General features: G+C 40.5%; 5 protein-coding genes across 5 annotated transcripts in view; 3 read left to right on the top strand and 2 right to left on the bottom strand.

Annotated features, from left to right (window-relative positions):
* Positions 1–15,765, bottom strand: part of LOC113171849 (potassium voltage-gated channel subfamily H member 6-like) — a 35,346-nt gene extending 19,581 nt beyond the window's left edge. The window contains exons 1-7 of the mRNA XM_026374593.1: positions 15,690–15,765; positions 14,077–14,307; positions 3,074–3,238; positions 2,115–2,304; positions 1,318–1,496; positions 557–636; positions 246–372 (exon numbers count right to left, since the gene is read on the bottom strand). Coding sequence (XP_026230378.1) covers positions 246–372; positions 557–636; positions 1,318–1,496; positions 2,115–2,304; positions 3,074–3,238; positions 14,077–14,307; positions 15,690–15,765 — 1,048 coding nt within the window. The remainder of the gene's footprint in view (positions 1–245; positions 373–556; positions 637–1,317; positions 1,497–2,114; positions 2,305–3,073; positions 3,239–14,076; positions 14,308–15,689) is intronic.
* A 3,352-nt stretch (positions 15,766–19,117) lies between these two features.
* On the top strand, positions 19,118–20,676 carry pdca (phosducin a). Its single transcript, XM_026375184.1, has 5 exons — positions 19,118–19,166; positions 19,321–19,457; positions 19,563–19,782; positions 19,888–20,000; positions 20,488–20,676. The coding sequence occupies exons 1-5, from the start codon at positions 19,118–19,120 to the stop codon at positions 20,674–20,676; spliced, it is 708 nt and encodes a 235-aa protein (XP_026230969.1).
* A 4,014-nt stretch (positions 20,677–24,690) lies between these two features.
* On the top strand, positions 24,691–45,874 carry LOC113171479 (kinesin-associated protein 3-like). The gene is made up of 20 exons (XM_026373847.1): positions 24,691–24,878; positions 25,521–25,652; positions 25,922–26,079; positions 26,817–26,878; positions 29,518–29,659; positions 30,206–30,305; positions 30,403–30,527; positions 36,875–36,973; positions 37,180–37,358; positions 38,909–39,071; positions 39,301–39,401; positions 39,489–39,597; positions 39,831–39,943; positions 40,495–40,660; positions 41,658–41,783; positions 41,945–42,043; positions 42,214–42,299; positions 42,445–42,601; positions 42,790–42,874; positions 43,841–45,874. The coding sequence occupies exons 1-20, from the start codon at positions 24,850–24,852 to the stop codon at positions 43,938–43,940; spliced, it is 2,331 nt and encodes a 776-aa protein (XP_026229632.1). The 5' UTR covers positions 24,691–24,849; the 3' UTR covers positions 43,941–45,874.
* A 189-nt stretch (positions 45,875–46,063) lies between these two features.
* LOC113171478 (protein Niban 1-like) lies at positions 46,064–59,242 on the bottom strand. Its single transcript, XM_026373846.1, has 14 exons — positions 59,009–59,242; positions 57,018–57,148; positions 56,702–56,839; positions 54,587–54,704; positions 52,993–53,154; positions 49,407–49,522; positions 49,219–49,323; positions 48,912–49,074; positions 48,590–48,762; positions 48,344–48,490; positions 48,120–48,230; positions 47,615–47,722; positions 47,406–47,517; positions 46,064–47,307 (listed from the first exon to the last, which is right to left on the bottom strand). Exons 1-14 carry the CDS (start codon positions 59,061–59,063, stop codon positions 46,241–46,243), a joined length of 2,706 nt encoding a protein of 901 aa, XP_026229631.1. The 5' UTR covers positions 59,064–59,242; the 3' UTR covers positions 46,064–46,240.
* A 4,790-nt stretch (positions 59,243–64,032) lies between these two features.
* Positions 64,033–71,471, top strand: part of olfml2bb (olfactomedin-like 2Bb) — a 7,752-nt gene continuing 313 nt past the window's right edge. The window contains exons 1-9 of the mRNA XM_026373641.1: positions 64,033–64,516; positions 64,955–65,227; positions 65,348–65,455; positions 66,767–66,931; positions 67,028–67,220; positions 67,314–67,718; positions 67,840–68,016; positions 68,886–69,082; positions 70,419–71,471. The exon at positions 70,419–71,471 is cut by the window's right edge and continues 313 nt beyond it. Coding sequence (XP_026229426.1) covers positions 64,244–64,516; positions 64,955–65,227; positions 65,348–65,455; positions 66,767–66,931; positions 67,028–67,220; positions 67,314–67,718; positions 67,840–68,016; positions 68,886–69,082; positions 70,419–70,808 — 2,181 coding nt within the window. The 5' untranslated portion in view covers positions 64,033–64,243 and the 3' untranslated portion in view covers positions 70,809–71,471. The remainder of the gene's footprint in view (positions 64,517–64,954; positions 65,228–65,347; positions 65,456–66,766; positions 66,932–67,027; positions 67,221–67,313; positions 67,719–67,839; positions 68,017–68,885; positions 69,083–70,418) is intronic.

Here is a 71,471-nt window from a genome sequence, read left to right as displayed (position 1 = left end):
GAGCTACACCCGAGGCATCCAAAGAATATGAGCTAAAGCAGTTCTCCAGTTTCTGAGCAATGTGCAGGTGTGATCCACAGCTACCGGAAGCACCTGGTTGAGGTCAATAAAGACATGAAAGATCTGAATTTTTTGTATTGTTTTAGGCACATTATATTTGTATATAATACTCTTGACTCAGATTACGTTTTATGAAAACCATGAAATTATGAAAGTAGCTGTATGAGTGAACAATTCATCTCTACTAACCTGGGTGACTTTCTCAGTCACATGGTGCGTTCTGTCGATCAGTTTGCAGGGAGGTCTGATTTCACCAGGAGGTAATGCCACAAACGCATCTGTCTTAGTAATTAGGAGGCTCTGGGTCATCTGCTATATGTCGATAAACAACACCCACAGACATACAGATGCACACAAAAAAACAAGGCAAGACAAAGAAAAACACCACATTGTGTAAAATTATAGCATTTTAGGCATTTGGCTGATGATTTATGTGTGTGTCTGTGTGTGTGTGTGCATGTGTGTGGACTATTGTAGGTAGGTCTGCATGCGTTACCTGACTGTTGGTTCTGCAACGCAAATCAGTGTCTGATGTTCCAACTGGCACACTGCTCTTTCTAGTGGTTACCATACCAGCTAAGCAAGAGAAGCAGGGAGAACCTTTGTTGCATTTATAACAGAATTACAGTTAATCAAAGCCAAATAACAGAGACATAAAAAACTGATTATAGTAAGTTATTTTTAATTATGCAGAGTAGTTTTATGAGGGCAGATTGAGTTTTAAGTGTAACTGACAAAGAAAGTTAAAGTTTTTGGGCAATTTGGATCCCTAAGATTCATACAATTTCACGAATAACGTCCGGGATAAGTGAAAGAAGATGGATGGGTGAATGGACCACTTGGAATGCAAATCACTGCATGAGAAGAGAAATGAACTTCAGTGCCTTTACTAACTTCTTATATTAATTAAATGTTAATTAATTAGTTAATTAACCTTATTGAAAGACAAATACAGACTACCACCACATGTTGATGTAGAGAGTTATTTCCTAGTGCCAGTTTGTTGACCCATACAAACTTGATGTAAGTCTACAACAGTCGGTCTAATAACCTGAAAGGTCCAGACAGGCTGCTATAAAGTATGTCATTTTATTCAGTGTCTTCCCATCTTCTCAAGAGGTTGTCCCACCTCTGCAGAGAACTTCTTAAGCTCTGTTAGTATAACCATTGGGTTCTTGATCACCTCCCCATTTTGGGATTGAGGTTGGAAATAACAAGAAAGTGACTGAACTGCATTAAATGTATTGTTATTCTCACCAGTACAGCTATGTCTCAGCTGTAGCCTCTTTTCCCAGTAACTCTGCCCACTCTTGATGTCATCCACTGAGGAGGAATGTTTTAAACTCACACAGCTGCCATCGAAACTGCTGGAAGGTGGGTTGATGCAGAAAGGACTGTCATCCTCACCATCTTGGCAGCTCCCTTGCTCCTCCCTCCTAGACAAAATATACATTTTACAGATGGATGTCAGACATCTGTACATTACTCTCCTACATTGATAAAAAGTCTGTTCTCAGTATATAGTATGCAGTAGGATGCCTGAAGACATTTGAGTAAATATAGTTAAGTCAATCTTACTTGGTCACCAGAGGTAGAGTTCAAACCTCTCAGTGCAATGTGTTTTGTGTCTTATTTTATGTGGGCTGAACATGGAGGAAAGTGGATCTATTTCACAACAAGGAAGTCAGCTGCAGTTATTCTCATTCAGTTCACTCATAAGTGTCTCAGTTTCAGAACCGTTACGCCCCTATCACAATAACATTATTTACATTTTTTTTAAAAAGATGATTAGTTTGAATTGCCTTGAAGTATGTGAAGAGGCAAGGGGCAGAGCCACTGTTGGGGGTGCTGAGGATGGAGCTGTAGGCAGACCTGTGTGAAGACCCCCTCCTCTTCTTCCTCCTCCTACTGCACCTGTTCTTCTCTCCCACAGAGACCCCTCTCTTCTCTGCTTGTCTCCCTCACTCCTTCGCCTGGGTGCCACCAAGCCGTCCCACTCTCCTCCTCTTTCTCCTTCCCCCCTTTGTTTTTCCTCATCCTCATCTTCATCCCACAGCAGTAGTCCAGCTCCTGCCTCCGCCAGCTGTTTTCTCTCAGGGAGGGACAGCAGTTTGTCCAGGGCCACAGACTCATGTCCAAGGGGAAGGAGTTCAGCATGAGGGGTACCCAACTCTGTGTCCTGTGACAGCACATCTGAACTGGTGCTGAGGGAGCGGAGGAGGGGGCGCAGGCGCTGCCGCCAAGCTGGATGGACAACAGGAAGAAGACTGATGAGTCAGTTACTCTTTAATCTAATTAACAAATAAAAGGTAGAACAGAAAGGTAGATAGTATTAGTAGAAAGGCACAATGTACTGTAAACTTGAGAGAAGGGAGTGGGGTATGACATTCAGCAAAGGGCCCGAACCCTATAATGTGAGCTGGAACCATTCAACTACCAAGGCACTCCAGCTTGTTTGAATTTCAGGCACACTTACAAAGGTCTATCCTCTTAAAGCAGAAATACTGATAATTAATAGAGATTGCATTATGGTATGACACTGAAGGGGTGCAAGTCTAGATGCAAATTGTTTGAAGAAAATTGTCTTGCATTGGGAGAACTTTATATAAGAGTATGGTAGAAAGTATTGACGCTTCATTGTCAATTAGACTTTGAAGTATTTTATATACTGTTGAATGGTTTGCAAATGTCACACTAGGACATTGTGAGTCCTAAACTAAAAAGCAGCAGCTGAAGCTACCGAATAAGTGTAGGAGAGTAAAAGTATGATGCTTCTCTGAAATGTAGTGAAAACAAAGTATGAAGTAGCAGAAATGGCAATATTCAAGTATAATTCCTTCAAAATTGTATCGTAATCTTATGTACAGTACTTAAGTAAATATACATATATTAATCGTGAGTTTCAATTATAATAAAGGTTTTGCTATTAGAGCAATCTAATTCACCTGTATGTTGTGTGAATTCATCATTAACACAGCATGTGTGAATTATTTTAGGACAGTGTTAAACATACCCATGGTCAGCCAGGGTATACGCAGCACTCTGTTGAGCTCTCTGGCCGGAGAGCTGTTGACTGGTCTGGGGTCAGTGGGCAGCTCAAAGTTGAGAATAAACATGATAACCAGGCCATCTTCATTCTTTACTGGAACCACATCTATTACACAGTGGAAACACACGCCTGCAGCAACACAGAGAGACAGATGAGAGAAGAACATAGTTTTGTATGTGTTGCATAAAAGTAAATCAGTAGATTCATGTAGTTCACAGTATTTCCTCTAGATGGGGACACCAGGCAGAAAATTATTACTAAGCTGATACTGAGCTGCTCATGACCCAACGCCAACATGTGCACTGATGAACAACTATTAAATAAATTGTGTAAAATGTTTCTAAATTTAAATTTAGAAAAAATTTGAATACTTGAATTTTTTTTTATTTTTTTAATTCTTTAAGATAAATTTTCAACCTTATTGAATCTTAGTAAGGATTTAGTATTATACTTGTTGTTACGTGTTTCCAATAAAATATGGTACTGAAGGAAAATGACATTACGTTGGTACATTTGCTTATTTTCCCGGAGAATCTTCTTTTCACATTAATTAGCTAACATTTTTCTTACTGATGTGTCACGATACGTTCAAAACATGTTGTATTGTTAATATCATTACTTTTTAAACTATTTTAAACTTATTGGTGCAATTTTACTTCAATTGTGGAACAATAACTACCTTCCAAATAAAAACGTACTTCGTACTATTTATTAAATAAAATGTATCATATTGTTCCACTACCAACACAGCTGTCACACTGTTGGCAACATAGTAGTTTCGCTGCAATGCCCAAGGGAGTATGAATCTAATAAGACCTCTTCATTTTTCTGAGGTTCTGAGAAATGTGTGCAGTTTTTTCAATGTTTCAGTTCACTTCTATGCAGCTGTTTAGACTGTGATGTTGTTTTTGTGAATTGAACTGAATAATTGGTGGTGAAATAGTAGTTATTAGCTTCAGCAACATATATCAGTCAGCCACAACAAAAAATGCATCGTGTTCTTTTAATTTGTGGTACACTTCATCAGTTCTGACTGGCTGGAAAAGCAGGCTTATAAACCCTATGGGTCACTGAGTCGTTAGCACTTGATGTTATCCTGTACTGCTCAAAAAATTAAAGGTAGACTTTTTAATAGTAGTTTAGCATCAGGTCAGGTCAACTTCTGGGCTATTAAACTGATCAGTTAAGTAGAAGAGAGGGTTGTTAATCAGTTTCAGCTGTTTTGGTGTTTTAACAACAGGTAAACTAGAGGGGCAACAATGAAACAAGCCCCCAAAACAGGAAAAGTTTTACAGTTTTTAATTTGGCTAGAGTCAGTGTCACTACTGGTATCATGAGGTGATCCCTGGACCCTACAAAGGTTGAACAGCCAGTCCAACTGATCCAGGATGTCACATCAGTACCATGCTATTTTCAGAAGGTTTGCTGTGTCCTCCAGAACAGTCTCAAGAACACTGTAAACACTTGGCACTTGGACAGGGCTTTAGAAGGTCCTTAACCCACCAAGAGGACCAGTATCTGCTCCTTTGTGCAGGGAGGAACAAGATAAGCACTGTCAAAGCAAAATGACCTCCAGCAGGCCACTGGTGTGAATGTCTCTAACCAAACAAAACAAAATCCTTGGACCCACTTGTCAGACCCTACACTGGTGCAGTGGGTCTTGTGTTGCTCCTGGTGACAACATTGCCCAGCCTCATGTGGTGAGACTATGCCGGCGGGTTCGTGGAGGATGAAGGAATCGATAGCATTGACTGACCATTTGACCAATAAATCCAATAGAACACCTCTGGAACATGTTTTATGTTTTGGTCCATCCAATGCTGCCAGATTGCACCTCAGGCTGTCCAGGAGCTCATTGATGCCTTGGACCAGATCTGGGAGGAGATACCCCTGGGCATCATCTGTCGTATTAGGAGCATGCCCCAATGTTGTCAGGCATGCATACAAGCACATGGGGGGCAAACAAAGTACTGAGTACCATTTTAAGTTGATGGAATGAAATTTCAGTAAAATGGACTGACCTGCTGCATAAATTTTCCACTTTGATTTTTGATTTTCAGGGTGTCTTTGAATTCATCCCTCTGTAGGCGTATACTTTTAATTTCCAGTAAATGATGTGGTATCCTTTCATTTCTTACACATCACCGGGTCCAAATCAGTATAAATATCCAGCATGATTCTTTTTACCATTATAATCTGATTTGTTTTCAAAGTGTAGATAGACAGAATGCAGTGCAGCTGTGTGTGTGTGGTCAGTAGAATGGATTAATGTAGCTACACGCTAACTCATTCTACCTTAACAATTATATCCCAATGACATGATCACACCATCTGTTATAGAGCACACACACACACACACACACACACAATTACAAAATAGCTAGGCATGTTTCCAATGTGATAATCCTCAAACTGTGATCTAATATTGAGGCTAAATCATAAGGTGTACTGACCTTTCTGAATACTAAAATTACTTCAATCCCGAAAGAGTACATTTTTGAACTTTACTAATAAATACAGACTTTGCCTCCATTTTGGATTAATGGCTGATTATGTGGAAGAACTCAGTAATGTTCCCTGGATTTAATGCCAGCATGGGGAGAAGAGACACATGTGCATTAATCCCACAGGAAGATGGTTATGATTTTCATCAAAAACATGAAACAATAATAAACACTATCTCATGAAAAGACAAAACCTCTGTTCTGCTGCATTAACTTTGGTTAAATTGCAAGTATGACTATGTCATATGGAGCGGGATTCTGAATCTGTAGACTCTTAATCCAACAATCCACAAACTTGCCATGTTCCTGTAGAACTGGCTTGTACAGTTCAGAATTCACAGTTCCATTGACAGTCTTTCATGGTCTAAAGGCAGCAAAGCAGGCCCAGGTCATGATACTGCCACAACTATAGGCAGCATAACACAACGGAGGCGTCATCAGGTTCTTGCATGTTGCATCTTGCAACATAATTGTACTTTGGTCTCATTCGTTCACAGAACATTATCCCAGGAGCCTTCCAGCTGAACATGAACTTAAGTAAAGATGGCCTAGATTGATAGACAGTATGGTTCTTTTTGATGAGAATATGGATAGTGAAGTTGTAGTGGAGTTCAAGTCTCGTGGCCCACCTTCAGTAGGGGTCTTTAGGCAAGACCTTCTCATGCTTACCCTGCCTTGTACCCTGTAAGTTGCTTTGGATAAAAGTGTCTACCAAATGCAAATCTAGCCCTAGGGCAGAGATAGTCGACTGGTGTAGGACACATTTTCTTAGCCATTCCAGCCTTTTGAGTCCCAACAACTCTTTTTCTAAAGTCTTCAGAAATCTTCTTGCGCACTAAAGCCCTTTAAAGCACCTGGTCTAAATCACATGGTTAAAGGCTTGGTTAAGGTTAGGGAATATACTATACTCCAGGGGCACCAGGAGACTGCAGACTGCAGTGTGGCTTGAAGGAAACTAACAATTACTGTTGGTAGCAAACAGGTAACAGTGCTGTCCCAGAAACATTTATTCCTCAATAATAATGTGGCCCCTGGCTTCCTCATTTGCCCCCAAATGAACATGAGTCATATTTAATATGGCTCCTAGTCACTTGAACATATACAATTGTTGTTTCAGGGCATTTGTTGAGTGATGAGTGATGCTGTCATCTTACTTGAGAGGACACTCTACCAAGTCTTATGCTTGATCTGTCTATTCAGGACTAGTTTTCTAATTTAACCATTCTGTGTTTAGGGTCATTGTCTTGCTGCATTATCCACTGTTGAGCTGGATGGATATCTTGACATTTTCCTGTAGAATTTGCCTATGCAGCACAGAATTCACAGCTCAATCAACAATGACAAGCAGTCCTGAATGGTCCAGAAGCAGCAAAGCTGACCCAAACCATGATACTACTCTATAATCATGTTCCCTTGGCTTCATAATGACTATGGCTGTCAGGAAAACATAGTTCTTTTTAGGTGCTAGAACAAATGATCATAAATAAATTTTTCAATAAAAATTGTGCATAAATTAAAATATAAGTGTGAAGTTTGTTTGGTTTTTTTTTTCTCAATGTGTCATTTTTTGTTCAAGCACCTAGCCACACAACACATATCTAGATAGCTACTAAAATAGCTCAGGCTTTTATGTTTTTTAAATGTCTAGTTATGCACTACTACAGTATATTTTAACTCTCAGCAGGTCCTTCATGATTTCTGGGGATGTATGTGTGTTTGTGTGTGTGTGTGTGTGTGTGTGTGTGTGTGTGTGTGTTTTGAGATCAGTGAAGGTCAGTGCCGTCTTTAGGGACAATAGGATAAATAGGATCAGGGTTTTCATTAGAGCATAAGTACCATATCAGCCAAAAGAAATGATAACCTAGCAGATTAGAGATTATTGGAAAGAGCCAAAAAGATTATCCAGCCTGCTCTCACGCTCTCAGACACATATTCTGTTTCTCACTTTGTCTTGCCCCATGCTCTTCTAGCATTTTTTACAATACTTTTTAAAAAATTCTCAGTGATGAACTGTCTTGTTTGCACACATTCTAACTTAAAGATGCTGCTACTGTTCACAACTATGGATTAAAATAACAGGGTATTTTAGGTCATGTCTGAAAATTCTATAACTACTGCATCAATTCCACTATTCTAAATAGTGAAAAGAAAAGGGAAGAGCATTATTTGCAATTTCCTGTTTTTTAAACTAGTGAAACAACCTTTAAAACCAATAACCTAAATCAAGTGTCTCCTGTAGCAGCATAAAACCTGCGCAATGTTCAGGAAGAACTTTGGACCATTCTTCCTCACAGAACTGCTTCATCTTAGACAGCTTTTTAGGAACTTGTATGAATGTCTCTCGTCATGTCATTCCATAGCATCTCTGTTGGGTCAAGGGCTGGGCTGTGAGTGGGCCACTCCAAAATGTGGATTTGATGTCTGTGAAGACATTCTATGGTAAATTTACTTCACTGTTTAGTTTCAGTAGCCTTCTCAGAGGCTTAGGTTTTGCACAGCCACCTGCTGTAGCCTGTAAGACATCTTGATAAACTTAATAAACTCAATAATGGCAAGTAGTCCATGTCCAGAAGCAAAGACACCCCAAACCATAACCACTGTATTTATATTGCTTGTTGTGTTTTGTCTGTTTGGAAATACTGTACTGTGCTTGTTGATATCTCAGATCACATTTCATGCACAGTTTTTGCAGACAACCAGGGAATTGCATAGCGTGGATAATGCCATAGTGAATTTACAAACAGTATGTTTACAGATGCAACCAATAAAATCTAAAAAAATTTAAAATAAATTAAAATGAATTAAATGATGTGCTTTCTTTGTCTGAGAAATAATGTTACACACTGTCGATTTTTCACAATATAAATACATAATGCAGGGCCTAATTAATGTTCAGATCTTTGTAAAACTGCTTATTGAAATGAAAACATGCAGAGCTACCTCACATTCACTTGTTGTGCAATAGTTATTGTTAGTGCCACCATACAACACATTATTAGGGGCAAATATAAAACTCCAAGGCATGCTAAGCTCTAGACACCTGCAGACTGACAGCTGGTCCAGCTGTGCTACTCTGGACTCAATTATATGACCACCTGCGCAGCAATAACTTGTATGAAGATTTCCAGTCAGGATTTAGAGTACATCATAGCACAGAAACAGCACTGGTAAAGGTCACTAATGAACTTCTATTAGCATCAGACAATGGACTACTCTCTATACTTGTCTTGTTAGATCTTAGTGCTGCATTCGACACTATAGATCACAACATTTTATTACACAGACTGGAACATGTCATTGGGATCAAAGGAACAGCACTAGAGTGGATTTAAATCGTATCTATCGGATAGATTTCAGTTTGTACACGTTAATGATGAGTCTTCCATGCACAGCAAAGTCAGCTATGGAGTTCCACAGGGATCTGTGCTTGGACCGATTCTTTTCACGTTATATATGTCCCCTTTAGGCGATATTATTAGGAAACACTCTATAAATTTCCATGGGTTATGCAGATGATACCCAGCTATACTGATCTATGAAACCAGGAGAAACTAATCAATTAGTCAAACTTCAAGCTGCTTAAAAGACATAAAGACCTGGATGTCCTCCAATTTCCTTCTCCTAATTCCGGACAAGACAGAGGTTATACTGTTTGGTCCTAAAAATCTCAGAGACACTATGTCTAATCACATTCTCACCATTGATGACTTAGTATTGGCCTCAAGTAATACTGTAAGAAACCTCAGAGTTATCTTTAATCAGGATATCTCCTTCACTTCATACATCAAAGAAATCTCTAGAACTGCCTTTTTTCACCTGAGAAACATTAAAATTAAAATTAGGAGCATTCTGTCCCAAAGTGATGCTGAAAAACTAGTCCATGCATTTGTTACTTCCAGACTGGACTATTGTAATTCATTATTAATAGTTTGTCCCAATAACTCATTAAAGAGCCTCCAGTTAATCCAAAAAGCTGCAGCCAGAGTTCTGACTGGAATTAGTAAGAGAGATCATATTTCTCCTACGTTAGCTTCTCTCCATTGGCTCCCTGTAAAATCCAGAATTGAATTTAAAATTCTTCTCCTCACTTATAAATCTCTTAATAATCAGGCTCCATCTTATCTTAAAGAACTCATAGTTCCATATCTTCCAAGCAGAACCCTCCGTTCTCAGACTGCAGGTTTACTTGTGGTTCCTAGAGTTTCCAAATGTAGAATGGGAGGCAGAGCCTTTAGCTATCAAGCTCCTCTCCTGTGGAACCAGCTCCCAGTTCAGGTTCTGGAGGCAGACACCCTCTCCACATTTAAGACTAGACTTAAAACTTTCCTTTTTTATAAATCTTATAGTTAGAGATGGATCAGGTGACTCTGGACCATCTTTTAGTTATGGTGATATAGGTTAGTCTGCTGAGCTCCTCTCCTCTCTCCTTTCTCCTGTATCAATGTAAATGCCACCATTGCATGTTATTAACTTTGTGTCTTCTCTCTCCTGTGGTTGTGTTGCCTCCTCTCTGTACTTTTCTGCAGGTATCCCAGTCCTCAGAGCTGTAGATTTCTAGTTTCCAGAGTCCAGTTACTGGTCCTACCGACTTGCCCAATGTTCTTGCTGCTTGTTATTGTTTTTTGTTGCCTGCTGTTCTTTTCTCTCTCCTCTTTCCACTCACCCCAACTCGTCGAGGCAGATGGACGATGATTTCCTCTCCACTGTCAGCTAGTGCTGCTCAAATGGGATTGCCTGGTTTTCTATATAATTTTTTAATATAATTATTCTCTGTGAGGTCTTAAACCTTAAACACTGTAAAGTGTCTCAAGATGACTTCTGTTGTGATTTAGCGCTATACAAATAGAATTGAATTGAATTGAAAAATTTTAAATTTAAACAGCAACTTTGCTAATGTGTTGACTCCTCTCTCCTCACGTCTTAGTTGGGAGGAACTTAGGATAAGACATTTTACAAAATTAAGAAGCACTGCTAGACCTACTCAGTGATGTTGAGATCAGGCCACCATCTGATAGGACTCCTTTTTTTTCTTATCACTGTATAAAGTGTGCCTAAATGTGTCCAACTGTGCTGGGGTCAGCATGAGGTCAGCATCAGCATGAGCACTATAAACTGAAGCTAAACACGCTGTCAATCATGGCATGACTTTAAATTGTCAACCACCTAGTGGTAATAACATTAGTATGCGTTAATGAGGAGCAACACATAAAACATGACCAAACCTACAAAACAGGATTGTATACATCTGAAATTTCAGAGATGCAGGAGTGTAACTGCTTCATTCTTTTCGAAAATGAAAGTGACTTTTGTGAAGGATAGACCACAGGGTGGTTAGAACCACCTCTGTAAATAATACACTCCAAAGTACGACTCCATAACCCAAAATAAACTCATTAATAAACCTATAGTAGAATTATCACTTTCCTGTGGCCTAGTCAGAGCCCAGACCTCAACCCAATAGAGATGCTGTAGAATGACCTCAAGAGAGGCGTTCACACCAGAAATACTCCTAAGAAATACGTCTGAGCTGAACACATTCTGTGAACACTATTCAAAATCCCTCCTGAATGCTGTGCTGGTCTAATCACAGCCACAGAAAGCACCTGCTTGAGGTTACAGCTATATCAAGTATCAAGCCTTAATTGCTCATCTTCAGCAGTTTAGGTGGAGAAACAGATCATCCTATCCTTCCATGGTGACCCCACTCTTATTCATTTAGTGGGATGAAGCTGTGAAGGTCCCTTTTAATCTCTACATAATCACCATGTATTCATTCTGTGTTCTGTGTCTAATGTGTGTCTTGTTTAAAGCCTGTTACTGTCTTCACACAGTAAACAGTTTCTAGTATGTGTGTCTGCGTAAAGGGAGGTGAAAGTCAAAATGGTAAAGTAAACCAAGGAGACATATTATTCAACTATTATAATACAGGCCCGGGAGGTTTTAGTGTTTGTATGTGTACATCTGTGAAAAGAATGAAAACCTACACATCCAATTAGGTCCAATCTGATGTTTTCAGGCTCCTATGTGCTGGCATGTCAGCAGCCTGTGGGTCCATCTTACCACAATACTGGCCAAATATCTGCATTGTAATAAAACCCCTTTAGATATGGCGTCTATATCAAATAATTAACTTTGTCTTCTCTCTCCTGTAGTTGTGTTTCCCCCTCTCTGTCTCTCCCTCTCTCTGTTCTCCTCTGCAGGTATCTTCTACCCCAGGGCTGTATATCTCTAGAGTCCAGTTACTGGTCCTCCCAACCTGCCAACCTTGCTGCTTGTTGTTGTCTTATTGCCTGCTGTTCTTTTCTCTCTCTTCTTTCCTCTTACCCCAACCGGTCGAGGCAGATGGCCGCCCACCATGAGCCTGGTTCTGCTGCAGGTTTCTTCCTCTAAAGGGAGTTTTTCCTCTCCACTGTCACCAAGTGCTTGCTCAAGTAGGATTGTTGGCTGACTCAAGCACCTTAAGATGACTTTTATTGCATTCTGTATAAATAAACTGAATTGAATATTAAGTCAAACATCAGAGATGTTCGGATAAAAAGACATTCACATGGTCACACTGAGTTAGGGACCATCTGTAAATTACTGACTGATTTTTTAATACTTGTGAGGATTAATATTAAAAACATGTTGCAAACACATTGTTTGGCTTTGTGTTGTTGTGAGGCTCTCTATTTGTTAATCTTTGCATTTTCTAGATTAGGGTTGGAATTGTCTTTCATAATTTCCAAAACATGATTTAGTATTTAGTTGTTCATGGAAACTAAACTGGAAATGTAGCAGTGAAAAACTAACATCAATATCCATCTGAAATTCCCTAAGATTCAGAAGGATTTACTATTGATCACAGAGCAAATGTTCCACACTGAGTCTTGTCCAGCTTTTTTGGGTGTTATGAAGAAATATGTTTGCATTAGAACTACTGAGTCTGTGAAGTTTGATAGTTTGAAGTGTGATTCGTTTGTTATGAGAAAGTCCTGCTAACAACTAAATATCAGCTAACTAACAGAATGAGGAACAGGTCCAGTAAGATAATGATTTAGGAGAGTTACAGATTTACTATACATGACTAATGGTAAATGAGTATTTTCTCCATTTCCTGTGATTTTGTAATTCTAGCAGAAATATTAGGTTTTAAGTTGAATTCCTTACATGTAATGTAACCTATTCTATATACCCTTTTTGAATGCTCGTTCGTTATATTAGATAACATTCATCTGTTTTTCATAAGACACTGATGAGAATTGATTGAATACAAACATGTACTTTTGTTACAGAGTGAGTTTAACAAAAGATTGCTCATCTCTTTAAACTGAATGTTAGTACTTTGCATACATGTCATAGTATATTGTTATATTAAACATTAGAACGTTATTATAAGCATTGCTCCCTTAAATCCTTTACAGGAGTAAATACTAGGTCATTCTGCCTCAGAGAAATCAGTTTGCCATGACAGTTGTGTTTATGATGACTGTACAGTATGTAAACTTCCATGTGCAGCTGTATGTAGCTTATTATGTGTAGGCTGATGGGTTTGGGGGTCTGAATCGACACACTGGCCCAGTAAGGTAGGAACTACGGTATCTGTCCTTGAGATCCAAAATCTCTGTGTCTGACACTGCAACAGCACACAGGTAAGAGAAAATCAGCATCCTCAAAGCTTATGCATAACCAGTATGCTAATAAAAACCTTTTGTACTTTGAGTATTGTAATAGGAAACATAAAAATGCAGCAGAGACTAAGACAGTGAAGAAACGGATGTAGAAATTGTGACTTGAAACACTGCGTCAGCTGAATCAGTAATCATTCTGCACCGTGTTATCTTCACTCTGTTCAAGCCATTTACCCTGTGGCCTCCTAGTCCTCAGGCAAAAGCAATAAGTCTGAGAAGTGCTGAAATATAATAAAAAACACAATACCAAAGGTGACAGATTAAATATTAATAGACAATATTCTTCTGTAAAAGAGACACTGAGGGAAATGAGAAGATACTGTAAACCTCAAACAAGCAGAATTCGTACAAGTGTACGTATTTCTTTCTCACTTAATGTACTGCAAAAATAGAAATAAAAAAGAACAATTACCAATCTCTTGTGAATATGACAAGGCCCAAATTGTTGGCTTCAACAGGTCTTTATCGTTTCCTAATAAACGCCCTTACTCTCTTGTTTCATTAATATCTTCCACTGAAGATGTGAGGAGCACGGCTGCGTCTGGTTTTTCTTATAAGGTGGCCAGACGGGACGCAAGATGGACGGCACATTTGAAAGATGAGTTAAGGGGTGTTACACTGTGATGTGAGAACCTTCTGACCTATTAAACTTCATATTAATCTGTTTATTTCTGTCATATGTTGATAGTAGCCTATTTGTCCAGTGAAAGAAATACCAAATACACAACTTAAAATATAAGCAGTAAAGTTAAGTAACATCTACCCTGACTGACATAAAACAACAGAATCGTACCGTCTTTAGTGTAGAGGCAAATCTCCACCCTCCTCTCCTCTGCTCCCAGCAGAGCTTTAGCCATCTGGGCCACCGCCGGTCTCTTGGTGTGAGGTCCATACAGGAAGCTACAGGTGCAGGGCTTCTGCATCACCTCAGCTCGGGTGTAACCGCACATCCCACAGAAGGCGTCGTTACAGAAGATGATGGCACAGTTTTCCACCTGTGCGTTGGCGATGATGAACTTTCGATCTGTGGACATAAGGGAAAAAATAAAACTTCTTCAAGTAAAAGTCTCAGATGAGGACTATTCCAGAAGCTTAAATGTTTAGAACACACACAGAACTGCTGCGTCTTTCCAGATTCACACCATTTGACACTGTTCAACTTCTCTCTTACATTTCCCTGTACTGAAGAGGCAACGCACATTCATACACTCCTCTGCGATACTCTATCAGACACAGTTGTGTGTTCAAATCTAGAGGGGGAAGCCCAAAACGAAACCGATTAGACCCGTCTGTACCTGGAGGTTCAGGCCAGAGGGGTTAATACTGCAAAAGCACTGCACAAACTCACTTGTGTTGGGTTCAGATATGAAATACAACCTGCATGTCGGGTAGCGGTTCGATCGGTCACTAAACCCTCAGGTTCAGCTTGGGTTCAGATAGAAACCCTGTGTCATCGTTGGTTCTGGACCGCACTGATATAGAATTTTTAGAATCCTACTAGTTGTGACTTTAACAAATAAAACTATATTGTCCCGGTTTCTGCCTGAATGTATCTGACAGTAGACAGCTCCCTGAGTCCCTGAGTCGTCTGTTGGACAAACAGAAGATGGTTCAAGTGTTTCAACCATTTGAAGCCACGAATATTAGATTTCTGACAAGAACAAAAACAAAACTTCGTTTCTTCTAGTTAATCGTTGCTTCTTTCAATGCAAATATTCAAACTAATGATTTCTTTGTTCTTCCGATCATGGATAAATGTCTTCCATTACTTCTAAATGCTTCAAAACCCTATGTGACTCATTTCAATTCACACATGGATCATTTCAAAATGTAAGTAAAGGTTTAGTTGAACATTATTAGTGATTAAATGAATACACACATTCTGTGTGGCACGCTTTTATCTCTTTAACTGAAGCTTGACAGCACAGTCAACAACACTCATTTAGATCCAATAATAGCAAATTCAGTTTGAGCTTTGGTAAATCTGGATGAGCTGCTGGTTTCACACTGTATCAGTGAGGCCACTGTGCTGCTGGGAACAGTGGAAGCTTTACAGAGAAGTGCTTTCATTGCCCTACTTTATCGTGGAGCTCTGCAGAGACATCTTACATTTTGTCCTTTGGGGCACCTTTTGAAATGATGTCCAATCAAGTCTTGATGGAGTCCAGTTCTAGATTCTTCTCAGGAAAAAAACCAGAGAGGATGGACCTGACCACCCTTACAAGTAGCCTAAGACATGAGTCCAGTCTGTCATTATGGGTTCTTTCACCGTGGCCTGGTGTAGCTGCCCCCGTCCCTCCTGCTGGAAGCAGTATTTCCACCCTTGCACAAATCCACTTCTCATTTGGTCAAACTGAATTAACTTTCTCCGGCTGTCACTCTAGTGGACTCTGGTAGACTACTTACTTTGCCCCTCAAACTTGCGGATGATCGTGTCCAGGAACGTGTTCTGGGGCGCCACATGGCCCCGTCTCACCGGCATGGTTATGAAGCCTCCTCCCCCGAGCTGCTTCTCTCTAACCCGCGGAGCACACGGAGCTGCTGAGCTGTGTGTCTGCTCTCACTCCGTCCGCATCCTCGCCTCCCCTCATCCCCTCATCCTCCTCTCTTCATCCCGTCAGCACAGCCCCGCCCATAATCTTAATCCTCGCGTCTGATTGGTCTGATTGGCCAACAGGTGAACGGACTCATTTCTTTTTTTATTACATCATAACAAATGAAATTCAGTTGAACTTTTGATGAAGTCACCTGACCAAATGATTTGTATCTCGAGACTTTACTGGAGTAACCATTTTCTACAAAACATGATAATGAAGGAAACTTATGGTCAGTTCTTTTATTCAATATATTGTAGATTTATTCTTTTATCACTATCGTGGCCAAGTTACAAGGTCATTATATCCGAACTGAAACTTACTTTAAAACTTGCTAAGTGGTTGCGAATTAATTTATATGTGGAACAATTAGTTTGTAATTATTGGACCAGTTGCTCTTTTTGTCCAATTCAGGTCACTATGGTAACACAGATGGCGTCTTAAATTACAAAGTGACACCTACTGGATGAACTGTGTAATATTATATTATATATATATATAAGATATAAGAATTAATATCCATGGTTAGCTGTGACCAGGACTTTGATTCTTTAAGTGAGAATTTCTTCTTCTACTTGATTTAGTGTTTGTTGGTCAACATAAATAGACCAATAAAACAGTTATGTGCATTCCAGTAGGAATAAGACCAAACAACACCACAGGAGAAAAAGGATTAAACGTGCAAGTTTTTTAACAAACACCATCTGTGAATGTATCATAAATTCATTGGATTCAGGTATGTTGTCTTACTGAGTCAAAGTAATGCAGCATTGACTTAGACTACAACTTATACAACTTATAAAACTTATAGTTAGAGGTGGATCAGGTGACTCTGAACCATCTCTTAGTTCTGCTGCTATAGGTTAGTCTGTTGGGGGACCTCTACTGATACACTGAGTTCCTCTCCTCTCTCCTCTCTCCTATTCATTCAAATTCTACCATTTCATGTCATTAACTTTGTGTCTTCTCTCTCCTGTGGTTGTGCTTCCTCCTCTGTCTCCCTCTCTCTGTACTTTTCTGAATTTATCCTCAGAGCTGTATGGTTCTACCAGCCTGCTCAAGTTTGAGTTAGAGGGACACATTTCTCCCCCTGCTCTTCTTATATAAAAGGTCACGACTCCAAATGTAAAACAGTGTGTCCTTTGTAGGCAGCAATACAGTGAAAACCAGCTCCAGAGCAAAGCAGTGTAGACAAAGCAACACTTTTGCATCCATCTTTATGTTCAGTCCATGGCACCATCTCCAGACTGGATAATTAGAATAAGGTGGGTTAGTGCATGTGGATGCAATCATCTATCACCAGGTGCTTTGAATGTTGTGCTATACAGGAGTGTATGGGAAAAATGAAATGCTGCTCACGAGTGCCAAACACACAGCTGAAATTTGGAATCTGCACAAAAGGCACGTAAGATCCCAAAGCGTAAACTTGACAGATGAATAAGCGTTGTACCTCTTACTTACGTCTACTTCAACGTAATCAGTCCGTAACACCGAGCTCTGCACTTCACCTAATCATATTACACAACATCTCATCTCTCTCACCAGCCCTCTCTAATCTTGTCCCCCTCTCCTGTCAGTTGTCTGTATGAAGACGCTCACAGTGACTGAGAGACGAAGACAAATCAACACAACCAACTGACTCACTCCAGTTCTCAGTGAAAACACACAGGTAAGCTTTTCTGTCTTTTACAGCTACAGCAGGTGCCATGCAGGTTTTTGTCATCTGTGTCTTTACTGCTGTTTTGTACAAATCGGGGAGTTCTGGAGCTACAGGTAGAGATTCTCTGCAAATCATATGCAGTCATTGTATATATATATATATATATATATATATATATATATATATATATATATATATATATATATATATATATATATATATATATATATATATATATATATATATATATATATATATATATACAATGACCATGATAATGTTATGCATTAGTGGTTACTTTAATTTAGTAGAATACTATCTTTATATTAACATTATCTGTGTATTCTTTCTGTTACAGTATTACGTTGATGTCTAATTTTCTAAAAATTCATATTTTTCTACAAAAAATATATGCATACTTTATGTTATGACCTACTTCAAACCATCACACAAGGTTTAAGTCCACTTTCTGACTTGCCTTTGAATTCATTAAAACCAACAATGCATTAAATGTATGAAGGAATTAGTTGCCTGTGACTAATAGGGCATTAGCAGTTTTATGGCTGACGTAGAGTTGGTGAACTGGCACTGGCAGCTCAGCTTTATCAGCAGCAGCTGAACCAGCTTTCATCTATGGCTTAGGAAGTAGAATCTACAGTCTATCAAACACAGGGTTGGAGGTTCGAACCTAGGCTTCCCTCGTTCATTTTGTCTTGGGTCAAGATTCTGAATCTGAAAATGCCCCAGCATCTAAAATGAAACCAACACACTACTGGTGAATTCAGAATTTTCACACCTGTATCAGTAAAATCGTTGCTCATTGGCTATTGTGAAAAACAGAACGGCCATGTGCAGAGAGAAAGCGACATATGGTATGATACTCGATATTACACAACTACTTTAGAGCTATTTAATCGGTGACTGTACTGGCATTGATAAATTAAAAGAGATGAACAGAACATATGTCACATCACACAGACGTGAACATACAGTTCATAATAAGATGTCCGGGGCATGTGTACTTTATGTGGTAATCTCTGCATAATCTGATAAGTACATTTCAGCCTCGCTCATAGCAAATGGAAATGACAGTGTTGTGTCCTCCTGCACACTGTAGAAGTGGACATGCACACATAGTATGTGCACACACAAAATATTGCAAATATTCATGTGAGTGTTTAATTAGGCTGAAGAAATAATCCTTTAAAGTCTTTGTCAGAATGAACACAGTTTCTTGTTACGTCTGTTTGTCACAGTAACATAGCTACATTCCAAAGGTGTTGGCCTTGTACAGACTTCCCAACTCCCAATCAACTTCCCACCGATTTAGAAGATAACATAAAGTCAACTGCACATTGATGTACAGCGGAATGGGATCAAGAGGGAAAAAGTGTGGGGTCAATTCCCAGACACACTCTGCACACTATTTGCCAAAGAAGCAACACTTTAGCCACAAATCTTTCTGTTACTTTCTGTTAATCTGTTACTTACTTAGAGGTGCAGCTAAGTGATGTTTGTAACAAAGCTTTCATTGCACATCATGTCTATGTAACAATATCCTATTGTTGTGTTGTGGTAGGATGTCTGATACTGCCCAGGAAGAAGAGGAGCTTCCTGCCAATCACACAGGTCAGATACATAAGCTAGAAAGATGGCGTACAGCTGCTGATATTGTCACCACGTATCAATTAGACTCAAAATGTGCACTTGATGGTCCTACTAACTACTATCAGTGCTGTTTCCACTGTGTATTATATTTATCTTTATTCTTTGTGTGTGGCAGGTCCAAAAGGTGTGATTAATGACTGGCGAAGGTTTAAGCTAGATAGCGTGGATCAGACTGTCCCTCAAAACAAGAGGCAGCTGCTCAGACAAATGTCCAGTCCTCGAGACGACGACAAGGAAAGACCCAACAGAAAGGTGGGAAGGTCACACGGAGCAGAAGCTACGACTTACAGGTTAAGAGACAGTTAAACCTAACAACACAGCACATAACATTTGCTGTGTTGTTTCCTTGCTTTTTAGATGAGCACTCAGGAGTATGAGCTGATTCAAAACGAGGACGAACGTTGTCTGAAACGCTACAGAAAACAGTGCATGCAGGAAATGCATGAGCGCTTGAGCTTTGGCCCGAAGTTTGAAGAAGTCCACGAGCTGGAGAGTGGAGAAGCCTTCCTGGATGTCATAGAGAGGGAACATCGCTTGACTCCAGTAGTAGTCCACATCTACCAACATGGTGTCAAAGGTTAGATTATCAGCTCCAACTCTGGTGTAGGGTCTTGTCAGCCTCATGTACTGTTGTAATGCTGTTTGTTAATAGTTATGCATGTATTTATTTGTCCTTTGTCAGGCTGTGAACAGCTGAACTCATGTCTGGACTGTCTGGCTTTGGAGTTCTCTTCTGTCAAATTTTGTCGTATTGATGCTGTGGCTACAGGTGCTGGTGAGCGCTTCTCCTCTGAGGTCAGTAAAGAAAAACAGCAATGAAAGAAGTAGTAGACAATTCATAGTTGCAAAGTCAGCTCAGTCCTGAACCCTGCCCTCTAGGGTTACTTCATATCCCAAAAGTAATGTTACTTGTTGTTACACCTGGAACTAAACTAGTCCCGGCTGAAATCATAAAGATGAAAACGACTGTTTCCCACCAACCAACAAAAAAAAAAGTTCTTTATATTATGTATAACAAAACCTGATGCAAACAAATCCAAAATAAAAAAGCTCTGTGTTAAAGCAGTGAGCCATGGTATTGAAAGCCGAAGACATCATAATGTAAAACCAAACCAAATGGAGGTGAAGAAAGACACCATTTGACCTCTCTGACTTTCAATGTACTGCATCGTGCTAGACTGAAACCACAAAAATGGTAAAAGTACTGACTGTGGCACTACAACACAGTCATCCTCAGAGGCTACCTTCAGGTAACAGGAGATTCCTGCTCGTGTCCTTCCAGGTTCTTCCTGCCCTGCTGGTGTACAAGGCCGGTGAGTTACTGGGTAATTTCCTGTCTGTTACCAAGCACTTCAATGAAGAGTTCTTTGCAACAGATGTGGAAGCATTTCTCAATGAATATGGCCTCTTGCCTGAGAAGGAGCTCACAGCGTGTGCAGATGATGAGGACGACGGACGTGACGTGGAATAAAAAGAGAAGAGAATCGGCGGGAAAGAGAAACGGGTGATAACTGAGAGACAGGGTAACAATAGGGAAATGTTGCAGGGCTGATTGGTTCAAAGCAGAGAAAGAGGAAACAAAGAGAAGAGATATAAGAGTGGAGGAGCAAAGGAAAAGAGAGCTGAAAAAAAGAACTGGGGAATGAAGTGGAGGATGACAGTCAGGACACATTCAGACAAGCAAACAAGGCATACACAATAACACAATCAGTAGTAAACGCTGATTATATCTAGCAGCAGTAAGGAGAACTGCTTGGCACTAATGTCATAGCTCTTCAATTAAACATGACTTTACCAAAGTGTCTTTTTTCTGTGTCTGTCTGTCTGTGTAATGGAGTACAGGCTCATGTAATGGAGTACAGGCTCATGTAATGGAGTACAGGCTCATGTAATAAAGTACAGGCTCATATAATAAAGTACAGGCTCATGTAATGGAGTACAGGCTCATGTAATAAAGTACAGGCTCATATAATAAAGTACAGGCTCATGTAATGGAGTACAGGCTCATGTAATAAAGTACAGGCTCATGTAATGGAGTACAGGCTCATATAATGGAGTACAGGCTCATGTAATGGAGTACAGGCTCATGTAATGGAGTACAGGCTCATATAATGGAGTACAGGCTCATATAATAAAGTACAGGCTCATATAATAAAGTACAGGCTCATATAATAAAGTACAGGCTCATATAATGGAGTACAGGCTCATATAATAAAGTACAGGCTCATATAATAAAGTACAGGCTCATATAATGGAGTACAGGCTCATATAATAAAGTACAGGCTCATATAATAAAGTACAGGCTCATATAATGGAGTACAGGCTCATATAATAAAGTACAGGCTCATGTAATGGAGTACAGGCTCATATAATGGAGTACAGGCTCATATAATAAAGTACAGGCTCATGTAATGGAGTACAGGCTCATATAATAAAGTACAGGCTCATATAATGGAGTACAGGCTCATATAATAAAGTACAGGCTCATATAATAAAGTACAGGCTCATATAATAAAGTACAGGCTCATGTAATGGAGTACAGGCTCATATAATGGAGTACAGGCTCATATAATAAAGTACAGGCTCATGTAATGGAGTACAGGCTCATATAATAAAGTACAGGCTCATGTAATGGAGTACAGGCTCATATAATAAAGTACAGGCTCATGTAATGGAGTACAGGCTCATGTAATGGAGTACAGGCTCATATAATAAAGTACAGGCTCATGTAATGGAGTACAGGCTCATGTAATGGAGTACAGGCTCATATAATAAAGTACAGGCTCATATAATAAAGTACAGGCTCATGTAATGGAGTACAGGCTCATATAATAAAGTACAGGCTCATGTAATGGAGTACAGGCTCATATAATAAAGTACAGGCTCATATAATAAAGTACAGGCTCATATAATGGAGTACAGGCTCATATAATAAAGTACAGGCTCATGTAATGGAGTACAGGCTCATATAATGGAGTACAGGCTCATATAATAAAGTACAGGCTCATGTAATGGAGTACAGGCTCATATAATAAAGTACAGGCTCATGTAATGGAGTACAGGCTCATATAATAAAGTACAGGCTCATATAATAAAGTACAGGCTCATATAATAAAGTACAGGCTCATGTAATGGAGTACAGGCTCATATAATGGAGTACAGGCTCATATAATAAAGTACAGGCTCATGTAATGGAGTACAGGCTCATATAATAAAGTACAGGCTCATGTAATGGAGTACAGGCTCATATAATAAAGTACAGGCTCATGTAATGGAGTACAGGCTCATATAATAAAGTACAGGCTCATGTAATGGAGTACAGGCTCATGTAATGGAGTACAGGCTCATATAATAAAGTACAGGCTCATGTAATGGAGTACAGGCTCATGTAATGGAGTACAGGCTCATATAATAAAGTACAGGCTCATATAATAAAGTACAGGCTCATGTAATGGAGTACAGGCTCATATAATAAAGTACAGGCTCATGTAATGGAGTACAGGCTCATATAATAAAGTACAGGCTCATATAATAAAGTACAGGCTCATATAATAAAGTACAGGCTCATGTAATGGAGTACAGGCTCATATAATAAAGTACAGGCTCATATAATAAAGTACAGGCTCATGTAATGGAGTACAGGCTCATATAATAAAGTACAGGCTCATGTAATAAAGTACAGGCTCATGTAATGGAGTACAGGCTCATGTAATGGAGTACAGGCTCATGTAATAAAGTACAGGCTCATGTAATAAAGTACAGGCTCATGTAATGGAGTACAGGCTCATGTAATAAAGTACAGGCTCATGTAATAAAGTACAGGCTCATGTAATGGAGTACAGGCTCATATAATGGAGTACAGGCTCATGTAATGGAGTACAGGCTCATGTAATAAAGTACAGGCTCATGTAATGGAGTACAGGCTCATGTAATAAAGTACAGGCTCATGTAATGGAGTACAGGCTCATATAATAAAGTACAGGCTCATATAATAAAGTACAGGCTCATATAATAAAGTACAGGCTCATGTAATGGAGTACAGGCTCATATAATAAAGTACAGGCTCATGTAATGGAGTACAGGCTCATGTAATGGAGTACAGGCTCATATAATAAAGTACAGGCTCATGTAATGGAGTACAGGCTCATATAATAAAGTACAGGCTCATATAATAAAGTACAGGCTCATATAATAAAGTACAGGCTCATGTAATGGAGCACAGGCTCATATAATAAAGTACAGGCTCATATAATGGAGTACAGGCTCATATAATAAAGTACAGGCTCATGTAATGGAGAGTACAGGCTCATATAATAAAGTACAGGCTCATGTAATGGAGTACAGGCTCATATAATGGAGTACAGGCTCATATAATGGAGTACAGGCTCATATAATAAAGTACAGGCTCATGTAATGGAGTACAGGCTCATATAATAAAGTACAGGCTCATGTAATGGAGTACAGGCTCATATAATAAAGTACAGGCTCATATAATAAAGTACAGGCTCATATAATGGAGTACAGGCTCATATAATGGAGTACAGGCTCATATAATAAAGTACAGGCTCATGTAATGGAGTACAGGCTCATATAATGGAGTACAGGCTCATATAATAAAGTACAGGCTCATGTAATGGAGTACAGGCTCATGTAATGGAGTACAGGCTCATGTAATGGAGTACAGGCTCATGTAATAAAGTACAGGCTCATGTAATGGAGTACAGGCTCATGTAATAAAGTACAGGCTCATGTAATGGAGTACAGGCTCATGTAATAGAGTACAGGCTCATGTAATAGAGTACAGGCTCATGTAATAAAGTACAGGCTCATGTGGCAGCAAGTTTTATTTATTATATTAGTGCATATTGTATGTGCACTCCAGACAACAGACAACATAGTAATGATATACTTTATTAATGCCCTTGGGGAAAATGTTGTTGGACGGCTGCACAAATATGATGGTGATGATGGAGTCAAACTACTGACCCTGGCATTCAACATATTTTATTTGTTTGTCATGTATTCAATTTTATATTTTGGGCTAATAGTTTATTGTTTTTTTTTCTTCTAAGAACTCAAATCTGACAAAAGTAAATACTAAGACAAATGATGAAGATTTGATTTTTGAAGAGAGAGCGCAGCTGCACCCTCTTGCTCCCTTGTATGCCTGTAAATCCTTCCTTTAATATACCAATAAGACATTACCTTAGCAAGACGTCCAGTTTCTATGACTACAACCAGACCACCTCACCTGGATGATAAGAAGGTCTACAGAAAGGAAAGGTGGGGGGGGCACAGCTGCAGCACTGGACTCCTCCAGTAGGAGGCAGGACTGCACCACGGAGGACGTGAGCTGCTGCTGTAAAACCACGAAGAAGAAGGTTACGGCCGCTCCAGCTTTGTGTGCCGCTGCTCCTGCTCCTCCTCCCTGCTCCCTGCTCCTCCTCCCTGCTCCCTGCTCCTCCTCCCTGCTCCTGCTCCCTGCTCCTCCTCCCTGCTCCCTGCTCCTCCTCCCTCCTCCCTGCTCCTCTCTGCAGTGCTAACTAGCGAGTTCATGGATTTGTATGGTCGTGATTTGGGGGTTTATTAAATGTGAACTAGTTTTAAAATTCTGTTCAAATCCGACTTATTAAATTGGAGGAAGATGCAGGATGATGCGCGCTACCTCAAACGGTGAGACATGACAAAGCTAACATGACTGCTGAAAATGACCAGCTCGCCGTCCTCTGTCTTTTCTTTATTAATAAAAGTATTTTATTTAGCAAGTATACGATTGAAACTTGTTTCGTGTTTGTGTATATTGTTGGTAAGTTACACGGAGAGACGTTTAAACCGAACCTCCTACATGGGAGTGTCAAGCATTAGATGACACAGTAACACCAGTGCAGCACACTAACAGCTCCCTGATGTAAATAAAGGAGCGTATCCGGCTAAATGATAATAATAATCGACCTTTATCTTGGGGCATTTTTGCACAGTGTCAACTTTTATCTTAAGCAGAGCTGTAGAAATCATCGTTGAAGGCCGGTTTAGGATCCACTGTTACATGAATCGGGCTGGGTTAGCTTACCTAGCTTTACCTTACTAACTAATTAAGTGAACCTTGTGAATTGGTTTACTCTCTGGCACTGAGCATTGGGAGTATTTTATTTTTTATAGATTATCCATTCGTCTATGGAAACATGTTAGCCCGTTAGCACTAGAGAGATGTTTCCAGCTAAATGAATAAAGCTAAATGTTTTGGCTTAAGCTGTGCTCCCAAGAGAGACATTAGAAGAGATTTTTACCCAACTGTCTGTTCATCATCGACCAAAGCAAAGTGACTGCAGGCAGCCTGGATGTCCATCCCACGGAGAAGGCCCTGGTGGTTCACTATGAGGTGGAAGCGTCCATACTGGGAGAGAGTGGAGGTCATATGGTGGGCGAACGCAAGGAGGGCCAGAAAATGTGAGTGTCCAGCGCCTGTTGTTTCATCTGTTCTTTAAAAGGATGGAAACATATCAGAATCCACTTCCACTGACAACTGGTAAAATTCTGTTGAACTATCACCAGTTCCTACTACAGTATATACAAATGTACCCTGGAGTGTCATTTTTTACCGGTTGTTTAGTATTAAATAACACTAACTCAACTGTGTGTTATTATGAGCATGTTCAAAGCTATAAGAAATAAACCACCTTTTTTATCCTTCTGTTTGTTTCTCTATCTCCCTCCAGTGTCCGTGTGAAAAGCCTTTCTCCTAGCACAGATGTGGCAGCTTTGGCCAAGAAGGTGGTGGAGGAGTGTAAGCTCATCCCTCCGTCCCGTTTGCCCCAAGTGGAGCAGCTCCTCTATTACCTGCAGAACAGGAAATCATCTCCAGTGGTGGGCAAAGGTGAGTCATGTTACTAAAGCCATTATCCCATATGATGCTCTTACTGTACATTGTCTTTCACATGTGCAGCACGCAATGGGGAATTGTCTGTGTCAGACGCATTCTCACTTGGGGAAATACTTTGTTTTGTCTAGACATGGGGTCGCCTTTAGAATGTTGTAGGATTCGAGTGCATTTCTGAAAAAGACTTAATACTACTAATGGTTGCTTATGGAGTCACATGTAGTATCTCATTATAGCTAAAGTTTGTCAGTAGATCAGCTGATAGAGCAGTTGTCTACAAACCCCAGGATTAGGAGTTTGATTTCCGGTTCCTTCTGGCTAACTGTTGAAGTGCCCTTGGACAAGCTGAAACCCAGTAGTAGCACCAACATGTACTGTCTAGCAGCTGTCCAACCACAAGTACCCCAAGGAGATCAATGTCAATATTATTAATACCTTGTACATGTAAAGCATATGGGCTTAATAAAATTGGTTAGGTCAATTAGTTGGGAATCCTATTATCTTGTGCTTTTGTCTCAATGGCTTAACTATTACTAAAAGTGTGGAACAAAACATTTAAAGATACAGATGAATGGTCAATTAGAGTGTAAAAGCTGTTTCCCAGCCATGCCAATGCAGTTTTGTGCACTTTATTTTTAATACACAAGGGGAAGATTTATTTATAAATGTGTGATATCGCATCTTTAAAACTGAAGAATGAAGTTAAGGGTTCATATGTGTTTTTGTGTCACCAGTGGAGAAGAAAGAAAAGAGAACAGCGAAACCGAGAGAGTTGACACCTTTTGAAGGATTTGAGGTAACATGTCACAAAACTGACTTACTGCCTATTTGTTCATGTGAATTACTTCTTCACAGTAGGGCTGCACGATATGCAAACATGATATATTAAATGCATCATGCATTATGCTACTGTACTTGCTTGGTTATCAAGGGAAAATACATAGCTCAAGAATAACCTTAGTATGTGTATTTAATTCAATTCAATTCAGTCCAATTCAGTTTTTTTTTGGATAGCACCAATTCACAAGAGAAGTTATCTCAAGGCACTTTACAGTGTTTAAGGTTTAAGACCTAACAGAGAATATTTATACAAAAAATGATATAGAAAACCCAACAATCCCATTTGAGCAAGCTTTAGCCAACAGTGAAGAGGAAAAACTCCCTTTAGAGGAAGAAACCTCCAGCAGAACCAGGCTCATAGTGGGCGGCCATCTGCCTCGACCGGTTGGTGTGAGTGGAAAGAGAACAGAGAAAAGAACAGCAGGCAATAAAGTATTTGTCAACTCAAACATTTAAACTCTCAAAACATACAAAAGCCAATCTTTGGTAATATTTTACGCTGGTGCTATCATCAAAATATCTATACAATCATGAATAAAGTCAACTTGGAATTAAGTTATGCTACTAATCTCTGTGTGTTTTGAGAGATTAATATAGTAGCCTATGCTAACTTTAAAACACATACACCAATTGGTCACAGTATTAATAATATCTGGTGGTTTTAATATTGGGATGTACATGGGTCAGCATGGGTACAACCTCTCTGTGATGCACTGTGTGGCGTTGTCTTGACACCTATTGAATGCTGTCAAGCACAAGACCACCAGGTGGTGGTAGTGTTTTGGCTGATCGGTGTAATCACTTGCTTTAAAACTGTCCAAGGCTGTAGCTGTTAATACTGAAGAAAAAGTGTGTGAACCCTTTGGGATTACCTGGAGTTTTGCATGAATTTGTCATAAAATGTGCTCTGATCTTCATCTAAGTCACAACAATAGAAAAACACAGTCTGCTGAAAATAATAGTACACAAACATTATATGTTTTCATGTTTTTTATTGAACATAACAGAGCCAGGAGTGAGCCAACCTCGAGTCCAGTCAGTTGTGCTGATATTGGATGTGTTGCTGAAAGCTATCCTGCCCTTTAAAAACATACACCAGTCTTGGGTTCACTGTTGCAGCACTGTTGCTACTCTCCCTAGGCGGGGTCGTACTGTAAAGATGACTGCAAGAGCACAGCGCAGAATGCTGAATGAGGTAAAGAAGCATCCTAGAGTGTCAGCTAAAGACTTACAGAAATCTCTGGCACATGCTCACATTTTTGTTGATACATCTACAATAAGGAAAACATCAAATAAGAATGGAGGACATGGGAGAACACCACGGAGGAAGCCATTGCTGTCCAAAGAAAATATGGCAGCACGTTTGAAGTTTGCAAAAGAGCACCTGGATGTTCCACAGCACTACTGGCAAAATATTCTGTGGACCAAAATTGAGTTGTTTGGAAAAAACACACAACACTATGTGTGGAGAAAAAAAGGCACAGCACACCAACATCAAAACCTCATCCCCACTGTAAAACATGGCGGAGGGAGCATCATGGTTTGGGGCTGCTTTGCTGCCTCAGGGCCTGGATGGATTGTTGTCATTGATGGAAAAATGAATTCCAAAGTTTATCAAGACATTTTGCAGGAAAACGTAAGACCATCTGTCCGAAAACTGAAGCTCCACAGAGGATGGGTGATGCAACAGGACAATGACCCAAAGCATACAAGTAATTCAACAAAAGAATAACTTCAACAGAACAAAATACACCTTCTGGAGTGGCCCAGTCAGAGTCCTGACCTCAACCCTGATTAAAATGCTGTGGCATGACCTTAAGAGAGCCATTCACACCAGACATCCACTGAAACAGTTTTGTGAAGAGGAGTGGTCCAAAATTACTCCAGATCGTTGTGCAGGTCTGATCTGCAACTACAGGAAATGTTTGGTTGAGGTTATTGCTGCCAAAGACGGGTCAACCAGTTATTAAGTCCAAAGGTTCACATACTTTTTCCACCCTGCACTGTGAATGCAGTCCTTTACATTTTATGTTCCATAAAAACATGAAAACATACAATGTTTGTGTACTATTATTTTAAGCAGACTGTGTTTTTCTATTGTTGTGAGTTAGATGAAGATCAGGCACATTTTATGACCAATCCAAGGGTTCACACACTTTTTCTTCCAACTGTATATAATTGCACAGGCTGACATAGATCCCAGTTAGCAGAGAGCAATCTCTAAATTAATATTTTAATTACCATTCTGCAGCTCTCTGATTCACTTTCTGGAAAGAATATGATTGGTTCAAAGAAAAACTGAAATCAAGTAAACAAAACTATAATAACGAAGCATAAATTGAAGCTCTTCTATTACTGTTAGTAATTGTTACATAAAAATAAAAACTGAATGAACAGAAGTCCTGTCTGCTCTTAGATTTCAGTGGTGCTCTCTTTGGACTAATCAAAAATATTAGGCCTTAGTATGATGCAAAAATATATAATTTCATTGTTCATAATCAAACCTACAGTTTGGCTAGTGAAAACCAATGGGTCATTTATTATAATTCACTAGCAGTGTGTGTATGTATCTTTTTATTGTCTCTGTATGTGCAGTTAAATGAGGAAGCCAGTATAACCAGAGTGGATGAGTATGTTGAGCTGCTCTATGAGGGCATCCCAGAGAAGATCAGAGGCTCTGCTCTCATTCTGCAGCTTGCCCGCAACCCCGACAACCTGGAGGAGCTGCTGCACAACGGTACAGTTTCACTTTACTTGTTAATGCTTTTTCTTGTTTTTTTTTGTTCAGGAGTTTTCCTAATTACTGGTTTACAAGACTGTAGACTGTAGAATGCATATATTGTTCTGCTGTAGGCTGGGTCCTTACTACAGATTCAAACCTTGCCAAAAACTTGCTTTATTCAACATTTGACTAAGCTAACGAGTTGTGCTAATGAATCTTTTGAAGGAATTCCTTCAAATTCGGTACACTTGGGGTTAAGGATGAACTAATTAGATTTTAGTGGTCAAAGGGCAAAGCCACTGTGACCTCATGTGTTTTCAGTTCTCATTAATGCTATATCTAAGAAACACCTGGAAGGAATTTCATTAAATCTGGCAAAAACACCTGCTCTCATTAACAAACTTATTAGAATTTGAGTCTGGACTAAAATGCATGTAAACTACAGTGTCAGTGGGTAGCAGAGGCTGTCAACCATGATGCAGTAATTCTAGTTTTATACACGATGTCTTTATTTGTACCTACAAGCTATGTCATAGAAAAACTGTGTCTGTCTCTGCGTAGAGGCAGCTCTAGGGGCTCTGGCCAGAGTACTGAGGGAGGACTGGAAACAGAGTGTGGAGCTGGCTACTATCATCATTTACATCTTCTTCTGCTTCTCTAGGTACAACACACACACAGTGCCCCACGCTCCTTTACCTTGTTTTGTTGTACTGCTGTCCTGTGTCAGCTTCTTACACAGTGGCCCTTCTTTTCTTCAGTTTCTCCCAGTTTCATGGAGTGGTGAGTCATTATAAAATAGGTGCATTGTGTATGAGCGTGGTGGAACACGAGCTGAAGAGATATGATGTGTGGCGCGAGGAGCTACACAAGAAAAACAAAGCTTATATCCTTTTATATGCTGTCATTTCTCCCTCGCTTTATTTTAGTAAATAACTTACAATTGTTTGTAATAATAATAATAATACACTGCCTGCACACACTTGCTGTGGCATCATTTTGGTAGGCTTCTACATTGTCACAACATTTACTCCTGTTGAGCAAAGCTCTTATGTTGATGATGGGAGAGTGGGACTGCTGCAGTCAAGTCTTCTCCAGCACATCCCAAAGATTCTCAATGAGGTGGGGATCTGGACTCTGTGGTGGCCAGTCTATGTGTGAAATGATGTGTCATGCTTCCTGAAACACTATGCATGGAATAACCTGATCATTCAGTATATTCAGGTAGTCACCTGACCTCATTCTTTGAGTTGCTCAACCTGGACCTGACAAACTACTGCAACCCCAGTTCATAACACTGCCCCCACAGGCTTGTACAGTATGTCAGGCACTAGACATGATAGGTGCATCACTTCGTCCACCTCTCTTCTTACCCTGATTCAATTCAATTTTATTTGTATAGCACGAAATCACAACAGAAGTCATCTCAATACAGTGTTTAAGGTTTAAGATCTCACAAAACATAACTGTATACAGAATTATATTCAATTCAATTCAATTCAATTCAATTTTATTTGTAGAGCGCTTTTTACAATTGACATTGTCACAAAGCAGCTTTACACAACCAAAGAACAGTACATGAACAGTGAATGTGTAAGAATCCTAATAATCAGATTGTCCCTGATGAGCAAGCCGAGGGCGACGGTGGCAAGGAAAAACTCCCTGAGAAGGCAACAGGAAGAAACCTTGAGAGGAACCAGACTCAACAGGGAACCCATCCTCATGTGGGTGATTACATGCCGTGTAGGCAGCAGTCCAGTATAACAGTTAATGTCGTTTAAGTTAATATGGAGTCCAGTTAGTTATTGCAGGCAGACTTGTTCCATTCCTTGACTATCGAGCGTTGAGTCGAGACCTCCAAGAAACAGCTTCCGACGTCCGCCGAGGCCGGGACCGACATCATAGTAGCTTGTGACCAATCCAGTCTCCAAACGCATTCCATAGGGCAAACGGTGGATCCAGACGACGAGATCTCCAGCCAGAAGTTGGGCATCAGGACGAGTCAGACAGGTCCAGAGGGCAAAGGGTGGAATGACGTGTAGCTCGACAGCGAGACAGGAAGAGGGAAAAGAGAGAGGGAGAGGGAAAGAGAGAGAAGAGGAGAGATGGCAGTTAGTTGTATTCACAGTCAGATAAAGTTTGAGGTGAATGTATATGTAGAATAGTGCAGCAGGGACTCCGGCAGGACTAACTATGACAGCCTAACTAAAAGGGTGGGTTCAGAAGGAAACACAGAGATGAGGGCTCACTGGGATGTAGAGCAACCAAACACTTCACCATCAACAAACCTGAGTGATCAGTGAGAGTTGGGAAGACAGTATCTAAACATACCAGTTCACCATAATGCTCTGCGTCCATGAGTCCTTCCCAAATCTATTTACTCAAATGCTTGACTAAATAGGTAGGTTTTCAGCCTAGACTTAAACACTGAGACTGTGTCTGAGTCCCGAACGCTATTTGGAAGGCTATTCCATAACTTTGGGGCTTTGTAAGAAAAAGCTCTGCCCCCAGCTGTAGTTTTTAGGATACGAGGCACTGACAGGTAGCCAGCATCCTCTGATCGAAGTAGGCGTGGTGGATCATAAGACACTAGCAATTCCCTTAGATACTGCGGCACAAGACCATTTAATGCTTTAAATGTCAAAAGTAGTATTTTAAAATCAATGCGAAATTTCACGGGGAGCCAATGAAGTGTAGATAAGATAGGCGTGATGTGATCGTATCTTCTGGTTCTAGTGAGGACTCTCGCTGCTGCATTCTGAACTAACTGAAGCTTGTTTATGCACCTGGTTGAACAGCCAGACAGTAAGGCATTACAGTAGTCCAACCTAGAGGTGATGAAAGCATGGACTAGTTTTTCTGCATCATTTAGTGACAAAATATTCCTTATCTTGGCAATATTTCTGAGGTGAAAGAAAGCTGTCCTGGTGATATTATCTACATGAGCTTCAAATGAAAGACTGGAATCTAGAATCACACCAAGGTCTTTTACTGTTGCACTAGATGTAACAGAAAGGCCATCTAGAGTTACAGTGTGATCTAACATCTTGCTTCTAGCTGCAGATGATCCTATAACTAGTACTTCTGTCTTATCAGGATTTAGCAGAAGGAAGTTAATTAGCATCCAGTCCCGTATATCCTTTACACATTGCTCAACTTTATTAAGCTGTTTGATCTCATCTGGTTTTGATGAAACATATAACTGTGTGTCGTCAGCATAACAATGAAAGTTAATACCATGCTTACGGATAATGTTGCCCAGAGGAAGCATGTAGAGGGAAAAAAGCAGGGGGCCTAAAACTGAACCCTGTGGAACACCAAACTCCACTGGAGAGCATGTGGAGTAATCGCCATTTAGATCTACATACTGATAACGATCAGTCAAATAGGACCTAAGCCAGGAGAGGGCCGTTCCCCTAATTCCAACAACATTTTCTAGTCTGTGAAGGAGAATACTATGGTCAATGGTGTCAAAAGCTGCACTGAGGTCGAGTAGCACAAGCATAGTGACGCTACCCTGATCAGAGGCCAATAGGAGGTCGTTTACTACTTTAACAAGGGCCGTCTCTGTGCTGTGATGAGGCCTAAATCCTGACTGATAGAGTTTGTGTATGTTATTTCTATGAAGATACGAGGATAGCTGCCCAGCTACTATCTTTTCGAGAATCTTAGAGATAAAGGGGAGGTTTGATATCGGCCTGTAATTTGACAGCTGACAAGGGTCGAGATCAGGTTTCTTGATTAGCGGTTTAATAACTGCTAATTTAAAACACTTTGGGACATACCCACAGCTGAGTGAGGAATTTATGATTGTCAGCAGGGGTTCTATTATTTCTGGCACTATCTGTTTTAGAAAGTGTGTCGGTATAGGGTCTAATGTACAGGTTGAAGATTTTGCAGAAGAGATGAGTGAAATTAGTTCATTCTCTTCAAGAGGAGTAAAGCAATCTAGGTACTGATCTGCTGAGGTTAGCTCGTCATCTGCATCAACTCAATTGTCTGGTTTTAAAGCTTGAATTTTCTGCCTTATATTTACAATTTTGTTATTGAAAAAGTTCATGAAGTCCTCACTACTGCACAACGTTGTTGTGGAGATATCTGCAGTGGTTTTCTTTCTAGTTAATTTGGCTACTGTATTAAATAAAAATCTAGGGTTATTTTTGTTGTTTTCTATGAGAGTGGAGAGATACGTTGATCTAGCTGCACTAAGAGCTTTTTTATAGTTCAGGATGCTCTCCTTCCAAGCTATCTGAAATACTAACAATTTAGTTTGGCGCCATTTACGTTCTAACTTTCGAGCAGTCTGTTTTAAGGCGCGTGTGTCATCGTTATACCAGGGAACGAGTTTCTTATCTCTGATGACTTTTCTTTTAACTGGAGCTACATTATCTAAGGTATAACGGAGTGATGACTCTAGATATTCAGTCGCCTGGTCTAGTTCAGTAGGGTCAGACAGTGATCCAATCAAAGTTGATAACTCTGGAAGATTACTAATAAAGCTCTGTGCGGTAGTTGATGTAAATGTACGTTTAATGCGATAGCGCGGCGCTGAGTATACATTATTAATATGACACACTGTAGTTGAAACAAGATAGTGGTCTGAGATAACTTCAGACAGTGGGAGTGTAAGTAAATTTCTTATACTTAAACCGAATGATATTATTAAATCTAAAGTGTGACCCGCTTTATGAGTGGGTCCTACTACACACTGATCTACTCCTAGCGAGTCCAATAAGGACATAAATGCTGTTCTCAGAGGGTCTTCTGGATTCTCAAAGTGAATATTAAAATCTCCAGCAATTAACGCTTTGTCTACAGAAACAACTAGGTTAGAAAGGAAATCTGCAAATTCACAGAGAAATTCAGAGTAGGGCCCTGGGGGTCTGTAAATGATAATTAGCGGGATCGGCTGAGCAGACTTTATATTTGTATCTACACTTGTTATGTTACTATAAAGACATTCAAAAGCTTTAAATTTGTGTACATGCTTTTGTACGATAGTCAGTTTATCATTGTAAATAACTGCGACACCTCCTCCTCTACCAGTCAGACGAGGCTGGTGAATGTAGCTGTATCCAGGAGGAGTTGTTTCATTTAAAGCTACATACTCGTCCTGTTTAATCCAGGTTTCTGTTAAACAGAGTATATCAAACTCCTGATCTGTGATAGTTTCATTAACAGTAAGAGCTTTAGATGTAAGAGATCTAATATTTAACAATCCTAACTTCAGATCAGAGGTGCTGGCTGCACAATCAGTGTGCTCTGAATTTGAGGTCTGTATGTTAATTAAATTATTAAAACAGACTTTCTGGGTTTTTCTGACTTTTTGTTTAGCTCGAGGAACAGACACAGTCTCAATATGTTGAACCCTGAATGACGACTCTGTGCAGCTAGCAGACACTTGGTTTAGCCTCCCTGGCCTGGACTCTGGGTAGTCAGCGACTAGCTAGGCCTGATCTTAGACTATGAGCTATACTGCAAGAAATGAGAGCAGCACCTTCCCGAGTGGGATGGACACCGTCCCGCCCTAACAGGCCAGGTTTGCCCTCAAAGGTCCTCCAATTATCTATGAAGCCCACGTTGTTTTCGGAGCACCACCTGGACATCCAGCGGTTCAGCGACCATAACCTGCTGTAGGTTATGTCGCCTCGTCTCATTGGGAGGGGGCCAGAGAAGATTACCACTTCGGACATCGCCTTCGCTAATTTAAACACCTCTTTAAAGTTATTCTTGGTAACCTCAGACTGACGAAGGCGTATATCGTTAGCTCCAGCATGTACCACTATCTTAGAAAAGCTATGCTGTCCTAAGGCCCTAAGATTACCTTCAATGTCCGGTACCCTGGCCCCCGGGATACACCTGACCACAGCCGCTGACCTAAAGGTCTGGCTAATTTCACGTGTCTCATGATCGAGTCTCCTATAACCAGAGTTCTTCCAGGTTTCTCAGCGGGTGAATCACTGAGAGGGGCAAACCTGTTGGACACGTGAAGCGCGGGGGTGGTGTGCTCCGGTGGGCTAGCTTTAGCCTTAGCCTTAGCTTTGGCTGCGCGAGTATGCCGCAGAGTCGTCACCCACTCGCCCCGCTGTGAGGGCTCTAATGCCGGAGTCGGGGACTGGCTATCTCCGCCCGCGGCACCCAGACTGTCTTCTACAGAAATAACACTACTCTCACTCTCTCTAACCCTCTCTAAAGTCTGGATGCGCTCCTCTAACGCTGTTATCTTCTCCGTCAGAGTGCTAACTAGCACACACCTGTCACAGGTAAAATTACCGCTAACGACGGAGGAAGACGGTCTAAACATCCTGCACTCCACACACTGAACAAGCTGAATATTACTCATTTTAACGTACCTGAGTTGTAGAAATGTTGTGTAGAGTTTTAAAAATCCCGCTGTTGCTCTCAGACGAAAAAAAACACGCGCGTCCTCCAAGCCAAGCCAATCATATAGAAAACCCAACAATCCTAAGCAGCACTAGGCAACAGTGGAGTGGGAAAACTCCCTTTAGAGGAAGAAACCTGCAGCAGAACCAGGCTCAGTGTGGGCGGTCATCTGCCTCGACCGGTTGGGGTGAATGGAAAGAGGAGAGAGAAAAGAACAGCATGAAACAAAAACAACAACAAGAAGGTGGGTAGTGCCAGTAACTGCACTCTAGAGATATACAGCAACAAAGTCGAGGATACCTGCAGAAAGGTAGAGAGACAGTTAGGAGGAAGCATAGCTACGGGAGAGAGAATGATGGGCCCATCACTCTGAAACAGGGTAAATCTGGACTCATCAGACCACATGACCTTCTTCCATTGCTCCAGTCCAATCTTTATGGTCCCTAGCAAATTTAAGCCTTTTTTTCCACAATTAGCCTCACGGACAAATGGTTTTCTTACTACATGCTACACAGCTCTTTAGTCCTAATTCCTCAAATTCCCTTCTGCCATTGTTTTTTTACGATTTCATTTCACCAAACGTTTAATGTTTAACGTTAGCCAACCGTGATCACATCTTTTCCGCAATCACAGGATGTGTCTTTTAAAATGGTTTAAGAAATGAGAAGCTACTCACTGTATCAGTTTGGGTTAAATAACTTGTTGCCAACTATAAATAATCATCCATGCAGTAATTATCCAAGGGGCTCTTAGTTTTTTGCTTCGTTAATTCCAGGTAGTTACTTATTTTTATTTATTTTTTTTTTTTTTTGGACGGGCGAAGTATTTGCTCTTTAACATTTTGTGTACGTGAGTCAGCACCAGAGAATGGTTCCCTAAGAAGAGACCAAGGCAAAGCTCTGAAGAAATACCAAGGCCTTCTGGCCAAACAGGAGCAGCTGCTTAGAGGTAGGCTGGTCTTTCAATATATTCAACAGAATGTGTGTGTTGTTTTTTTTTTAAGATGTTGACTATGTACTTATGTAATATTAAACAGCATTTTCTCTAGGAAGGTCAACGTAGCATTAGTTCATAGTGATGTTTTACAAGGCTGAGCCCGTTAACCTTTATTACAAACTAGCTTTATGAAACCTAAACATGTCTCTTTCTTTTAGTGTCGCTTTACCTTCTGTTGAACCTTGCTGAGGACACGAGGACGGAGCTCAAGATGAGGAATAAAAATATTGTTGCTCTGTTGGTCAGAGTTCTTGAACGGGACGATGAGGAGCTGCTCGTCCTGGTGGTTTCATTCCTCAAAAAACTGTCCATCTTCCTGGAGAACAAAAATGACATGGTGAGTGGAAAAGGTGTACATAAAAATTCAACCTGTTAGACTACATAAATGGTGGAAGGAGGAACAAAAGAAGCTTAAAAGAGGGTGAAACTTAAAAAAGTAAAAAAATATACATAAAACATTACCTTAAAAACTACAGTGACCTTTTTTTTGCCCAATGAAAAAACACATCATTCTGTGTAATGGTGTGGCTCATTGATTGTTGTTTTCAGAACTGTAGCTTAAACAAGTCAGCTTTATTCTTTAATCTGTGCATATCTGAAACACATTCAGTCAACCACATGCATATGGCAAACGACTGTACATTTCTCTGTCTTGTGATGATCTTGGTTTGCGGTATGATGAGAAGTACTGCTGCATTTTGGATCATTATCAGATGTTTGATTGTACATGTTGGTAGCCCTGTTGGTAGGGCATTGCAGGGCATCATTTTGTAGTTATAGAGGGCAAATCTGCATGGCTGAAAGGTGGTCATCAAAGCTTTAGGTGGTCGGCAGTGATGACTGCAAAATTTTGAGCAAACTTTGTGGGGACAATTGCAGAAGGACCCAAGTTGATGTTGATGCTGTGCTGTATGCACGGTCTTGCTGGAAAGACGAGAACATCTGTCTTGAAGAGACTGAATTGAAAGCAGAGATGTCAGAGAGATAAGCAAAAACATGTGATGAGTCATCGTGTTATTCCAGGTAAAAGATACAAAGAGTTGTGTGACATCAGCATAGCAGTGTTATTAAAAGCCAGTTAAGTGGATAATAATATGCACGCCAGTAAAAGCGTCTTTACCTAATGTTGATTACAGTTTAAATGCTAAATCCATACTGTTTGAACATAAGCTGAACAAAACATACGTGGGGAACATGTTTTGTTAATGAGCTGTATTACAATCTTTGTGTCTCTTGACCCTAGCTTAGTTTCACAGTGCTGCAGCATCTGATTTGACAGGGGAAAGTTCGGGAAAATATATATATATATATATATATATATATATATATACACACACACACACAAAAGAGTAAGAAACTTTCATGGAAAAGCTGAACAGTCGGACCAGTGTGATTTAGCTTTGTGTTTTTGTATACACAGCAGGAACGTTATTATACTTCTTTCTTATTAATATTGTCATATATTTCCCGAACTTTCCCCTGTCAAATCTGTGACAGGGGAATGCTGCTAATCGGGTCCAGACCACTTCCTGCTCACACACAGGTTGAATGTATTTTTATCCGAGCTTGGTGGAATTAACACTATTGTACAACAATAAAAGGATCACAAAATAGAGAATTGGTTGGTTTATAATAGTGTTGTTAATATTCCCATTTAAGTTTTTCATTAACTTTCCTCTTTTTGGGGTTTTAGTAATGATAGAATGTCCAATATGCCTCAAAAATACGTTATGCCCAATTTAGTACCTGTACTGCGTGCTTTGAAATTCAGTGTTCTCTAATACCTCTTGGCTCCTTGTTATTTTTAGTTTTATTATAATTTGTTCTCATTCAGAGCTTTTCTATTCTGTTCTGTTCTGATCTCATCTGTTTGCGTATGCTTTGCAGGCTGAGGTGGATACTATAGAACGACTGGCTTGCCTAGTTCCCTGTGACCACGAAGATCTTCTAAACTTGACTCTGCGTCTGCTGCTCAACTTGTCCTTTGACTCTGGACTCAGAGCCAAGATGGTGGAAGTTGGATTGTTACCTAAACTGTGTGCCTTGTTGGGTAAATACATACACTAACACTGCATCACACAGTATAACTGTAACACTCTGTAAATTGGATTTACGCTTTTGGATTAGAGTAAATGTAATTTTATTCACAGAGCAAATAATAATGAGTAGTATAATAATAATAATGAGTTTTTGTGGTGCCAGCAGGGAATTGATTTACTTTCTCCACTTTCTTCTGCCAGCTGTTGACCCTTGTTAAATATAGATATGTTGTCATGCAGGTGATGAGAACAACCGTCTGGTAGCCATGCGTGTCCTGTATCACATCAGCATTGACGATCGTTACAAGGGCATGTTTGTTTACACTGACTGCGTACCTCAGGTATAACAGCAGCCACTTAAAACCACTTTAAACAAACCCTTGATGATAAGTATGAAGTCAATTGACTGCATATTTCTCTATGTCTAGCTTATGCAAATGCTGTTTGAGTTTGGTGAGAAGGAAATTGAAGCTGAGCTCATCTCCATCCTCATCAACCTGGCTGCAAACAAGAAGAATGCTCAGCTTATGTGTGAGGGTACGTATATTTATGTTTGATTTTATGGTATCAAGAATGAGTCAGGCAGTGGACCACCGGCTCTGTAAAATCTCAACATGTTCCACAAATTCATCTTTCCAAACATCTCATTAGTCTTAGTAGTGGCATCTTAGCTTTGATTATGTTTCTTAATGAGGATCTTAGCAGGAAGATTACCTGTGTTAATGTAGTTGATCTTTTTCTGTTTTCTGATGGTCTTTGTCTCTTTGTAGGAAATGGATTGAAGATGTTAATGAAGAGGGCTCTGAAGATGAAAGACTGCCTGCTGATGAAAATGATCAGAAACATTTCACAACATGATGGACCAACCAAACCACTCTTCATAGTGGGTTATACATACACATAAAAGCAGTGGTACTCCCTAAACCCCAATAGTCCGACAGTAGGAAGGATTGCTAATAGTGTTGGAAGCCTGTTTTTGGTATTGGTTTTCTGATATTATTATTATTATTATTACTAACTAAATGTGGTTGTGCGTTTTAAATCATAAGGTTGCTGTGTCACCATGCACATTTGGTGAAAATGAAATGATAATAACAATAAATAATTCATGAGTTAATGTTTTTAGGGGGAGACCAGCCACACTGTGGCAGTTTATCTAATAGATAGAATAGAATCTGAATCTTTCAGCGTTTCAACTTTAGTTGAGTTAGTTTTGTCCGGTAATCAAGTCCAGATAGTGAACTATTGTCAGAATAAAGGGGTGTGTCTATCCGGTTATCCCTACTCTTCTGGTTCCCCAGAAATCCCTCCTTACTCCGTGACAGAGCTCTCTTATATTTACCTGTAAGTCTGCTGTTGGTGGTAGTAGTGCAGTGAAAATGATTTGTTTCACTCCCATGAATGTTCTCTTCTGTCCATTTCTGTTTCTGCCAGGACTATGTTGGTGACCTGGCAGCAGAGATCCGTGCAGAGGAAGAGGAGGAGTGGGTTCTGGAGTGTCTGGGGATGTTGGCTAACCTCACCATCCCTGACCTAGACTGGGAGTTGGTGCTGAAGGAGTACAATCTGGTACCTTACCTCAAAGACAGACTAAAACCAGGTACTGGTGTAATTTAGAGAAACCTTCAACTTGTAAAACACTAAGACTTAATGAATGAGGCCTTAGTTTACTCATTAGACCTTGAAATGCAGCTCAGTAATTACCATTAGGGATTTGGCGTTGTCTGCTAAGTACACGGTGATACTGAACTCAACAATGCTCCTCTGTGGATCTGCGGGTCTGACAATGAAGCTGATTATTACCTACAGACGTTCCACTGTCCTGAATGGCATTAACAAATGGCAGTTAAGGTGAAAGGCTGAAGTCAAGACAAAGATCTGGAAGATCAAAAAGATATTTTATATAAAACTGCACATCTGCTGGACAGAAAAGCAAAACATCCTCTTAATCTAAGGTTTAGTAGCCACTGTATGTGTTGGTGCAGGTTGCACAGTGCAACTGAGGACAACTGCAGGGCACCAGGGAAGAAACCTAATATCTGGTGACGCCTATGAGTTCCAGGTTTCAGGAAACCATTGACTGCAGAAAGAAGCAGTAAAACAGAGGTTTGTCCAAGTAAATTCCTAGATTTCTTCTACAGTTAAACAGAAACTAGTCAGTCTAACAGAGCTGCAGAAGTCCTGCAGAGATTAGCTGTTTGTGCAGAACAAAGTCACTTAGGGCCTGATTTACTTATATCCCAAATAGCCAGTGACCTAGAACCATATGTAAAGATCACTTCCACACCTCTCAGGAAACCAGCAAGATCAGCCGGAAGACTGCAAGTGCACATCCTCTTTAGTGAATGAATAAAGTATGTGGCTGAGGTTTATTAGAGTTACAAGCAAAATCTGTGACCTTCCCCTCAGTCGTTGACTTTGTTTCTAGGAGCATTGCATATCTGTGGTCCAAGAGATACACCTGTTTCTTATTTTACAGTGGATGCCCCAAATGCTGACTCCATTAGAAAGTAAATAAACGTTCTGGACAAACAATGATGTTTCTACTATTTGTATTTGAATTTTCTCCTCTTCGGATGTGTGTGTGTGTCTTTCAGGCTCAGCAGAGGATGACCTCATCCTTGAGGTGGTGATAATGATTGGAACAGTTTCCATGGATGACGCCTGTGCTGCCATGCTGGCTAAATCTGGCATTATCCCTGCTCTTATCGAGCTTCTTAACGGTAGTTCAAGCTGTTGTGTTGCAGACTTTTTTTTAGGTTTATATAAATGATAATTAATAGGCAATATTCAGTGTGAAACATGCTAACAGAGATCCTACTTTAGGTAAGGATCAGTATTTTAACCTGGTTTCCCCATATGTTCTTTGGTTTGTTCAATGCAGCCCAGCAGGAGGACGACGAGTTTGTGTGTCAGATCATCTATGTTTTCTATCAGATGGTTTTTCATCAAGCTACGCGGGACGTCATCATCAAAGACACCCGTATCCTTCCCACAGTGTGACTCTGTCTACCCTAAATGTGAAGATCAGTGGGAATCTTTTAGCTGGGTTCACCATTCCTGGAGTCGAGGTGAGACAGATTCCACAGACTGTAAAGCTTTACACCACTACCCTCAGCAGTTCCTGTGGTTTGTCTTTAACCTTCTCTCCAGAAGCTCCGGCCTACCTGATTGATCTGATGCACGACAAGAATGCTGAAATTAGAAAAGTGTGTGACAACACCCTCGACATTATTGCTGTAAGTGAAATGGCCGTTGGTGATGCAGGCTCAGGGAACAGTAAAGAGTAACACATAAGGACTGTTACTTTTATAATACAAAATAGAAACTCAAGTTCCTCTATGTCTGTAGGTTGTTTTTTAATTTCTGTTCTTTGTCTTCCAGGAGTATGATGAAGAGTGGGGAAGAAAGATTCAGTCAGAGAAGTTTCGTTTCCATAACAACCAGTGGCTGGAGATGGTTGAAAGTCGCCAGGCTGATGAATCTGAACCATATCTCTATGATAACGACAATGACAGGGCTGATCTGTTCTATAGTGCAGGTACTGTACACACAAGTTCAAGAAAGGTTTAGTCACAGTAACTTAAGATCATCGTACAGTGTCCATGAAGCATCAGCCATCATCCTGGCTTATGATGTTCAAGCACTATCTGCAGCACCAGAGAGCTTCTGAAGTAATGTGTGTGTGTGTGTGTGTGTGTGTGTGTGTGTGTGTGTGTTTTTCTTTAGATGGAATAACTCCAGCAGACGGTTCTATCAGCCCAGATTTCTTCTGTGACCCACAGGCTCAAAATGGAGACTCACACCTTATGGGGTAAATTAACACGTTTCAGAAATGTTTGGAATGGAAAAACAATTGGGAGTGAAAATTCTTCCAAAACAATCAAACAACGACAAGAGAATGTGGTAAGAAATTCAGATCAGATCAGTTGTAGAACAGCACAGGTTAGAAGTGTGTGGCATTGATAATGGTAGTCCTCAGACATTACAAGCACGGATCGGATGGTGTCACACTTTAAATGGCTCGATGGTGAAACCAAAGTTGGGTCCGGACATCTGAAACTTTTTCACCACTTCTTCACCACTTTTTCGATAGCACTTTGCTTTGATGTTGGTTCTCCTTGACTTAGATTTTGTTTGCTTGCCTTGTTCCTCACTTGTAAGTCGCTTTGGATAAAAGCGTCTGCTAAATGACTAAATGTAAATGTAAATGTAAATGAAACCACCTGTAAACCACTTATAAAGTCTGTGATATGTTTTTATGTACACCAGGAAATAATCACACATTTGACCATTTAGAAACATTAAAACTATAAGACATTAAGATGTGTGAATTGAAGAACAAATATTCAGCAGTCTGCACTATTTCTAAGTCAACAATCATATTTAAGTAAAGCAGATCAAGGGCTAGGGGTGTAATGATTCTCCAAATCCAAACCTTCAGATCAGTCCACACAATGTGCCACTGAGCTACTTTGCTAGTACTGAATGGGCACTATGTTTTGATGGGTATCTAGTTTGTTTTAATACTTCTATGAATGCATTATAACCAGGTGGCAGCGGGTTGCATAAGGTGGGGAGGGCTGTGTTGCAGTAGGAGACTCATTACGGCCATTACAAGCCCTACCGGGGAGTGTTCCCAGCTTCTGAAGCTGTGAACTATCATTTGTAACAGAAACATGACATGATACTCTAATCTAACTGCTGGCAGACTCAGCAGGGCCACCCCTGTTTAATCTGCACTTTTTCCGCGTTAATTTTTTTTTTTCTTAATTTTCAGAGACACTGATGTCTTCGACCAGACCAGGTCATCACCTGGAAGACCAGCTACTGCATACGGCTTCAGACCTGATGAACAGCCCTTTTATCAGTATTCATAGACACCCACTGGTTTGAGTCCACTCTTTACTGGTCTTTTACTGCTAGAATCTCTTGGTCACGACTGTGGTGGAAGTACATTGGGAAGATAATGGTCATAAAAGCTGGAAAAACAAAAATAGTGATAATTACTATTACTACAGTTTTTACACTAGTTATTACAAAACAAAGATAAACTCAGTTCCAAGCAGTCACAATTCATTCATACTGTAATGCCGAAGATAAGTATTTAAGTCTTCCTTACCCACTGTCTTCTTATGTTTAGTTCTTAGTGGGTCAGTGAATAATTTCAATTACAGCCTTAACATTTCTAATGCTGATAAGTCTTTGCATGTTTTTCATAAGTAATTATGAGTATTTATTGCCTCCTCAAACATTCCACTGCACCAGTCAACATGATATGACTGTGACGTGAAAATAGCATTGCTTAATTTTGACTGCATGTACTGTACATACTGTATGTCAACATTATTGGTATAGTATTGTGTTCATGTCTGTATTGCCTGTGCCATGCATAAATCGATGTTTTCACTGTGTCATTACTATTGTTAGGGCTACAGAGGTGGACTCCAGCTAAGTGCTTACAAATGTACAGTAAGTACCATGACTGGTGGCAAACACAGGCACACACCTGTGTGTATATGGTGGATTACAGCCAACTTAGATTTTGCCAGATAGAAGAAGACTCTGAGTGCATGAGGCACCAGGCACTACTCATCACCTGGGTAATACCATCCCCACAGTGCAGCCTGCTGTGTTTCTGTGCACAATTGATGCACAGCTTCCTCCTCTCTGATTGACATTTAGCCAATCATGAAACTCTCACTCTTCTCACTCTGTCCTAACTTTTTTTGGGTGTTGCAGCATCACAACTAAATCTCCTTAAATTTACAAAACATTATCAAGCAAACTTTTCTGGAAACAGGGTTTAGAAATATTAGGACTGCATTGGTTAAGGGAGCTCTTAAATGTTCCTCCATGTCTGAATGCAGCATAAATACAATTGACAAACCAGACATATTGGTTATTGTGCCATTGAACAAACTGCATGAAAAGGAGTGTGACAGCTGGCTCCAGTACATACTGTTCATACTTTTAGGCATATTTGCACATACAGTGTTTGCTGAACACACTTCCTTTTATCACCAACACCATCGGTATGAATCATGCTAAAGCAGCTAAAGACTGTGTGAAATCATTTCCTCGCTGATGTCACTGACATGTGATGTGATGGGCTGTAGTGTTTTACATCTTGTAAACAGGACATGGAGGACAAGTCTGGTATAAACTGTCAGTTAGCTGACAGCAAAAATAGATCTCATCATTATCTATTTGTGTACTGTTCACCCTCCTCTGAATACACCATTACATCAACACACACACACACACACACAGTGGTGACATGATTTCCTTTATAATTTAATGCATGGTTGTGTTTAGTATTTTCTAAGTTATTAATTTATGTATTTTTTTTAATAGTTGAATTTATTGATACTTAAAAACTGTAAACAGAAGTAGGTTTCCTGTCTTTCACACTCAGCTAATAAAAGATGAAATCTCACATTCTATGACATACAACTGTTTTATTGTTAGAGCACATTTGTACTAATTTACCTTTTGTTTACATGTTGACTCCCAGAATGCTTTGCATGGACCTTTCAGACCTGTCAGATTGTCAGTGCATTCCCATTGCTTTGCTATGAACAGTATTATGAGTATCAAAAACTACAGAGGTAATCCAGATTTGGTCAGGAGCATTCTGCTGTGTGTTGACCTCACTGGACACTATCCTATGTATTTAAGGTCCCACAATTCACATTAAGTGGTAGGTTTATTGGTCACTCTCAGAGACAAGAGAATCTGGAGGAAGGATAAACATCTCTGTGCTCTCATCTCAACGCTCCAGTCAATTGAAATTTTAACTCAGTGTTGTTTTAAAGTGAGATTTTAGATTTGCTGTAAGTTTATAAGAAGCTTTATAAATACTACAGAATACATCACTCTAGTGTTGGAGCTTGTTCTGATGAAGCCAGTTGGCCAAGAAATAAACTAGTAACTTTAAGAACAGAGTGTCTTTGTTGGAACATTTATTTCATTTCATTGAAGAAGAAACGGTAAACAGAAGTGTAACAAATGTACCTTTTATCCAACATTAGGAACTACAGACAACTACAGAATAGTTGAATGTGCAGTAGTAAAAGAACAGCTTTCAAGATGTTTCTGTAACTTTTTCACTTGCATGTTATAAGAAACTGTACAGTAGGCATGAGTTAAGTCGATGTGGCTGGCCTGTCCTGATGTGTCAGGGCATATTGCTGCTGTTGGGACAGGGGCTGATCTCCATCTTCACCTCAGTGATCTCTGTCACAAGTTCTCTGATGAGAGCCACACTGTCCATTGGCAGTTCAGCAGAATCTTCCGGCTGCACTTCCGTTGGCTCAGAGCTTTGGAGAAGCTCCTCTTCCACTTTTTCCTCCTTTTCTTCATGATCTCCACTCTCCTCTGCTTCCTCACTGCCTTTGTCTTCATCTTCTACCCTTTCTTCACTCTTCTCTTCGGCTGCTCCTTTCTCTTCCTCTTTTGCTCTCTCCACCTCCCAGTTGCCTTTAATGTCTCCCGTCAGGTAGACAGCTCTGTCAGTGGGCTGCTGAGCGCTAATCTGCGCTACAGAAGCTGCTGTGGAGCTGCAACCGATAGCCTCGCTTAGTGACCCAAGGCTGATTTTTATTGGATCGCCTTTGCTGGAAGAAGCATCCTCTGATATGTGTTCTGAGGTTGCAGAGGTTTCAGATGCAGATTGGTCACATTCAGCTGGGACATCAGTGGACTGCTGAGAGGACAGAGTGGAAGGCTTGGGAGAATCAGGGATAGGATTAGTGGACTCTGGGGTACTAGGGGGGTCAGTTGTTCCAGCTTCATGTGTAACAGCTGCATTAGAATCAGGTGTTACAGTTGTAGCAGAGTCGGATGTCGATGGCTTCTCGGCTCCAGGCTGAACTTCTTCACTGGTTTCATTGTAGCCAGAAACCTCCTGGATCACAGATTCATCAAACTGCTGCGTCACAACAATCACAGGAGATACAAGCACTGTGTTCTGATGAGAAGTGGTACTGGGATCAGGTTTCTCATCGCCTGGGTCGCTCAGAGGGCAAATGTCAGCTGTGACCGCCTGACCGTCCTGCTCTGCCTTGGTAGTGGATTCTTGATTTTCATCAGGCACCGCTGAGGAAGAATCTCGAGGGTGAATGTTTGGGCTGTCTGGTGCAGTGCGTGGGGGTGTCTGTCCCAGCAGACTGTACTGACTAATGGCCAGATCTGAAGTGTCCAGTAAGAGATTGTTGCTCTTCTTACTGGCAGCATCCTGGACAACTGAGGAGAAAGTAGCACAGTAGTAGAGTTCAAAGTAAAATCTAAAAGTGCAGTTTGACTGCACATTATTAGAGTAAGAGTGTATATAGTTAAAGTACCTGTCTCTATTTCCTTACTGAGGATGTTTCTCAGTATATCATCATAGACATTATGAACCAGGATAAAACTGCTGTAGTCAGAGAAAATGTACTGTTCGAATTGCTGCAGCTCCTGGACACAGAGAACACATTTAATAGTTTGTAGAGGCGGAAAGCTGAAATAAGGGTTAGACGCAGTAGAACAGACTCAAGCAGAGTGTTTGACACACCGTTTTCCATTTGCTGTCCATCTCCTTGGTGAGAACAGGCAGAGTGATCTCCAGCAGGGCTTCCTGATAGAGCCTCCTCTGGACGACTCTGCTGTCATAGTCCAGCTGCTGCTCACACACAATTTCACATAATGAGTCCAGGTACCATCATCACTTAGGAACATATCAAGAACATTTTCTGTATATTGTTCAGATTTTGTATCTAAAGCAACCTAAAATGTGATCGACTATCACTTGAAAGTCTTTTGCAAATATAAAAAGGTATTAACCTGCTACAGTCAGACCTGCTTTTATTTATACACCACAATAGATGCCATATAATATCTCTATATATATGTGTGTGTGTATATATGTATATATATTCAGAGGGCTGTTTGAAGGTTAACACTTGGTTGTGGTAAGAACTGGGTTTAGACCAGGGTTTCAGGTAAGGGTGTTTATTATTTATTATAATACTTTTATTTTTCTTGCCACAAAATTGATATTTTTGAGCTAACTTCTTTACCTTCAGCACTCTTCCTTTAGCTCTGTCCATCTTAATGGGAATCTGAGAAGACTGCAGTTTGGCTGATGCTTGGAGGAACAGCTCTAAGCTGTAAACAGCACTGTCCAACAGCTGGAAGATACAAACAACAAATGACTTGTCTCTCGGTGACTGAAACTGAGACTTCAACCTTTTCTATTTCGCTTAGGATCCTTAAAGACTGCACCTCCAGCACAGGTTCATACCTGCTCCATCTCCAGATGTGCAGAGTGAACCAGTCTTTGAGTGTTGTTCAATCTAAAGCGCTCTTTTAAGTCTTCAAGTTTCTCTTTCAGGTTCGCCACTTGACTGTAGCACTGATCCAGACTGATGGCGCCAAGAGTGGACAAGGCCTAAAAAAACACCAACGCACAGAAATAAAACCACAACCACACACTTTGTAGGCACTTCTGTGATGATATACTAACTTTACTCAGAAGACTCTCTCTTGCCTTAGTTGTCTCCTCTGTCCCCCCTGTGAACACAGAGTCCATCTGCATGCGCAAGATGTTTTGCATCTGCTGAATCCCCGCACTGATGTTTTCTGTAAGTGCTTCAAGGATGGAGGACATGTAGGGGGCTACAAACTCACTGCACACCTTCTCTGCTTCCTCACATATACATTCTGGAACACACACACACACACACACACACACAAAGACTTTTTCAGAGGTTACTGGATGACTCTTAACAGGCCATAAACTCAGATAGCAGCTACAGATCCAAAAAGAGTCATTGAATTTTCTATATATGTTAAAGCTCAACATGCTGTACCTCTGACTTTTTGCACCAGGAAACTATGAGAGGAGATGATCTGGTCCAGGTTGGATCTGACGAGCGCCTGATTGGATAGTGCTGTCTGACGACATTCATCCCTTAGAGTCTCAAGACTTGCAGCTAACTGTTCCAGCACCAGTGTGTAGGTTGCCTGCACTGTCTAAACACATAATAACACAATACCATAAAAGCACTGAGGGAGAAATTATGCACCAAAGAAATGGTACGACCACACACAGGAGCTGGAGAAGTCCAGGGCTCCTAATTCCCTCTCAACCTGCATTAGTGCACAAGTTTAACTCACTGCCAACCACTGTCGTATCCTTTCATTCTTCTTGCCCTTCACTCTGGACTGAAGCTGACTCTGCAACCATGGCAACACTTCCTCCATTACCTGGGAGGCCAGCACCTGCACACACAAACACACACTTGGTTGAGCAAGTGGACACAGCACCAGAGACAGGCAGAAAGTTGAAGTGTGTGTTTGCTGACCTGCTCCTCAGGGCCCAGCAGCTTTTCCCAGGTTTCATAGCATCCTTTGTCCTGCTGATAGAGTTGGAGGGCTCGGATGTATGCCTGACTCTCGTAAGTTGGATTGCACCAGGGGTCTGCAGCAGGGTGGACTTGGTTAGTGAGGGGAAATGAAGCTCTGAATTTCTGCTGTCCCAGCACAGCACAATTTCTATTTCTATTAAACCAACTGATGACCAGTCCTCTGTGTGTGTGTGTGTGTGTGTGTGTGTGTGTGTGTGTGTGTGTGTGTGTGTGTGTGTGTGTGTGAGTGTGTGTGAGAGATTGATTGAAGGATTGTCCCCAGCGGGAACCATGTGTAATTTTCACTTCATGCATGTATGCTGTCACTTGGATTTCTCCTGCTTGGTCTTTACAGGTCTAACTTCCTGTGTTAATGTGTTTATCAGTGTTAAATTTAATCCAGCATTCCCATGTTCTGCTTTTTTATTTCTTTGTGTCCATTACTTTGCTGTTTGTGCTTCGGTTTCCTATATAACTTTCTTTTCTTACTAAGTTAATAGCAGAAATTTGAGGAACAGAAAGCTCACATGGTGCTGAACACACTTCCCTTTATCACCAGCACCATCAATATCAATCCTGCTAATGCAGCTAAAAACTTTGTGAAATCATTTCCTTGCTGATGTCACTGACATGTGATGTGATGGGCTCATCTGAACCATCAACATGTCTCTTGGACCACATCAGGACTAGACTGCTCAAAGATGTTTTACCAACGCTCAGTACGTCAATAATGGATCAAATCAATTTATCTTCACTAACAGGCTTTTAAGTTTGCTGTATGTAAAATCCAGAATTGAAAAATTCTTCTCCTCACTTATAAATCTCTTAATAATCAGGCTCCATCTTATATTAAAGAACTCATAGTTCCATATCTTCCAAGCAGAACTCTCTGTTCTCAGACTGCAGGTTTACTTGTGGTTCCTAGAGTTTCCAAATGTAGAATGGGAGGCAGAGCCTTTAGCTATCAAGCCCCTCTCCTGTGGAACCAGCTCCCAGTTCAGCTTTAGGTTAAAGCTTTCCTTTTTTATAAAGCTTCTAGTTAGGGATGGCTCAGGTGTCTCCTCTGCAGGTGTTTTTTTATGGTCACTTAGACGCAGAACCTGATAACAAGCTAAAAATCAAACATTTGACCTAAAAAGAAGAAGCCTTTATTCGTCACATGTACAAATAAAATTGGTCCTCTGCATTTAACCCATCTCCCTGGGGGAGCAGTGGGCAGCCACATATAGCGCCTGGGGAGCTAACGTGGAGTGTCTTACTCAAGGACACACCTGGTGTCTGTGACGGGGTTTGAACCCCAAACCTTCTGTATCTAAGGCCAATGATAAGTAGACATGGTTACTGTGTTGGTAAAGAAATCTCACACCTACAGTGAAATTAGCTGCCTGTGGTCTGTTAAATTAAATCATTGAGCTGAAAGATCAAAGACGCTGGTTTTTCACTATGAACAACTATGAGCTCATAATACACCCTGTTTTACCTATTATTCAGTATGCAAAACCCTAATCATGCATTACCTAGTTAAATAACATATTTATCTAGTGCTGTGTGGGAAATTTCCCCCAGGGGAACTATTCAGCCGCTTGGTTCAGAAGAAAAAGGATTTTGTGAACTTTAATTTTATTCAACAAATCAAAAGAGAATAAGTAGGGATAACAAAAGTAATATATTACTTTAGGATCAATTAGACCACAAGTCACCGTGCTGGGCCTCTATAAATGTCACTGCTGCCCAGCTATGTGTTGTTTCCTGTCACCATGCTGGTGCTTGTGTAGCTATGACATGCTGTGTTTTCGCAACCTCAAGTAAAGGGCTTGTGTTTGGTGTGTATCCTGGCTAACCACACAGGAAGTCAACAAAATTAATATTTTTATCTGTCGCCAGGGCAACAGTCCCCACAAGTTACAAGCTGCAATATATCCAAGTAGCAAAAGCTGCTGCAGCACTTTGAAGTGAATGTCAATGTCTTTGTGATTTCTAAAACGCCTCACACTGGCTCACTTCACTGAGGTGGCAATAACGTTTCTACTGCAATCTAAATGATAACCTCAATGTTTTGGACAGAAAAAAGGTAGAAAAGTTTCTGACAAATGTGTGTGCTACGCGAGATCATGCTCATTTTTTGAGCAGTGAATAGTGTGCGTGTTAATACACACTGAGTTTCCCTTTATTCATTTCAAGCTTCTTCTGAGTCACTTCTTGTTTTACTTTTGTGATAGACCCATTGAAATCATTGATGCATGTGGAGCTCAGTGTGTCTATGTTAAAATGTTAGGGGTGTAACAGATCAGAAAAGTAATGGTTCAGATCGTATCAAGGTTACTTGGTCATAAATCGGATCCGTTTTTTGGATCAGCCCCCCTCTCAAGTTCTTCTGCTCCTCCACTGTCAACTGCTTGTAACGTGCATTTCACATGTCTGCACAACTACTTCATATCTTTTCACTGCAACTCTGCATAACAATGTACATTGGTAGTGAACTGTATGTCACTTTCTGATGGTTAAACTTGGCTTAAAACCATGTTTCCTATGCACGTCCAACCATCACCAATCAACTGTAGTTCGTCACAACACTATAAAATGTTATTATGGTAACACGAGTAGAGTGAAGTTATAGTGAAGTATATGCTATTTTATCTGACTTTGTCATTCACAAGTCCCTTTATCAGTTCAGTTATTAACTGTAAAGGTCTTCTTGACTCAATAATGTCAATTACTCACAAATACACCAGATTAGTGATGTCAGGTAGCATTAGCTACTGGCTGTACCAGAAAAACACTTCAAAACACTTGAGTGTATTGAATTGCGCAATTAGGCACATTATATTTCTTATGAATTATGAATACGTTAGAGGAAGTTATCCTTCTTCAGATAGTTATGTAGCCTCTCTTCGGTACACAGTCGTACCATCTGATTCTGGAAAGGTCAGCTGAGATGTTGATAAGGGTTGCTGTTGAACACGAGTCTAAGTCCTTATTTTCGGCTACGTCTTGCACTGCGTGACAGTACTGCACAGTACCACAGCAAACTCTGAGCAGGTTATCACTTTAAAGTCTTCTAATCCGAACAGACTGCATACTATACCCTCCTACGACCTGGCATACACATGCGTGTACATCACATTTTGGGTTCTTGTGCGTTCTAGCTGATCACAACTGTTCCACAGCCTTTCACAAATAGGTGTGTAAAGAAAAGGGCATTGCTAGTATTTAATGCAAAATGTTTTGAATGTGTTATCATTTGTTGTTGTAGGCATATGATGTCTTCCTGAAACTTCCTGAAAACTTAGTTTTTTTAGACTTATCAGGTTCCAATAAGCCCAAATAGCAAAGAGAAATAAAAAACTGCATTTCCTTTAAATGTGTGTTCTAGATAACAATAGTTTTATTCATAATTTAGGAGAAATATTGTCAGCAGTTCACAAAAATATAATACATGCATCTGATTATTTTGCCATGGCCTCTCAATTTTATCCAGAGCTGTAGAGACAACACCAAGAAATGAACTAGTCCATAGAAATAAATGGCCGTTTGAGTGTCTTACCAAGGTTCTGGTGTCTTATGCAGGTCGTAAGAGCAGACAGGAAGTGATCTCGTTCCTCTTCCTTTTGAAACAGGAAGCAGGTGTGGCCTTTGTAAGGCAGGTGCAGATACACAGCGAAAACATCTGGAGATGACACCACCGAAGAAGAATCCTCTTTCACTCCTGAACACAAAAAGACAAACAAAGACATCACTGTTACAGATGTGAGCATGGCAGTAGTATCCCCGATGACATTATGTTCAATAATCAAAGAAGCTGAGGTTTGTGTTAACCTGTGACAACAACCCTTGACTCTTAGACATGTTTCTTAAATATATTAACTTGCCAGTGAGTCTTAAAAGTGACAAAGTACAGTGGCAAGAAAAAGTATGTGAACCTCAGTGTGAATGGAAGAAGTATGGGAACCCTTGGAATAATGACCTCTAAAAAGCTAATGGGATCCAGGTGTTAGCATAGGTTAAGAAAATTAGTTTGGAAGTGTGGACTGGAGCTACTTTGAACCCTCAAAAATTTGTCAGCACAACGTAAGAATGTAAGAATAATGCAACAGGACAATGACCCAAAACACACAACATGGGGGAGGTTTTTCTTAATAGAGAGGACATTTCAGTTAAGCACTTCTTTGTGTCATTATTTTAGGCATATTGTATTTGTTAATAGTCTTGACTTAGATGAAGATCAGACCACATTTTATGAAAACTTAATGCAGAAAACCCCTAATTCCAAAAGGGTTGTTGAACTCTTTTGGTTATGGCTAGGCTCTCTCTCAGCCACATTCTCCAGGACCTCCTTGGGTGTCCTCATTCCAGTAGATTGATAAAGTAAAATCTCTTCAGCGTGGTCTGGCTCTGCTGTGGGTTATCCTCCCAGTTGGACGTGCTTGGAAAACTCCAATGGAAGGCACTCAGGAGCCATCCTCATAAGATGCCCAAACCACCTACACTAGCTCCTTTAAACATATAGCAGCAGTGGCTTTATTCTGAGCTTTTCTCCTGATGTCCACACTGTCTAACTAAGATTGAGCAAGAAAACGTAATCTGAATAGTGAAGTATATTGTCCCCAATGATTTGGGGCTCCTTTGCTGTCTCTGGACCTGGGCAGCTTGCTGTTGAAAAATAAAAATGAATTCCCAAGTTTATCAAGGTATTTTGTCAGAAGAAACTGGGAGATGAAGCAGGACATTGATCGTAAACATCAAAGTAAATTTACCACAGAAGGAGTTTGGAGACACAGAATAAACCTTTTGGAGTGCCCAGTCCCAACCCAAAAGAGATACTGTGGAAGGCCATGTAGAGAGCCATTCATACTGGACTTCCTAAGAATATGTCTGAGCTGAAGCGGTGAAGATCAGTTCACATTTATGATCAACTCATGTAAAAAAGTTGCAAGCACTTATAGTACTTTATAGTCTTTTTCTGTAAACTGTAAATAAAACAGTAATAAGTTGTACTTGGAAAGGTTTCAAAATTCTAATTACTACTTGAAAATGCCAGTTTCGTTGTAACAAACCTGTCATGTAATACCAATAAACAACACACAGCAGGTAAACACGTGTTGTGGTCAATTAACTATATAGGAATAAGCTAATACTACCGTTAAGTATTCCAGCACAAGTTTTCTCCAGGTAAGCTCTGGATTCCTCCTCTGTGGTCACCACACTGCCCCCCGCTGGCTGGAGGACCAACTTAGCCGCATGTCCACGACTGACACTCTACAGGTGGCACAGAAACACAGAGAAGTGTGATGGAGAGGGTGGTGGAGGAACCTGTTAGGTGTGTCCGATTTAATAAAGCTGTTGAATGTTTTGATTCACGTGTTTTGTCAGTCAGCAACATTTTTCTAGGTTTCACTGTGTTTTAAAGAGTGATGATTGTACCTGTACCCAGGAAAACACCAGTAACATACAGTATGTAAGTGATTACAGGCCAATTACTCTAACATGAAAAATCATCTGTTTTGGGCATATGGGCCTGGCTCGGTACAGTTTTCTATCTGGGAGAGCACAAACAGTCAGGCTGGCAGGAAGCACCTTTTCCACTCTTTATTCTGACTACAGGTAGGCCTTCACTGCTGCAATGCTGCTGTGAAGAAGAGAAGGGAGGAAATGAGGAAGAAAAAGAAAACCAAGGTTTGGACATGTAACCTTATAACCCAGATGATCTCCAGCGTATAGACATCGTAAATTATCTCGCGTTTGAACTGAGTGCATACACTCAGTGCAAGGTTTTAAGTTATAAATCCCTGAGCTCTTGAACGGGTTATGTGCAAGATCTCATAACTCACTCTGAGGATTTCACATACTGACATCCTCACAACATGGTGCCCCGTAAATATAAATTTAGCATGGCATGACGTCAGCTTCACATTGTCTACTGAACACAGACGAGAGAGATGTGAAATGTGGTATATGAATGAATACCCTATCGCTCAGTGTACATATTTAAAACCACAGAAATTATTATTAAGTACAACATCTACTAGTTTACTTAACAAGGATGCACATGTACTGTCTTAGTAAGTTTAACTCAACAAAGGCTTCATTTCCATCGCTGCATTAAGATGTTTGCATGTAATAAGGTATGCTGGATAACTTTTGCTGTACTGTAGAAAGTATTCTTACAGCATGGTTTATTTATATGTCTCAAGCAAACATCTGTAATTATAAGCAAACAGCTGCTACAACTGGAAGAGATCTATGTGTGTATACATACAGTGCACATATGAAAGGTGTCCCATGTCCCAGGGCATTCTGGTTTGCACCAGAATGCCCTGCTTTTAATGCATAAATATCACTCTGAACAATGTCTCCTCTTACAGAAGCAGACCATTTAGAAAAGTAATGTAGTGAGCAGTTCTCAGGCTGCAGGTTTACTTGTGGTTCCTATTTGTAGAATAGGAGGCAGAGCCTTTAGCTATCAAGCCCCTCTCCTGTGGAACCAGCTCCCAGTTCAGGTTCTGGAGGCAGACACCCTCTCCACATTTAAGACTAGACTTAAAACTTTCCTTTTTTATAAAGCTTATAGTTAGAGATGGATCAGGTGACTCTGAACCATCTCTTAGTTATGCTGATATAGGTTAGTCTGCTGGGGGAACTCTACTGATAAACTGAGCTCCTCTCCTCTCTCCTTTCTCCTCTATCCATTCAAATTCTACCATTTCATGTCATCAACTTAGTGTCTTCTCTCTCCTGTAGTTGTGTTTCCTCCTCTCTGTCTCCCTCTCTCTATTCTCCTCCTTGGAGATTTATTTCTCCAGAGTCCAGTTACTGGTCCTACCAACCTGTCCGATGTTCTTGATGCTTGTTGTTGTCTTATTGCCTTCTGTTCTTTTCTCTCTTCTCTCTCCACTCACCCCAACCGGTCGAGGCAGATGGCCGCCCACTATGAGCCTGATTCTACTGGAGGCTTCTTCCTTTAAAGAGAGTTTTTCCTCTCCACTGTCTCCTGGTGCTGCTCAAATGGGATTGTTGGGTTTTCTATATTATTTTTTGTATAATTATTCTCTGTAAGGTCTTAAACCTTAAACACTGTAAAGTGCATTGAGATAACTTCTGCTGTGTTTTGGTGCTATACAAATAAAACTGAATTGAATTGAATTGAATTGAATTGAATTGAATTGAATTGAATTGAATTGAATTGAATTGAATTGAATTGAATTGAATTGAATTGAATTGAATTGAATTATATTTGTGTTTGGAAAATATGTTACCTCCATGTTCTCATGTATCTCCACTTTGTAATTTCTTCTCAGGACGACGTATTTCTCTCTGCTTTTCTTTCCCTGCTCATCCCAGCAGGAGAACTTAACATTCCCTTGGTACAGAATCTCTTCTGGGGCATACTGAAGCTGCACACACACACACACACACACACACACACACACACACACACACACACACACACACACACACACACAAACCCAAAAACTGAACTTTCATTGTCTTAAATAATTGCAGATTTTGCCCAGCTGCATTCAGGATGAATATGTATTCACTGATGGATTGATTGACAGGTTCTGCTCCTACCCTCTGTGTGAGCAACAGGCCCCTTCCCTCTTTCTTAGGCTCCACCTCCTGGTGTAAGTGTCCACAGTAGGCTGTAGAGTACTGTTGGCGGTAAAACACACTGAAGCTCTGGAACGTACCCTCAACAAGACCTGAATACACACAAACACAAGCACATCAAATAAACACTGTATGCACCTGTCTGACCTCTTTAAAAATATCATAACTGAATGAACCAACTCACAGATGCTATTTATTACAGGAAACCACAGGTATTAATTTATATTTATTTAAGATGACATTATAAATGATCTTTTCTTGCAGTAAAATACGTCTAGCAAACCAACTTTTCAGTAAAGTTCAGCACTAAATTACAGTGTTAGCAACTAACTTGAGCAAAGTGCAGCTAAAAACACAGGACTAAGACACAAGACTTTCTTCATTAAGTTCTACTAAGTAGTAAGTAAATCACAACTCATCCAGTGAAAAAATATACTGTACACTTAGATAGCAGTTGATTAGGAAATTAAAGGTAAAACTGTTCTGCAGTAAATCATGTTGAGCTTTAGTGATCAATGCTGTGGATCTGTACTCCATTATACAGAGGTGTTTCTGTTATTTAGCAGAGACTTGATGTAAATAAGTTGGATAAATGAATAGAAACATCTCTGCTGATCAAAATGCACAAAACTCTATTATGTGATGAAGTCATATAGAAAGTATATATACTGTATATATACTATACAGAGTGACACTTTGTGGGTGTGATGTCATTGAGGTGTCATATATCAGTGTTACAGTTTTCTGGTTGCTCCTTTTTAACTTGTATGTGTACATGTATGGATTTTGACCAAAGTCAAATGTCATTTGATGGCAAGAGATGGAACGCTGTGTTTTTGTCACTAGAGGCTCTTGATGTCCTAAACTGTTTATCATTTGTTTACATCTATGGGACCATTATCACATATTACGCACACACACACACAGATCAAACAACCCATGATCATGTAATGGTTTGAAATAGCTATAATTACAGTCCTGTTTGCCGTAGAGATTAGCGCCAGGATGTGAACGTGCTGATAAGATGTATGGGACTGCACAGATAGGAATGAACAAAGTTCACTCTCATAGCACATTATTTTTATTTAATGTTCATATGCTGTTAGCTCTTGCAATGCCTCTCATCATGACACATCCACAAATGTGTAATAAAGCTATGAACTTGTGTTCTTATACTTTTGATTCCACCGTCCTTTTTCATGCCAGGACACATTTTTAATAAAAAGTCATACAATTCATCGTGGTGGCCTGGTGGTTGCTGTAACTACCATACCATATAACCGCAATTTCCCCAGTTCGGTTCCAGGACCTTGTTGCATGCCTCCCCCCACCCACCTCCTCATGTTTCCTGTCTACCTCTTGCTGAAATGTATTGAATAAATGCCAACCTCATTGTTTGTTTCCAAGCTCTTCTTGCATGTAGGAAGACTTTCACATAGAAGCTAAATAACACCAACAATGTCAACACTTTTGCATTAGATTGCATTAGATCATATAGTGGTTTTATATGATTTCAAATACTAATGTCATATATGAGCAGTATACAGTAGACACTGTGTAGTTCTAGAACCTGCACATGCCATTAAGTGATTAATTTACACAAGCACATGAGAAAGGTGTAAGGCAAGGCATAATGCCAAGCTAAAAGGGAAACTACTAATTTATCTTCTACTTCACAACTAGTGTCTACAATAATACCACAGCCGCTATAGCTGTCACAGTATTGCAACAATTCAATTCAATTCAATTCAATTTTATTTGTATAGTGCCAAAATCAGAACAGAAGTCGTCTCAAGGCACTTTACAGTGTATAATTACAGTGTCTGCTATGGAAACTCCTACCAACTCCTCTCTCTTGCTCTGTATTTTTCTTTTTCATCAGTGGACTAAACATATTCACAAGAAGTTTATACAACTACAGATTACATAGAAGAATGCAAATGTAGCTTTACCTTTAATGTGGCTGATTTTGGCCTCGTCCAATAAGCCAGAAGAAGATGCTCCCATAATGTATCTCTTTCCCTTCTTCTTAAATGTCTCTAGCAAAGACAAATATCTTGTGAATGTTGTAATTGTTTGAATTTGTGTACACAGGAAACCTGTGTGTAATGCGTGTCAACTAAATGAACTGCTTTGATATGTGTCAAGCGGGCTTTTGCTCATTTCATTTCCTCTGTTCTCTACGAGTCAGTGTGTGGTAAGGTGGGGTGGGACTGGTAAAACATGAGAAGAATTTTGTAACAGCAGCAACAAACAAGTGTCACAACCGCCCTCGTAGGACCATCTACTGGTAGACACGGAAATAGAAAAGTATGTGAAGCCTGATTTAGCCTGATTCTTCTGCAGCTTGTGATCTTTCTCCACTACAACATCTGCACACTCTTTTCAACACTTAGGGATCTTTACACACACAGGAGTTAATGTAGTTAGGGCCAACAGCAACCTTTAAAACCTTCCATATAGTTTGGGTGGGTGAATATGCTCAAGTTAAGCTTTTTTCATTCAAACTTCAAAGCACAAAAACAAAGCTCTGTTTTTATGTTCCTCTATTAATTTGTCATCCATATAACTTCCATTGAAAGGGCTCATTCAGCATAAATGCCTTTACTGCTATTACTAATACTTCCACAGCCACTACTACTACTACCACTGACAATAATGATAATGATAATTGACAACTGTTTAAAAAACAGGGTTAGGAAAGGTGGAAGTAGTGTTGAAATTACTGTGTGCACCACTGGTCTCCTTCTAAAGCATGGGTAAACTGGTAGCTTCCATCTGTAAATGTTGAAAGATGTTATTAGAACTGATAATGCACGGTTATTTTATGTAAAGCCAGTAGGGTTCCAATTTAGCATTTACTGCTGTGTGTCAATAATCATGTCTTCCCATATACACTGTATATAAGATAAACATCACACACACACTAAAGGTCATATATATATATATATCTATATATATATATATAGATATATATATATATATATATATATATATATATATATATATATATATACTTACATGTCTATATATATAGAGAGATATAGACAGCACAGTAGTATGCCCTGAGACAGACTTGACAGTCTCTAAAGCTCTTTGCTGTGAAGATTGTGATCTGTTGTCGTCATCTGGGATATTTCAACATAGTAAGTGTATTTTGTATTCTATTTAATATTTCTGTAAGTTAAAAGTAAGACTTCAGTGTCATGGTGTCATTGATAACCACAAACATCCTGCAGGGGGCTCTCTCACCAAAACCTGACCTGAACAGACAGAGTATTAGAGACTGTGTTAAAGTTCCTCCTGAACTCAACAAGCTGTTTTACTGATTCTCATCAGTACGGCTGTTTGTTAAGACATGGAGGGCTTGATGGGTCGATCCCTGCTAAAGCTACCATATGCACTCCAAAAAAATAAAACCTAAAAAAGGTTGCACTTAAAGTTGAGTTATGTAAATAGAGTTTGGTTTATAAATGAGAAAAGATGAACTATTTTCAGTTGATCTTATTATTACAGGAAGTGTGGGGCTCGTTCCCACTCTCTTATTTACTGTTGTTAGCTTCTGAATAATAATAACACTAAATACCACAAATAATCAAATGATCAGGTTATTTAGTGTTATTACTCAGATTCCTAACAGTGACTAGTAACAATAGTTAACAAATGAATGTAGTGGAGTATGAAGAGAATGAAAATACTCAAGTAACGTCCAAACTCTGTAGTACTGTAGTATAGTACAGTACAGAAGTACTGAGGTACAGAACACAAGTACTGAAGTACAGAACAGAAGTACTGAGGTACAGTACAGAAGTACTGAGGTACAGAACAGAAGTACTGAGGTACAGAACAGAAGTACTGAACAGAAATACTGAAGTACAGAACAGAAGTACTGAACAGAAGTACTGAGGTACAGAACAGAAGTACTGAGGTACAGAACAGAAGTACTGAACAGAAGTACTGAGGTACAGAACAGAAGTACTGAGGTACAGAACAGAAGTACTGAACAGAAGTACAGAGGTACAGAACAGAAGTACTGAACAGAAGTACTGAAGTACAGAACAGAAGTACTGAGGTACAGAACAGAAGTACTGAGGTACAGAACAGAAGTACTGAGGTACAGAACAGAAGTACTGAGGTACAGAACAGAAGTACAGAACAGAAGTACTGAGGTACAGAACAGAAGTACTGAGGTACAGAACAGAAGTACTGAAGTACAGAACAGAAGTACTGAGGTACAGTACAGAAGTACTGAAGTACAGAACAGAAGTACTGAAGTACAGTACAGAAGTACTGAGGTACAGAACAGAAGTACTGAAGTACAGTACAGAAGTACTGAGGTACAGTACAGAAGTACTGAGGTACAGAACAGAAGTACTGAAGTACAGTACAGAAGTACTGAGGTACAGAACAGAAGTACTGAGGTACAGAACAGAAGTACTGAGGTACAGTACAGAAGTACTGAGGTACAGAACAGAAGTACTGAACAGAAGTACTGAGGTACAGAACTGAAGTACTGAGGTACAGAACAGAAGTACTGAGGTACAGAACAGAAGTACTGAACAGAAGTACTGAAGTACAGAACAGAAGTACTGAAGTACAGAACAGAAGTACTGAAGTACAGAACAGAAGTACTGAGGTACAGAACAGAAGTACTGAGGTACAGAACAGAAGTACTGAGGTACAGAACAGAAGTACAGAACAGAAATACTGAAGTACAGAACAGAAGTACTGAAGTACAGTACAGAAGTACTGAGGTACAGAACAGAAGTACTGAGGTACAGAACAGAAGTACTGAACAGAAGTACTGAAGTACAGAACAGAAGTACTGAGGTACAGAACAGAAGTACTGAGGTACAGTACAGAAGGACTGAGGTACAGTACAGAAGTACAGACGTACTGAAGTACTGAAGTACAGTGCTGGAGTACTGAAGTACTGAAGTACTGAAGTACAGTACAGAAGTACTGAAGTACTGAAGTACAGTACAGAAGTACTGAAGTACAGAACAGAAGTACTGAAGTACAGTACAGAAGTACTGAGGTACAGAACAGAAGTACTGAGGTACAGAACAGAAGTACTGAACAGAAGTACTGAAGTACAGAACAGAAGTACTGAAGTACAGTACAGAAGTACTGAGGTACAGAACAGAAGTACTGAGGTACAGAACAGAAGTACTGAACAGAAGTACTGAAGTACAGAACAGAAGTACTGAAGTACAGAACAGAAGTACTGAAGTACAGTACAGAAGTACTGAGGTACAGAACAGAAGTACTGAGGTACAGAACAGAAGTACTGAACAGAAGTACTGAAGTACAGAACAGAAGTACTGAAGTACAGAACAGAAGTACTGAGGTACAGTACAGAAGTACAGAACAGAAGTACTGAAGTACAGTACAGAAGTACTGAAGTACAGTACAGAAGTACTGAAGTACTGAAGTACAGAACAGAAGTACTGAAGTACTGAAGTACTGAAGTACAGAACTGAAGTACTGAAGTACAGTACAGAAGTACTGAAGTACTGAAGTACAGAACAGAAGTACTGAAGTACAGAAGTACAGAACAGAAGTACTGAAGTACAGTACAGAAGTACTGAAGTACTGAAGTACTGAAGTACATTACAGAAGTACTGAAGTACTGAAGTACAGTACAGAAGTACTGAAGTACAGAACAGAAGTACTGAAGTACAGAACAGAAGTACTGAAGTACAGTACAGAAGTACTGAAGTACTGAAGTACAGAACAGAAGTACTGAGGTACAGAACAGAAGTACTGAAGTACAGTACAGAAGTACAGACGTACTGAAGTACTGAAGTACAGTACTGAAGTACTGAAGTACAGTACAGAAGTACTGAAGTACTGAAGTACAGAACAGAAGTACTGAAGTACAGTACAGAAGTACAGACGTACTGAAGTACTGAAGTACAGTGCTGAAGTACTGAAGTACAGTACAGAAGTACTGAAGTACAGTACAGAAGTACTGAGGTACAGAACAGAAGTACTGAGGTACAGAACAGAAGTACTGAACAGAAGTACTGAGGTACAGAACAGAAGTACTGAAGTACAGTACAGAAGTACTGAGGTACAGAACAGAAGTACTGAACAGAAGTACTGAAGTACAGAACAGAAGTACTGAAGTACAGTACAGAAGTACTGAAGTACAGTACAGAAGTACAGAACAGAAGTACTGAGGTACAGAACAGAAGTACTGAAGTACAGTACAGAAGTACTGAAGTACTGAAGTACAGAACAGAAGTACTGAAGTACTGAAGTACTGAAGTACAGAACTGAAGTACTGAAGTACAGAACAGAAGTACTGAAGTACTGAAGTACAGAACAGAAGTACTGAAGTACAGAAGTACAGAACAGAAGTACTGAAGTACTGTACTGAAGTACTGAAGTACTGAAGTACAGAAGTACAGTACTGAAGTACTGAAGTACAGAAGTACAGTACAGAAGTACTGAAGTACTGAAGTACTGAAGTACAGAACAGAAGTACTGAAGTACTGAAGTACAGAAGTACAGAACAGAAGTACTGAAGTACAGTACAGAAGTACAGACGTACTGAAGTACTGAAGTACAGTACTGAAGTACTGAAGTACAGTACTGAAGTACTGAAGTACTGAAGTACTGAAGTACAGAACAGAAGTACTGAAGTACAGTACAGAAGTACAGACGTACTGAAGTACTGAAGTACAGTACTGAAGTACTGAAGTACAGTACTGAAGTACTGAAGTACTGAAGTACTGAAGTACAGTACAGAAGTACTGAAGTACTGAAGTACAGTACTGAAGTACTGAAGTACAGAACAGAAGTACTGAAGTACAGTACAGAAGTACTGAAGGCGTTTTGAGGGCCTGGTGGATTCACGGACACCCTGGAAATCCCTGTACCCCGTTAATTAGTGCTGTCTTATGCTCTAATTAAATCCAGTTCACCTCTGACCTTCATTCACTGTCTCACGCTGTTCCCGCCCCCTGTCGTGCACGCGCGCGCTCGGTCTCGGTACTGTACCGGTTCGGGCTCACTCCGGTACCGTTTAGTGTCCGTGTCGGTGTCGGTGTCGGTGCCACCTGCTCGCTGTCTCCCTTTGAGCACAGACTGGGAGCGGTGTAGGTGTTCGGCTTCGGCTTCGGGTTCGGGTTCGGGTTCAACTGAAGCCGGACTCACACCGTCTTCTGCTCCTTTGACAAATGTGGCGTCAACCGTCCCTGCTGCTGCTGCTCTGCTGGGCTCTACCCGGACCTGATGCTCTTCAGGCGGACAGAAGCGCGGAGCCCTCGCGTCGGATGCTTCCGAGCGGGGCGGCTGAACTCGGCAAAGCGGACAACGACGGTCCCTCTGCGGCTGAAGGAGTGGAGGCCAGCCGGCAAAGGGGAGCCCGGCAGCCGCCGGACACAAGCGCTGCTCCCGCTGAGCAGCCTCTGGAGGACGAGATGGACAATCAGGAGAACATCATCAGCCAGGTGACAAGTTGAGCCAGAACTGATGTGAGGTCATGCTGTGTCAGTAGATACTAACATGTTGCTGATTGAAGTGTGAACCCCAGGCTTTCAAATAAAACAAAGAATGAGAAGATGACAATTAAACACACAGGTTGTCAGTACAGATGAAGGAACTTTGTGTGTGTGTGTGTGTGTGTGTGTGTGTGTGTGTGTGTAACAGTTTGCATCCATCTGGCGGCGGGTTATGTAACATGCTTCAACTGTAAATGCTCCAAACCAAAAAGTGCATGTTTGTAACTGTGATCATCTTCCCAGGCAGTTCCTGCAAATCATCACACATGCTGCCAATCCTAGTTCTAATACAGTACAAACTAACATACAGTGTCCCACTGTATTGTTTCCTTAACATTTGAATAACTTAAGCTCAAAAAGGAAAAACAAACGTCATCCTTTTTTCAGCTGCTGGGTGACTATGACAAAGTAAAGACTGTGTCATCGGGCTCCGACTGCGTGTGTCAATGTGTTGTCCGACCAATCAAACGCTCCGACTGCAGCCACATCCAGAACAACAACCCAACTTCTTCGTCCAATGACTTTTACACTGTGGAGACGGTTACAAAGGGAACTGACTGCAAGAAGTGTGTGTGCATGGCTCCTTCTTCAGCTGTCAACCCCTGTGAGGGAGAGTACAGGTTTAAAAAGCTGCAGGAGGCCAGCAAGGATGATATCAAGGTAGAGACACGCAACATGGAAGCTTAGTCTGACTGTTTTTGTGTTGCATGTCAACGACACATTTTAGGGTGTGATGGTGTCATCTTTCTGTCGTTTATCGTCATGTTTCTGTCTGCCTAGCTGGCGACGATCATCGACTTGTTGGAGGGCTCTCTGTATGGAATGGACTTGTTAAAGCTCCACTCTGTCACCACCAAACTGATGACCAGGATGGATAACATGGAAAAAGTGAGCATGCACACAAACACACACACACACACACACACACACACACACACGTGCACAGTATACCACACTGTCAAGGCTGTAATTTCCATTGGCTACCCATATCCTCTTCACTTTCAATCAAGCAGTCTAAATGAATCACCAAAAAGTGTGCGGCCATAATTCAGATGATTTTTAAAACAATCTTTTAGAAGATTTTTCTTTTTCATTTTTTTAATAACTTTGATCGATTTGTCTAAATTGCTTTCAGTGTGCTCACAGCATTTAAAATGTGGATGTATGTTAATAAATGAATAGCAAGCCTCAGACATCCTTATGTCCCCTTGTATTGCAGTGTCTACCCTTCACACAGTTGTAGTAGTTTTCATAGATGCCTAAAAGTACTGCTCTTCACGATGAAGGCAGATGAACTATAAGGAAACAATCTTAAGCTTAAGTCACACAAATGGATTTAGAAGTAAGACTTAAGGTGTCTGACTTTATTATTCTTCCCACCCAGCATCAGTGGTAAGATTTGTTGAGGTCCTTGGACAAGGCACTGAAACCTTGTAGTAGCACCACGATCTACTGCAGCAGTCAGACAACAATTTCACTGTGGTGATCACAGATCACAAAGCATTACTACTATTTTTATTATAGTATACAAACTGTTTCCCTGTTCAATTACAGTGGAAAGTTATAAAAAGACAGATTATTTGATTTGGATTTTTCTTTGTAGAGGAATTTTGGCCTTCATCACCATACTGCAACATTGCCGGAGTGGCTAATCAGGAGGGGTGGGACATTTCCTCATAAGTTAGGGTGGTGGCCCTATGTGAAAAAAAGAGATATCCAAGAGAAAGAGACGGGAAGACAGAAAATGAGAGTGCATGGGGGATGAGAGAGGTGTGCATCTCAGCAATAGTAACTCTGCAGACCACAGTTCCCAGTAAGTGCAGCACAACCAGCAGACAGACCACAACAGGAAGCTTATTTAACAGGATAGTGGCTGGAGCACACTGAGGTAACGGCCAAGGAAACATACAAGTAGCCTACCTGCCTAAAAAAGTACTTCACTCCTAGTAGCCTATCACTTCACACTCTTACGGTACATAGTGTTAAGTTTACTTGGACTACAAATGTTGAAGTACTCTATTAAAACAGTCTGCTCATTAATTTCTTCTGTTCACAAATGGGCCCTTGGCTTATTAGTACTAAGAAAGCAAATGTTGCAGGTTACACCAGTGAAACTGAAAATTTTAAAAGGAAAAAAATACTGTAAGTTGTGCTTTAAATGTAACTATACTTTTAATGATTAACCTTCATGCACTTCAGGCCTTCGCTCGTAATCTCACTGAGAGAGCAAGAGCGAAAGAGCATGTGAAGGAAAAAGCTAAAGAAAAGGAGAAAGAGAAGAAGGGCCAGCAGAAAAAAAAGAAGGTGAATGATCTGGAGCGCGCAGGGCAGAAAAGTGGAGCACCCGCCTATGACAGCAAGCAGGTAACAACTGAAGACGTTTGGTCCTACACATCAGACCACACAGACTGCCTCTATTGGTTGTTCAAGTGAAAAGCCCAAATGCTTGTACTGTTTCAGAAGAATTCTGAAGGTCAGCTGAAGAAAGACCACCAGCAAGATGGTCTGGAACAGCAACAGCAGCCAAACAGGAATAAGACAGGAACTCAAAAGCCAATCAAAGAGAAGAACAGCGTGGTCATCAGGGGCGTGACCTTTTACAAGGCAGAGGAAGAGAGTTATAAAGAGGATGAGAGAGGGAGACGAAAGAACCGTAAGCCTGGCATACTGTGAAGATGTTCACATTACAGTTGAACAGCTGTTGTGTTAAACTCTCCTCTCTTATCTCATTTTCTGTCTTCTGTAGTTTCTCTAGCTGTGGATACTTCGGTGGACTTACTGATCTCTGACTCCCCTACCACAGTCTTCCCCATCCAGAATCCAGGGCCTGCACCCACGCAGCGACCGACAGCTCCCCCTGCTGCCACGCATCGAATCACACCTACAACCAACCCAGCTGATACTAACATGAAACTAACGACTATACTAACCCCTACAACAACCAAACCAACAACCACTTCCCACCAAGCCACAACTATTGTTCAGCGAACCATTCCTGGCACTCAAGGTAGCACAAAAGCTCCAGATACCAGGATCAGTACGATTGCACCCATGAATGCCTCTATCACAGCAGCGTCTCGGAAAGAACCCAAGAGTCGACTCAGCTGGACGGAGAGCCCTGTGGACCAACCAAAGACCACCAAAAAACCTGGTAGAAAACCTGGAGAAATATATACAGTAGTTTATGGGTTCACCAGTTAGTGAGCGTATTTTAGGATTCCTTTTATTGAAATAAGCAAAACTTGATTCTCCTTCTCTGTGTGTACTTGTAGCTGTGTGTAAGGATACAGTGGCCAGCATCTCCGAACCAGTCCAGCACAACTCTTACGGCCTGAGTGATGGAGCCTGGATGAGAGACGCACGTGGCCACGGCAAAGTTATCTACCTTACCAATGGTCACTATGGCAGCAACCTTCTAGAGTTCAGAGACATAGACACCTTCAAATCAGGTGTGTGTGCCTGAGTTTCTATTCAGGCCAACCCAATGAGACATGTCCCTTATGAACACTTTAAAGAACCTGTTACATGCTACATGATAAACAGTTTGCAGACCAGTCAGTGGTCATTGGTCCGGTTTGTCTGGTGGACCTCATAGTTAGAGGTTCACCAGACAAAGCCAATTGGAAGAAAGTCTTGTTTCCGACTTCCAACCGGTAACTGATGTCATGTCCCGTTTTTTCTGATCCATTTGGATCCTGTAGCTCCCTCTTTACTCCATTTACCAATAAGGAGACAAAAAGTTTAGAATTAAACTGACACCGCTAGTGAACAAGTATCATTAGGCTGAAATCCACTGGTGAATGGTGAACGTGTAGGACTAAATCAGCCTTTATTTTCTAAAGGGAAAACCCCACTAATGAACATCAATAGTCCCAGATGACCACACAAAACGACTGTAGTAGGTGACAGAATACTTTCCCTGGTGAAGAAAAACTCCTTCACAACAAATGGATGAAAACTGTTTTTGTTGTTGTTACACAAGTTTTCTGTGATAGGAAAACAACCAACGTTATCGCATGTGCTTAAATCTAGTCATATAATTGGTTGCTTAAGGGTCTAAGCTACACACAGTAATAGCACCTCCACATCAGTAAGTGAGGATCCATTTACATTTCACCACTGCACCATTGTAACTAGTTAAACACAAAACCTGCCTCTAGAGAACTTGACATGGTAGATAAAGAGCCAGTCAGATATTACTGGAAACATATTCACAGCTTGATGCATAGTCATGGTTCCACTTGTCCTAGAGGTCATGTTGTGTGTTGTGAGTCTTACCATTGTGTTCATGTGTGTTTTCTGACTTTTTCCTGCTCAGGCCAAGCAAGTAATTCATACAAGCTGCCCTACAGTTTCACTGGAACAGGCCACGTTGTGTTTAATGGGGCTTTCTACTACAACCGTGCTTTCAGCAGAGACATCATCAGATATGATTTGAGGCACAGATACGTAGCTGCCTGGACCACGCTGCATGATGCTTTACTGGAGGAGCAGGCACACAGGACACAGACTGAAGTAAGATCTTTGGTATCCTTGTAGAGGGGAAATCTGATGGCAACATGTTTAGTGTGTCAGGTTATGTTGTGTGTTGCTGATTGTGAACACAGGTTTAGTAGCAGCGTGTCGTGTCTGTAGACTAACTGAACTCACTTGGATACTAAAACAGGGAAATAAATAATAAACTAGAAATGGCAGGTACATAGCAGATGCTCTAAAATATACAGTAGTAGTATAAGCTATACTAGTACGAGTGGTACTAGAGCCAGTACAATTCAATTCAATTCCATTCAATTTTATTTGTATAGCGCCAATTTACAACAGAAGTTATCTCAAGGCACTTTACAGTGTAAGGTTTAAGACTTTACAGAAAATATTTATACAAAAAATTATAGAGAAAACCCAACAATCCCATTTGAGCAAGCTTTAGGCAACAGTGGAGAGGAAAAACTCCCTTTAGAGGAAGAAACCTCCAGCAGAACCAGGCTCATAGTGGGCGACCATCTGCCTCGACCGGTTGGGCTGAGTGGAAAGAGAATAGAGAAAGGAACAGCAGGCAATAAAGACAACAACAAGCAGCAAGAACATTGGGCAGATGAACTGGATTCTGGAGATGTACAGCTCCAGGCCAAGGATACCTGCAGAAAAGTACAGAGAGAGGGAGACAGAGAGGAGGAAACACAACTACAGGAGAGAGAAGACACAAAGTTAATGACATGAAATGGTGGCATTTGCATTGATACAGGAGAAAGGAGAGAGGAGAGGAGCTCAGTTTATCAGTAGAGGTCCCCCAGCAGATTAAGCTATATCAGCATAACTAAGAGATGGTTCAGAGTCACCTGATCCATCTCTAACTATAAGATTTATAAAAAAGGAAAGTTTTAAGTCTAGTCTTAAATGTAGAGACGGTGTCTGCCTCCAGAACCTGAACTGGGAGCTGGTTCCACAGGAGAGGGGCTTGGTAGCTAAAGGCTCTGCCTCCCATTCTACATTTGGAAACTCTAGGAACCACAAGTAAACCTGCAGTCTGAGAACAGAGAGTTCTGCTTGGAAGATATGGAACTATGAGGTCTTTAAGATAAGATGGAGCCTGATTATTAAGGGATTTATAAGTGAGGAGAAGAATTTTAAATTCAATTCTGGATTTTACAGGGAGCCAATGGAGAGAAGCTAACGTAGGAGAAATATGATCTCTCTTACTAATTCCAGTCAGAACTCTGGCTGCAGCATTTTGGATTAACTGGAGGCTTTTTAATGATACAGCAGCACCAGTTGTAGTAACAGTGGTAGTAGTAATAGTTCAGAGGCAATGACGACAATATGTGATTGTCCGTGTGTGTTATTCTGGTTCCAGGTGGAGTTTGCTGTGGATGAGTCCGGCCTGTGGTTACTCTACCCTGCTATGGACACAGAGGGTTTCCACCAGGAAGTAATCCTGCTCACTCACATCCACCCCCGAGATCTTCAACCAGTACGCAGTTTCCGCACAGGTCTACGTCGTGGTCACTATGGAAACTGCTTCCTGGTTTGTGGTGTGCTTTACGCTGTGGACAGTATGGAGCGCCGCTATGCCAATGTGACGTATGCCTTTGACACACACACACTCACACACACGGTGCCAAGCTTGGCATTTACGAACATGCATGCACACACCTCCCAGCTGGCTTACTGTCCACTGGACAAGAAACTGTATGCCTGGGACAATGGACATCAGATGATGTATGATGTCATCTTTGCTTATTAGTATATTGAATGGAAACAGACGAAACGACAATCAGACAGATGGTCAGTAATTCAACGTGTGCAGAGAGTCCAGAGACATCTGATCCTGATCCAGCTCCTTTAATATCAGGTGTCCTAAGTAAATGTTGATTCATTATGTATGTGTACACTGAAATAACAGCTGTATCTGACACAACTTACTTACTTTTTTAAAGCTACTTGTATATTATATATATCATTTAGAAACTTCTGTTACTGATATGATGGGATCCACTCACACATTGCTTCTTAAAGGCCCAGACTACAGCGAATCTTCATGCTGCTGCTGGTTTTAACCTGTAAAGCAGTGAGCAGTGACTGAAATGAGAAGCTGCTAGCTGAGTGTTTTGCTGGCTGAGTGAATCCATTATGCTGCACTGTAGAGTCCAGCTGTGAAGGAGAGCAGTGCTGCCTGGAGAAAACAAATCTCAGCAAAGAAAGAACCCTATTTTGATCCATTTTATTCTACCAAATACGGATCATTTTAAACCTGCTAGTATCAGCCAGTACTGTTAAAACAAAGGTGAGGATTGAATTAGATAATACTGAGCAGATATTTGATCAGTGACTGAATTTGTTTACAGCTGATCTCACTTTGACCTGATGAGAAGATGCTCATGATTGCTTTATGGGATATGTATAATGC

This window comes from Anabas testudineus, chromosome 17 (assembly GCF_900324465.2).
Source record: "Anabas testudineus chromosome 17, fAnaTes1.2, whole genome shotgun sequence".
In the NCBI taxonomy this organism is placed as follows: Eukaryota; Metazoa; Chordata; class Actinopteri; order Anabantiformes; family Anabantidae; genus Anabas; species Anabas testudineus.
The sequence above is the reverse complement of the archived record's forward strand: the minus strand, read 5'-3'. Positions and strand labels throughout refer to the sequence as shown.

Coding starts and splice junctions, on each gene's coding strand:
- pdca (XM_026375184.1), top strand. CDS start 19,118: ATGTCTGATACTGCCCAGGAAGAAGAGGAGCTTCCTGCCAATCACACA. Junction 19,458..19,562: donor AGGAAAGACCCAACAGAAAG/GTGGGAAGGTCA, acceptor CTTGCTTTTTAG/ATGAGCACTCAGGAGTATGA. Junction 20,001..20,487: donor GTGAGCGCTTCTCCTCTGAG/GTCAGTAAAGAA, acceptor GTGTCCTTCCAG/GTTCTTCCTGCCCTGCTGGT.
- LOC113171479 (XM_026373847.1), top strand. CDS start 24,850: ATGCAGGATGATGCGCGCTACCTCAAACG. Junction 24,879..25,520: donor GATGCGCGCTACCTCAAACG/GTGAGACATGAC, acceptor CATCGACCAAAG/CAAAGTGACTGCAGGCAGCC. Junction 41,784..41,944: donor TCTTATCGAGCTTCTTAACG/GTAGTTCAAGCT, acceptor TGTTCAATGCAG/CCCAGCAGGAGGACGACGAG.
- LOC113171478 (XM_026373846.1), bottom strand. CDS start 59,063: ATGGGAGCATCTTCTTCTGGCTTATTGGACGAGGCCAAAATCAGCCAC. Junction 49,324..49,406: donor TGCTGGGCCCTGAGGAGCAG/GTCAGCAAACAC, acceptor TTGTGTGTGCAG/GTGCTGGCCTCCCAGGTAAT. Junction 47,518..47,614: donor TGGACAGCAAATGGAAAACG/GTGTGTCAAACA, acceptor CTCTGTGTCCAG/GAGCTGCAGCAATTCGAACA.